Here is a 72089-nt window from a genome sequence, read left to right on the forward strand (position 1 = left end):
TTTCATTGGGAATCATGAAGGGACCGACTCGCATAAGCGATCACCTTCTCTCTTCCGTTGTGCATCTGTGACAACACAGCCCCAAGTCCATGCAAGCTCCCGTCAGTGTGAAGAATGAATGGTTGAGAAAAGTCTGCATAAGCCAATACAGGTGCTTCTGTCAATGCCTTCTTCAAGTCCTGAAAGGCCTTTTCCTGTTGTTGAATAGTCTGGTTCTTTGAGCCCGAGGGCACTCCCTTTAAAAGTTCCAGCAGTGGATTGACTATGTGGACAAAATTCTTCATGAAACGCCGGTAGTACCCGGTCAGTCCCAAGAATGCTTGAACGTCTTTCACCGTCCTCAGTGTGGGCCAATATTGTACCACAGCAACCTTCTCTCGGGATGGTCTTACTCCTTCAGCAGAGACGACATGACCCAAGTACTCAATTTGAGTGCGGAACAGATGACATTTCTGAGGTTTCACTTTTAGTCCGTGTCTTTGAAGGTGACTTAACACCTGCTCCAGTCTTTGTAGATAGTCCTCAAAGGAAGCGGCATACACTATAATGTCGTCTAAATAGATGAGCATGGCTTCAAAACTTAAATCACCTAAATACATCTCCATTAACCGTTGGAATGTTCCAGGAGCTAAACCGAACGGCATCTGTTTAAATTCGTACAGTCTCAAGGGAAGTATAAAGGCTGTCTTCGGCCAGTCCTGCTCCGACACGGGTACTTGCTGTCATGATCTGACAGTTTTAAATTGCACTGGGTGAACTTTTTTTTACTTTGGAAAGTTCCAAGGTGTCTTGACTGTCCCCGGTGGTGGTTTGCAGTATTGCACTTTAGGTTTTTGTGCACTTAATTAGGGATCAGGTGTGACACCCTATAAAGGTGTGCTAGGGGGTGCAATCACTGCCTGTGATATTGTGAGTTTGTGTTCACTCTGTTTTTGGAGAGCCTGGATGAAGGATGGAGCTGGTGAGGAGTCCTGCGCAGCTTAGCCAGGGGGGATGTGTTTCAGCTATGGTGTCTGGACGAAGGGCTGGCATGGCGTGGTGGAGTCGCAGTGATGGTGTCAGCGGGAAGTGTCTGCATGGGCTGGTGGAGTGGCGACTATGGAGAGTGGCACTCACCATGTGGGACTTGGCCGCTGAGCTGGACTCAAGCATGCTCGACTTCGTGTCAGCAGCTGAACTCATCCTTGGGACTCTGGTTCTAAGCAGCTGCAACTGGTGGTGGACTCTGCTCCAAGTCTGCACTAAGGTGAAGGATCCTGTTATGGTGATGGATCCAGGTGGAGGAGAAGATGCACGCAGGTGGTGGGCTCTGTTGCTAGAAGCGTACGCAACAGAGCAAAGCTAAGTGGTGTTTCCCCTGTATTGTCTCTTTCCCTCATGTGTGTTATTAGTGCAGTGGTGGGATTAGTTTCCGCACCGACCTATTCCCTAGTGAGGGTTTAGGTTCAGGGCGAGCTAGGGCGCTGAGGTACGCGTGCGGCGCCCGGTGCGAAACCGGCATAGGGAATGTTAGGAGTGCAGGGACACCTGCTCAGGGGAGCTTAGGAGGTCTCCACGTCCCCCATTCCCTATTGCAGGGCCCACCATTGTTGATGTTTCCCAGGTCCCCCTTATTATTTAAATTCGCCGTACTGGAGGCGGGGTTTCCAGATTTTATGTATAACGTGTAATTCCCAAATTCGCCAGGTGGAGGCGGCGTATCCACCTGCACATTTTATTATTTAAATGCGCCCCACTGGAGGCGGTGTTTCCAGGGTCACGTGTGTTATGGTTTCGCCTTGCGGAAACATCTGCGTCCAGACACACGTGACCATGACACTTGCCAGTAGCTGCTGGAGAGGTCCAATGATGAAAAGAATTTGGCTTTTCCCAATGCAGGAAAAGATTCTTTAATCCTGGGTAATGGATATGAGTCTCTCACAGTACAGGCATTGAGTTTACAATTGTCCACACAAAAATGCTGTGTGCCGTCCTTCTTCTGCACTAACACTATAGGGGCAGCCCACGGACTTTGGCTCTCCCTTTTGACATGTTTCTGCAGCATCTGACTTAGCATACTTTTCACCTCTTGGTATAGTTGTGGGGGAATTTGTCAATCTCGTTCTCTTATGGGTGTGGCATTTCCAGTTGGTATCTCGTGTGTGATTGCCATAGTGCAGCCAAAATTATCCTCATGACGTGCGAGTACGTTCTGATAACGCCCCAGTAGAGCTTCCACTTGCTGAATCTGTAGCGGAGTAATGTCTGTCAGCTCAGTTTGCATCTGTTCCAATATCTGTCGTCCTTCCTGGATATGCTGGGGCTCTGGCATCTGAGAAGTATCTATTGTCATGGTCCAAGGGTCTCCCTGCTTTACCATCAGCTGCACAGCCTGAGGGGGTATCACTTCTTCTGGCATGAACATAATCCGGGCTACTTCATTTCTAGGAGATATTGTGATGTCCTGTTCTCCCAAATTGACACAGTGTATGGGGACGTTCCATCACGAACAATGGCTGACATACGCACCACAAGGAGACCTGGGGTAGTTGTTCTGTAGTAGATGGCTCAATTTGGATCTACACTCCTTCTAGAGGTATACGTACAAGCCCGGATGGGCAAGGTAAGCATGGTCTGCCCTGGTGACAAATCGAGTTTAGCAGAGGCTGGACGATCACTTTTCCTAACGTTCCTCCGTCACTGGAGGACTCCTGAGCTTGAGCCACTCGGAACAACTGTTGGAAGACTCTTCTCTGGGGAATGTGTGGGTCCACTGTTTCAGAGCTACATCAGAGGGCTCATGAGGAGGCTCCCAAACTCATTTAGTACATTGATCTCCAGGGTGATGATATGTCCATTACTTACTTCTCCAATGGTCAGCACCACACACTTCCATCCCAGATCATTGCCACAGATATTTATCTGCATCCACACCACTCCTGCGACTGGAATTGGCAAATTATTCGATGCTGTCAACTTTATTACCAGGCCCCACTCATGCCACAGTGCCTCAGGAAAATGTCACCTGAAGTAGGTTTCAGGCATCGTAGTCACCTGTGACCCAGTATCCACCAGACAACGTACGGCTTGACCGTCCATTTTGGCCCAGACAAGAGGGCACATTGAGACTAGATTTTTGGGACTTCTACTACTCCTTCGTGACTGTTCAGGTTCCGGGTGGCATCCCCCAGGCTCTGAGCCCTCTATTTTAATGGCCGGTGTTGTTATGAGAACTACCACGTTATGAGAACTACCAATCAAATGTCCAATCTCTCCACAATTAAAGCAGTTGAGGGGTCTCTGTCGACGGAACATCCTTGATTTGCGACAGAGATCTGGGTCATCTCTGCCCCTGGCGGATTCGAGGTACCTTCTGACTTGTTCTTCACACCAGCCAACTCCCCTCTAATATCTTGGAGCTCCCTCAGCAATTCCTCCACCTATTGTGGTTCAGTGATCATGTTTACATATACCTCTCCACTCCGGACCTTCCCTACTGGAACTGTCACCCCCTGCTCTTGTTCACGTGTGTGTGCTTCGCTTTCTATCTCAGAAAAGGTTATGTGAGGGTTCACCCGCAAGCACTCCTGCAGAGCCTGTTTCATCAGTATGTCCCGCAAGCCTGTCACCAAGGTCCCGTAGTAGTAGGTCAGTAGGTCATACACCTATGCCTTCTTTCCTAATGATAGCAGTATGTAACGCCTGAAGGACATTCATGTACTGAGTCACAGTCTCCCCCTCCCTTTGCATTCGACTAAATAGACACATCATCAACTCCCCTACGTCCGTGAGGTCCCCATGGGTCTCCTTCAAAATTTGTAGCACCTTTTTAAAGGTGTCTCGCTCTCTGGGGGATCGTAACATAGCTGAATCTCAGGCATCTCCATCTAAAGCCATTGTGGCCACCTCAGCTTCCAATGTAGGGGTCATGGGGTGCATTCTCATCATCCCCCTAATGCGTTCAGTCCTGCTCTGTAACATGGTATAGTTCACTGTAAACTTAGGGAGATTGGTCAACATTGCCCCCCCAGAGAAATACTGGACCTAGGACTGACCCCAACTGCTTGATCTGCCACCTTCGTGTTGTTAGACTGCATCCTGCCAACTATGCCAAGTGTAAGATATAGCAGGAATGCGGGATGCAGTGATGAGCAGGAGGCAGAGCAAAAGTTAGCAGCTTTATTACAGGGGATACTCGACACAGGGAGAGTGTAAGAGGTATAGAGGGTAAAGCTCAGTATAGTAACAGAAAGAGAATAAATGTTCATATAACAGTTAAACTTATCAGACTGATGTTTCCAGATGGTGAAGGCTTGAAATCCCACGGTGGTGCCGCAAGTGAGGTGTGAAGTCTCTGGCCTGGTCCTGAAGGAAAGTTAGGCACTGTCTCTTGATGGCAGCGGCATATCCTGGCTCTCCTAGGAGCAGCCTCGCACACTCGGGACGAAGCACACGATGCCGAGTAATCTGTGGCGCCGCTGTAAAATGACTGAGTTCAGAGGCGGGGGCCGGGGCTATGCTACCTGGCTCTGCATGTTCCAGCCGGTCAGAACTAGGTCGTGCATTAGTAACAGTGAACGAGACAGCACGAGATGTATTCTCGGTATCAGAGGTGAGCGGGCCCACAGTCACACTTTGCTCACATTCAGTCTGAGTGTGGGCTGTTAATATGCAGCACAGGCCTGTCTCTGGCGTCGCTCTGCGGATAGTGAGTCAACCTTCTGCTGCGCACTCTATCCTCCCACCAAGTGTCCCGCATTGGTGCGCTCCATCCCTTTTAAGTCTGACCCACCCACAGTCAAGTGCAAAGGTCTGTCCTGGTCAGAAAGCTCTCTCCCCAGCAACAGTAGTGACATCCCCAAAAAGTTCTGACTCTTACACGAGAGAAGTACCACTGGCCCGGTCCATCTCCCTACATAGCTGTGAAGGATGAGAATGAGATGTGGGCTATTGTTGTGAGTTCATTTTTCCCTTCACCATTGAGGTCTGATGAACTCCCTCCTCTAGTGAAGGAAGGTAGTGAGACTGATTACCAAACACCTGGGCAGCTAGATGATGACTGGGTGGCTGGAATTGAGGACTGGATATAAGGCTGCCGACGCCCTTCTTCCTGGCTGGTGAATTTCCTGCTGGATTCTTGGAGACCAGTCTGATTCCTGCATCTCAAAGCTAAGTTTTTCTGCTCTGCTTTGTACTCTTCAGTTTTGTTTTTGTTTTGCCTTGTTTTTTTGGGAGTTCTGCCATCCCCGGCCGGGGGTGAGCAGAATTCCATTTTTGTCTCTGATCTGTTGATATTTTGCTCTGTCTTCAGAATATACCTGAGTGCTGATATAGTCTTTTGAAGCCTAGCGACTTCAGGGCCTGTTTTTCCAATCAGTTGGTTGGCTCATTTTGATAGGGTTTTTGCGGATGGCAGACAGCAGCTTTCCTATCCTGTCCTATGTAGTTAGCTTGGGCCCCATAATTTGCTCAACCTATCTTTCTATCTGTGTTAGTGTTTTCTTCTTGCTTCACCGTCATTATATGTTGGGGGCTGCCTATTGCTTTGGGGTCTGCTCTGGGGCAGTTTAGTTTTTCCCCTTTCTGTCTTTAGGCTATATAGTTCTCCGGCTGTGATCGAGGGGTCTAGGGCACCGTAGGAACCCCCCACGGCTACTGCTAGTTGTTGTGGATAGGTTCAGGGGTCTGCAATCCGATAGCTGCCAACCCCTCTGGTTTTTCTGGACTTAGCTGGTATTTTGTTTTTTCCTCCTTCGGTGACTCATCATAACAGAATCACCAGCCATACCGCAGATCCTAGGGTACTCAATAGCAGGAGAGAATTGTAAAAAAAAAAAAAAAAAAAGTGTCAGAATTTTTTTTTTTGTGTGCATATTTTTTCCTCTATATCTCTGAGGCCGTAGGGGGAATTTTTCTCTCAATGGAGATGAAGCAATTGTCTGATCGTGTGGAGCAGCTCGCTGCTGAAGTGTGGGGAATTTACACCTATCTTGCTCATTGACATGCTGCTGAACCAAAGATTCCTACTCCTGATGTATTTTTGGGGGATCGGTCTAAATTCTTGAATTTCAAGAATAATTGTAAATTATTTTTTGCCTTGAAGCCTAACTCGTCGGGGAACTCCACACAGCAGGTTAAAATTGGCATCTCTTTGCTGCGCAGCGATCCCCAGGATTGGGCGTTTTCTTTGAAACCTGATGATCCTATTCTGAATAATGTGAATGCATTTTTTCAAGCCTTGGGGTTGTTGTATGATGAACCTAGTGCTATTGATCAGGCTGAAAAGACCCTGTTGGCATTAAGCCAGAGTCAGGATTCGGCAGAGTTGTACTGTCAAAAATTCCGAAAGTAGGCGGTCTTTACTACCTGGAATGATGGTGCCTTGGCAGCCCTCTTTCGGAAGGGTTTGTCAGAAACTGTAAAAGATACTATGGTGGGATTTCCTGTTCCCTCTGGTCATGACGATTCTATGTCATTAGCCATTCAGGTGGATCGTCGTTTACGTGAACGCAAAACTACACGAGAGATGTTACCACCTGTTGAACAAATGTCTGAACCTATGCGATGTGATAGAGTTTTGTCTAGGGCGCAACGTCAGGAGTTCAGAAGTTGTAATAAGCTGTGTTTTTTTTGTGGAGATGCCTCGCATATTATTTCTGTCTGCCCTAAACGAGAGAAACGTTGTGCACACACGTTTTCTGTGGGTGGTGTTCAACCTAAGTTTCTTCTGGCAATTACTCTGATCTGCTCCCTGTCCACATTTTCCGCCAAGGCTTTTGTGGATTCAGGAGCAGCTCTGAACCTGATGGACTTGGATTTTGCTAAACGTTGTGGATTTCCTATGACACCTCTGCGGACGCCTATCCCTTTGAGGGGTATTGATGCTACTCCTTTGGCGAAGAATAAACCTCAGTTTTGGACCCAGGTGGTAATGCGGGTCGCCCCAGACCATCAAGAAAATTGCTGATTTTTGGTGTTGCATAATTTGCATGATACCATTGTTCTGGGGTTTCCCTGGTAGCAAATCCATAATCCAGTTCTGGATTGGAAATCTTTGTCTGTGGTGAGTTGGCGTTGTTGGTGTGCCCTTAGTGATGCTCCTCTTTTCTCCACCTCTCCCCAGTCACATGATGTTCCTGACTATTTGGCTGACTTTTATGATGTATTTAGTGAGAATGAGTCTGCGTCTTTGCCTCCTCATAGGAGTTATGACTGTGCTATTGAGCTGAACCCGGGGTGTAAATTCCCCAAGGGTCGGCTTTTCAATTTATCTGTACCCGAGCACGAGGCTATGCGATCCTATATTAAGGAGGCATTGGAGAAGGGTCATATTAGACCATCCTCTTCACCCTTAGGTGCTGGTTTTTTTTTTCGTGGCTAAAAAGGATGGTTCATTAAGGCCTTGTATTGACTATCGTGCCCTCAACAAAATTACTGTTAAATATCAGTATCCGTTACCCCTGATTTCTGATCTATTCTCCAGAGTTAAAAGTGCTTGCTGGTTTACCAAGCTTGACCTCAGGGGGGCGTATAATCTTATTTGCATTAAGCATGGGGATGAATGGAAGACGGCGTTTAATACTCCGGAGGGACATTTTGAGTACCTGGTGATGCCTTTTGGGCTCACTAATGCCCCTTCTGTCTTCCAGTGCTTCATGAATGATATATTCCGAGACTTTGTGGATAAATTTTTGATTATCTATCTGGATGATATTTTGATCTTCTCCAAGAATTGGGACTCTCGTGTGGAACATGTTCGGACTGTGTTCCGGATTTTGAGGGAGAATTCCCTGTATGTCAAGGGATCGAAATGCCTTTTTGGGGTACAGAGGATTTCATTTTTGGGATTTATTTTGTCTCCGTCAACTATTGAAATGGACCCGGCCAAGGTACAGGCCATTTATGATTGGGTTCAGCCCACTTCTTTGAAGGCCCTCCAGAAGTTTTTGGGTTTTGCTAATTTTTATCGGAAATTTATAGCTAATTTTTCTGGTGTTGCCAAGCCATTGACGGATTTGACTAGGAAGGGTGCTGATGTGCTGAATTGGTCTCCGGAGGCTGTTTCTTCCTTTCAGGGGCTGAAGCGAAGATTCACTTCTGCTCCGGTTTTGCGGCAACCTGATGTCTCACTCCTGTTTCAGGTGGAGGTGGACGCTTCTGAGATTGGTGCAGGAGCGGTGTTGTCCCAAAAAGATCCTGTGACATCTAAAATGAATCCTTGTGCTTTCTTTTCCCGAAAGTTCTCCCCATCCGAACGTAACTATGTGTTAGGGTCGGCGGAACGCACCAGATATAAATAATGGAAGGCGCGTTCGCCGCCCGGGGTCCACCGTGCGGTAGATGACAAGACCGCTGCTGGACAATGGCAGATACGCTAGAAGTGCGATACAGCGCTCGGGTTAACGTCACCCGAGAGCCTGAGGGCGGACTCTGTTTAGTCACAGAGACGCCAAAGTATGAACTAGACGTAAAGGCTGAACCTGTTAGCTGCACAGGTCAGCCGGCGTGTGGCGTCGCAGCCGCGAACACCAAAAGCTGCTACTACTGCAGTGCGGCCGTAACTGAAGCCGCTAAGCGACGATGCCGGAGGAGCCGGGCACCGACGGACGCTAGTGTAGGTGAGGAAGGCTCAGTGGCGTGTAGCCTGCCACAATCTGGAGCTGACTAACCCAACATACTGTCACCATTCGTAATATCCGAGGGAAGGGGTTTCATAATAAGTTAGACACCAGTCCATGCATCCATCACCATACACACACAGCATAATATGCTACACTAGTGCATGGCCGAGCCGCCATGCAGGGTTTTTATAGCCATGCGCTTCCGGGACCTTCCAGTACTATAGGAAGGACCAATCAGATCCGACATAGGACCTTCACATGTGACCCCTGCTCTCCACTGAGAGGACAAGTTGCGGGCATGCCCAGTCGCACGGCGCGAGGACTTAGCCTCTAGAGCAGTTCCCTGCAAAGCAGGTTGCGTAATCATTGCTGCACCAGAGGTGGCAGCAACATCCAGGCTCACAGAACGAGTCTGCGGGGAATGCCTGGTTCGCCGAGATTGCTGAGCAGGAGTCCGAGCGGTCGGAGGAGAATGGGAGACCGCAGGATGTCTGGCTCTGGATTCCCGCTGTGCAGTGCCAGGAATCCAACGCCTAACATTACCCCACCTCCCAGGGCCCCCCCCCTCTGAGCCTCACTGTGCTCAAAGGCCGCGATCAGGAGCGGTGCGTGAATATTTTCCACCGGCTCCCAGGTCCGAGCCTTGGGCCCATGACCCTTCCAGTCCACCAAATAAAATTTTTTGCCACGGACAAACCTGCGCCCCACGATGGCGTTAACCTCAAACTCATCAGACGATAAGTCTGATGACCCGGCAGATGACTCAGAAAACCGGACCATGTGAACAGGTTTGAGGAGGGACACATAGAACACGTCCGAAATGGCCAAATGTGGAGGTAGAGCCAGGCGGTAGACCACCGAGCTAAGTCGCTCGAGGACCTTGAATGGTCCAATGTATCGCGGTGCAAACTTGGGAGACTCAACCCGCAGTTTAATGTTTCGGGTGGAGAGCCATACCATGTCGCCAGGGGAGAAGCTTGGCGCGGGCCGCCGATGCATGTCGGCGGACGCCCTCATCCTTTCTTTAGATGCCCGGATAGCATCCTGAGTGCGATCCCAAATGTCCCGGGCCTCCACTGCCCAGTCTGCCACCCTGGAGTCAGTGGAGGACACTGGCATCGGGACAGGGACACGTGGATGTTGGCCATAGTTTAGGAGAAAGGGCGTCTGACCAGTGGAATCAGCCACCGCATTGTTTAGGGCAAATTCTGCCCAAGGTAGCAAGGATGCCCAGTCATCCTGCCTGGCAGAGACAAAATGTCGTAAATAGGTGACCAAGGTCTGATTGGCTCTCTCGACCAAGCCATTCGTCTCGGGATGGTAAGCGGAGGATAGATTTAGCTCGATGCTGAGTAAACTGCAGAGCTCCCTCCAAAACCGAGACGCAAACTGGGGACCACGGTCACTCACGATTTTGTCCGGCATGCCATGTAGACGGAATACGTGTTTAATGAACAAGGTGGCCAGACCTCGAGCGGAAGGCAGGCGTGCGAGTGGCACCAGATGCACCATTTTGGAAAAATGGTCGGTGACCACCCAGATGATCGTACTGCCACCAGACTTGGGCAGGCCAACTATGAAGTCCATGCCAACCATCTCCCATGGTCTATCCGCCACTGGCAGGGGAAACAACAGCCCCGCCGGCCTCTGTCTAGAGGGTCTGTTCCGAGCACACGAAACACATGCCTGCACGTACTCCTTGACATCTCGAGCCATATGTGGCCACCAATATGACCTTGCCAGGAGTTCGGCGGTCCGTTTTTTACCAAAATGGCCACCCACTCTGGAGGCATGTGCCCAGGCGAGGACCTCCGGCCGTAGCTGAGGAGGCACCAAGGTCTTGCCCGGTGGTACTGACTCGAGCGCAACTGGAGCCACGGTCATAAAACTCTCCGGCGGGAGAATTAACCGAGGCTCAGCTTCTCCTTCCTCCGCTGAGACCACTGAACGTGAGAGAGCATCCGCACGGACGTTCTTCTCTCCAGAGAGGTAGTGGAGGGTGAAGCGGAATCGTGAGAAGAAGAGCGACCACCTGGCCTGACGGGAATTCAGGCGTTGGGCCGTCTGTAGATAGACCAGGTTTTTATGGTCCGTATATACCAGAAAGGGAAACCGGGCTCCCTCCAGGAGATGTCTCCATTCAGAAAAAGCCAACTTCATGGCTAGCAGCTCCCTGTCGCCGATGGAGTAATTTTTCTCCGCCGGTGAGAAGTTCTTGGAATAGAAGAAGCAGGGGTGCTTCCGACCTTGAGCATCCATTTGATAAAGGACTGCTCCTGCACCGACGGAAGAAGCGTCTACCTCAAGGATAAACGGCTTATCCACATCGGGACGATGTAATATGGGAGCGCCAGCAAAATGTGATTTTATAGCCGAGAAGGCCTTGGAGACATGTTCTGACCAAGCATTGGGGTTAGCTCCTTTCTTGGTGAGAGCAACCAAAGGAGCCACCAGTGTGGAAAAGTGTGGTATGAACTGGCGGTAGTAATTCACGAACCCCAAAAAGCGCTGCACCGCTTTGAGGGAATGGGGTTCCTGCCAGTCCATTACCGCTTGTAGTTTGGCCGGATCCATGGCCAGCCCCTGGGCCGAGATGATATAGCCCAGGAACGGCAAGGACTCCTGCTCAAACTGGCACTTCTCCAGCTTGGCAAATAACGAGTTCGCCCGCAGACGGTCAAAGACCCTGCAGACGTCTCTCCGGTGGGTGGTCAAATCTGGCGAAAAGATGAGTATGTCATCCAGATAGACCACCACCGAGGTAGAGAGCATGTCGCGGAAGATGTCGTTGACAAAATCTTGGATGACAGCTGGGGCATTACAAAGGCCAAAGGGCATAACCAGGTATTCGTAATGGCCATCCCTGGTATTAAAAGCTGTCTTCCATTCGTCTCCTTCGCGAATGCGGATCAGGTTGTATGCACCCCGCAGATCTAGTTTAGTAAAGATCCGGGCCCCCCGCAACCTGTCAAATAACTCCGAGATCAACGGTAGGGGGTATTTGTTTTTAACCGTGATAGCATTGAGACCTCGGTAGTCGATGCAGGGGAGTAGCTCTCCGTTCTTCTTCTGTACGAAGAAGAACCCGGCACCAGCCGGTGACACCGATTTTCTGATGAAACCCCTAGCCAGGTTCTCCCGGATATACTGGGACATAGCCTCCGTCTCAGGGAGTGATAAAGGGTAAACACAGCCTCGGGGAGGCTCTGTGCCTGGCAGGAGATCAATCGGGCAATCATAGGAACGGTGCGGTGGGAGCGTCTCCGCAGACTTCTTAGAGAAGACGTCCGCGTAATGGTGGTAGGGTTTGGGGAGCGCGGAGAGATCCGCAGGCACTTCTGTGGAAGCCACCTGAACGCTGCCCCTCAGGCACCTTCCCTCACAGCCCTTGCCTCAGCCCAGTATCCTCCCTGAAGCCCAGTCAATATGCGGGGAGTGGCAACGAAGCCAGGGAACTCCGAGGAGCACCTGATCGATGCCATTGGGCATAATTAGCAGGGACAGAGTCTCCCGTGTGAGGGTGAAATAGAGAGTCCGAGTGGGGCTGTCTGATGGGTCACCTGAGACGGTAACGGTGCCCCATTTACCACCCTGATGGTCAGAGGTTGGGGGAGTATCACCAGAGGGATAGCGTGTCTCTGGGCAAAAGTCAAGGACATAAAGTTCCCCTCGGCCCCGGAATCCAGGGTGACCTCTGCCTCCCAGGAGGAGGACCCACTATCTAATGTACCCCGGAACACCGGTTTGGGTGAAAAGGGTCCCACCTTGGATTGACCACCACCTACGGCCACTGAACGTGGTCGTCTTTTCGGCCGCTGAGGGCATGTGCCAGCCGAGTGGCCCAACTGTCGGCACTGATAACAGCGCACAGAGGTTCGCATCGGACGCGACTTAGTGCCGGTGCGAGACACCTCCATAGGCTCAGAGGAGGGGTGCTCCTGTGCGGGAAATTTCAGCGGCTCAGTAAAGGTGGGAGCCAAATTAACCCTACGTTTGGATTGCGCTCGTTCCAACCCGCGCTCCGTGTAGCGGAGATCAATGCGGGTGGAAACGGCGATCAACTCCTCCAAACTGGTGGGAATCTCCCTAGTAGCTAGAGCATCTTTTACGTGCTCAGCCAGGCCTCTCCAAAACACCGGGACCAACACTTTGTCCGGCCACTCTAACTCGGAAGCCAGTGTCCGAAACTGGACAGCATGATGGCTAACCGAAAGTGACCCTTGTGTTAAAGATAACAGTTGGAGAGCCGTATCGTGGGTGACCCGTGGTCCCAAGAAGACTTGCTTCAGAGCCGCGAGGAACTGAGCAGCCCCCTGTACCACGGGATCATCACGTTCCCACAATGGCGTGGCCCACTGTAATGCCCGGCCGGACAACAGAGAGACAATAAATCCCACCTTAGCCCGCTCCGTAGGGAACCGTGCAGCCAGCAACTCCAGCTGGATGGAGCACTGGCTAACGAATCCCCTACAGGAGGCACTATCACCCGAAAACTTATCGGGGAGCGGGAGGCGAGACATTGTCGGCAGGGGCAAAAGTGTGGGCGCACGTGAGACAGCCTCAGCGACTGTCTGAGCAGCAGCTAGCGCAGCATTCGCAGCTGAGTTGGTGCTCTCAATAGCCGCCAACCTGCTCTCCAGCTGCCGAATGTAGCGCTGCAGCTGCTGCACGTCTGCCATTGCCAGCCAGACCCTGGCGCTAGTGTAATGTTAGGGTCGGCGGAACGCACCAGATATAAATAATGGAAGGTGCGTTCGCCGCCCAGGGTCCACCGTGCGGTAGATGACAAGACCGCTGCTGGACAATGGCAGATACGCTAGAAGTGCGATACAGCGCTCGGGTTAACGTCACCCGAGAGCCTGAGGGCGGACTCTGTTTAGTCACAGAGACGCCAAAGTATGAACTAGACGTAAAGGCTGAACCTGTTAGCTGCACAGGTCAGCCGGCGTGTGGCGTCGCAGCCGCGAACACCAAAAGCTGCTACTACTGCAGCGCGGCCGTAACTGAAGCCGCTAAGCGACGATGCCGGAGGAGCCGGGCACCGACGGACGCTAGTGTAGGTGAGGAAGGCTCAGTGGCGTGTAGCCTGCCACAATCTGGAGCTGACTAACCCAACATACTGTCACCATTCGTAATATCCGAGGGAAGGGGTTTCATAATAAGTCAGACACCAGTCCATGCATCCATCACCATACACACACAGCATAATATGCTACACTAGCGCATGGCCGAGCCGCCATGCAGGGTTTTTATAGCCATGCGCTTCCGGGACCTTCCAGTACTATAGGAAGGACCAATCAGATCCGACATAGGACCTTCACATGTGACCCCTGCTCTCCACTGAGAGGACAAGTTGCGGGCATGCCCAGTCGCACGGCGCGAGGACTTAGCCTCTAGAGCAGTTCCCTGCAAAGCAGGTTGCGTTATCATTGCTGCACCAGAGGTGGCAGCAACATCCATGCTCACAGAACGAGTCTGCGGGGAATGCCTGGTTCACTGAGATTGCGGAGCAGGAGTCTGAGCGGTCGGAGGAGAATGGGAGACCGCAGGATGTCTGGCTCTGGATTCCCACTGTGCAGTGCCAGGAATCCGACGCCTAACACTATGATGTGGGGAATTGGGAACTGTTGGCCATGAAATGGGCATTTGAGGAGTAGAGACATTGGTTGGAGGGAGCCAAACACCAAGTCGTGGTCCTTACTGACCACAAGAATTTGATTTACCTGGAGTCGGCCAAGCGCTTGAATCCTAGACAGGCTAGGTGGGCCTTGTTTTGATTTTGTGGTCTCTTTTCTTCCGGGCACTAAGAATGTCAAGGCAGACGCCCTCTCTAGGAGTTTCCTTGCTGATTCTCCTGTTGTGACTAAGCCTGCTGCCATCTTAGGCGAGGGGGTAGTTCTTTCTGCCATCTCGCCCGATTTGAGACGTGCTCTGGAAGAGTTTCAGGAGGACAAACCTGAGCATTGTCCCAGTGGAAAGTTGTATGTTCCTGACCAGTGGAGGAAGAGAGTGATGTCTGAAGTTCATTGCTCTGCATTGGCTGGTCATCCAGGTATTTTTGGTACTAGAGATCTGGTGAGTCGATCTTTTTGGTGGCCCGCCTTGTCTCGTGATGTCAGGAATTTTGTGCAGTCCTGTGGGACTTGCTCCCGGTCTAAACCTTGTTTTCGCTCTAGTGGCTTGTTGATGCCTTTGCCGGTGCCCAGGAGGCCATGGACCCATATTTCAATGGATTTTATCTCTGATATGCCTGTCTCTCAGAGAATGACTGTTATTTGGGTGATTTGTGATAGATTCTCTAAGATGGTCCATCTTGTACCACTCCCTAAGTTGCCATCTTCCTCTGAGTTGGTGCCCTTGTTTTTGCAACAGGTGGTTCGCTTGCACGGGATTCCTGAGAACATTGTATCTGACAGAGGAGTTCAGTTTGTGTCTAGATTTTGGAGGACTTTCTGTTCCAAGCTAGGAATTCAGTTGTCCTTCTCCTCTGTATTTCATCCTCAGACCAATGGGCAGACGGAGAGAACAAACCAGACTTTGGAGTCGTATTTGAGATGTTTTATTTCTGCCGATCAGGATGATTGGGTTTCATTTTTGCCCTTGGCCGAATTTGCTTTAAATAATAGAGCTAGTTCTGCCACTTTGATGTCACCTTTTTTTTGTAACTTTGGTTTTCACCCTCGATTTTCTTCAGGGCAGGTGGAGTCTTCTGCCTGCCCAGGTGTTGACACTGTGGTGGAGAGAATGCACCAGATCTGGGACCAAGTAGTGGATAAGTTGTCTCTCTCCCAGGAAAAGGCCCAGCGGTTTTCCAACCGGCGTAGGACCGTTGGTCCCCAGTTTAAGGTGGGTGATATGGTTTGGTTGTCATCAAAAAATATCGCTATGAAGGTGGCTTCTCCTAAGTTTAAGCCTAGATTTATTGGACCTTACAAGATTTTGGAGATTATTAATCCGGTCTCTTTTCGGTTGGCTCTTCCAGTCACATTTAAAATTCATAATGTGTTTCATAAGTCCTTGTTGAAGAGGTTTGTTGAACCAGTAGTTCCTGTGGTGGCACCTCCTGACCCTATATTGGTTGAAGGTAACATAGAATATGAGGTAGAGAAGATACTGGATTCCCGTCTGGCTAGACGGAGACTCCAGTATTTGGTTAAGTGGAAGGGTTATGGTCAGGAGTAGAGTTGAGCGAAACGGGTCGAAAAAATTCAAAAGTCGCCGACTTTTGGCAAAGTCGGGTTTCATGAAACGAAACCCAACCCTAGGATGAGGTCGGCCACGAGGTCGGCGACTTACGCGCCAAAGTCGCGTTTCAAAAGTTTGTTTTGCGCTCTTTTTCAGCCAATCAGGATCCACGGACACTGTGGGCAACGTGATGACATAGGCACGGGTCACCACCATCTTTCAGAAGGGCATGCAAGTGATTGGCTTGCTTTGGTGGGCGTCACAGGGGGTATAAAAGGGCGTGCACGCCGACCGCCATCTTACTTCTGCTGATCTTAGTATAGGGAGAGTTTGCTGCTGATTCTGTAGGGAGAGCGTTAGGCAGGGAAGAAGACAAAAAAACTGCTTCTGCTGCTAGCGATTTGGCCTGCACAACACACAAGTCACTGTGTGTGCAGTGCAAGGGGAGGCTATATTGTGGTGTATCAGTGGTGTTGGTTGTTGGGCTGCCTTCTAAGGCTTCCTGACACGCTGGCATTGCTGTTTACCCACTGCTCTGCAAACTGCTTTTTTAAAAGCAATCCAATCTCCATTATCCTCTCGTCACTTTGGTCACAGGCAGCTGTGCCATCGAGCGTGTCACATAGCGCTCAGATATCAGTGGGCCGCACACAATCCACAAGTGTCCAGTGTCCAAAAGTGTACGCAGAGATTCAAAATCTCCATTATCCTCTCGTCACTTTGGTCACAGGCAGCTGTGCCATCGAGCGTGTCACATAGCGCTCAGATATCAGTGGGCCGCACACAATCCACAAGTGTCCAGTGTCCAAAAGTGTACGCAGAGATTCAAAATCTCCATTATCCTCTCGTCACTTTGGTCACAGGCAGCTGTGCCATCGAGCGTGTCACATAGCGCTCAGATATCAGTGGGCCACACACAATCCACAAGTGTCCAGTGTCCAAAAGTGTACGCAGAGATTCAAAATCTCCATTATCCTCTCGTCACTTTGGTCACAGGCAGCTGTGCCATCGAGTGTGTCACATAGCGCTCAGATATCAGTGGGCCGCACACAATCCACAAGTGTCCAGTGTCCAAAAGTGTACGCAGAGATTCAAAATCTCCATTATCCTCTCACCACTTTGGTCACAGGCAGCTGTGCCATCGAGCGTGTCACATAGCGCTCAGATATCAGTGGGCCGCACACAATCCACAAGTGTCCAGTGTCCAAAAGTGTACGCAGAGATTCAAAATCTCCATTATCCTCTCGTCACTTTGGTCACAGGCAGCTGTGCCATCGAGCGTGTCACATAGCGCTCAGATATCAGTGGGCCGCACACAATCCACAAGTGTCCACTGTCCAATAGTGTACGCAGAGATTCAAAATCTCCATTATCCTCTCGTCACTTTGGTCACAGGCAGCTGTGCCATCGAGCGTGTCACATAGCGCTCAGATATCAGTGGGCCACACACAATCCACAAGTGTCCAGTGTCCAAAAGTGTACGCAGAGATTCAAAATCTCCATTATCCTCTCGTCACTTTGGTCACAGGCAGCTGTGCCATCAAGCGTGTCACATAGCGCTCAGATATCAGTGGGCCGCACACAATCCACAAGTGTCCACTGTCCAATAGTGTACGCAGAGATTCAAAATCTCCATTATCCTCTCGTCACTTTGGTCACAGGCAGCTGTGCCATCGAGCGTGTCACATAGCGCTCAGATATCAGTGGGCCGCACACAATCCACAAGTGTCCAGTGTCCAAAAGTGTACGCAGAGATTCAAAATCTCCATTATCCTCTCGTCACTTTGGTCACAGGCAGCTGTGCCATCGAGCGTGTCACATAGCGCTCAGATATCAGTGGGCCGCACACAATCCACAAGTGTCCACTGTCCAATAGTGTACGCAGAGATTCAAAATCTCCATTATCCTCTCGTCACTTTGGTCACAGGCAGCTGTGCCATCGAGCGTGTCACATAGCGCTCAGATATCAGTGGGCCGCACACAATCCACAAGTGTCCAGTGTCCAAAAGTGTACGCAGAGATTCAAAATCTCCATTATCCTCTCGTCACTTTGGTCACAGGCAGCTGTGCCATCGAGCGTGTCACATAGCGCTCAGATATCAGTGGGCCGCACACAATCCACAAGTGTCCACTGTCCAATAGTGTACGCAGAGATTCAAAATCTCCATTATCCTCTCGTCACTTTGGTCACAGGCAGCTGTGCCATCGAGCGTGTCACATAGCGCTCTGATATCAGTGGGCCGCACACAATCCACAAGTGTCCAGTGTCCAAAAGTGTATGCAGAGATTCAAAATCTCCATTATCCTCTCGTCACTTTGGTCACAGGCAGCTGTGCCATCGAGCGTGTCACATAGCGCTCAGATATCAGTGGGCCGCACACAATCCACAAGTGTCCACTGTCCACAAGTGTGTGCAGAAATTCTAAAACTCCCCTGTCCTATAGACACCTTGTACCTTGTTTTACATTACTACTATATAGTTTGTTGGATTTTGTCTACATTTCTACCAAAAATGAGGAAGGCTGGTGGAAGAGGCCGTGGAATTGGGCGGGGGTTGGCAGCTGGTAATGATGGTGTTGGTGGTGGATCTGATGGTAGTGGCAAGAGCAAAATAGGACCAAATGCAGGAGGTGCTGACCCTGCGTCATCGTCTGTCTACATAAGGCCTCGAACGCTTAGTTTTCTAGGAGTTGGCAAACCGCTTTTAAAGGCAGAGCATCAGGAAAAAGTTTTGTCTTACATTGCTGACTCAGCCTCCAGCTCTATCGCCTCCTCTTCTTCAGTTGTAAAAAGTAAAAGCACTGAGTCGTCATTGGAGGCTCATGTTCATGAACCACACCTTTCCTTGTGTCCTTCACCCCAACCAAGATTGAAGGATGACGCAGGCCATACTACTGATTACTCCATGGAGCTGTTTTCACATACCATGCCTGGATTATCAAGTCAAATGGTGAATTACCCAGGCCAAGATGAATCTGACATGGAGTGCACTGATGCACAGCCGCTGATGGATGATTCTGCTGGTACATTCACTCAGAGCACTACATTGTCCTCGCAGTGTACAGAGCCAGATTTTGACCCTGATGAGACTCAGGTGCCCCTTCCCGCACACTATACCACCATACACGGTGACACAGAGAAAGGTGCACATGACATAGAAGAGGAGGTGATGGATGACCCAGTTGTTGACCCAGATTGGCATCCATTGGGGGAAGAGGGTGCTGCTTCCAATAGCTCAGATGAGGAGCATCCACAGCAGACATCGACATCGCAACAGCTGTTATCTGGCAGGCCCGGAGCACTCCAAAGACAGGTTCCAAACATCAAAAGAGTTGCTGGACAGCTTGTCCAGAGGGTCAAAAGATCACAGCGTGCTAGGCCGCAAAATGTCTGCCAAAGTAGGAAGAGTGCAGTGTGGCAGTTTTTTTACCAAAATCCTCATGATCAGGCCAAGGTTATCTGTAAGAAGTGCACAAAGACCTTTAGCCGAGGGAAAAATCTGAAAAATTTGAATACCAGTTGCATGCTTAGACATTTAACCAGCATGCACTTGCAAGCGTGGACACAACACCAAACCTCAAGTGCCACATGTGCAACTGATCACAACGAAGGTAGTCAGCAACGCTACATTGTTTCCCCCACTGTAAGCCCACCGGTTAGCACAGCAGCAAATGTTGAGGTGTCGTTGCAAGGCCACAGCAGTCAGGGAATCCCACTGTTATATCAACGAAAGACTGATTCTAGGCCATCAGAAAGAACACCAACTCCATCACCATCATCAACCCTCTCTCAGTCCGCCCTGTCCACCGCTACTTCCACCATATGCAGCTCTCAAGTCCAGCTCACCCTCCCAGACACTATGAGTAGGTCAAGAAAGTACTCAGTCTCTCATCCGCGTACACTGGGTTTGAACGCCCACATTGCCAAACTAATCTCGTTTGAGATGATGCCCTTTCAGTTGGTGGAAAGCACAGCTTTCCGCGAACTCATGGCCTATGCAGTACCACGCTATGACCTACCCAGTCGCCACTTCTTCTCTCGCAAAGCCATCCCAGCCCTCCACCATCATGTGAAAGACCGCATTGTCCATGCACTCAAGCAGTCAGTGAGCGGAAAGGTGCACCTCACAACTGATGCATGGTCCAGTCGGCATGGCCAGGGCCGTTACGTGTCCATCACTGCGCACTGGGTTAATGTGGTGGATGCAGGGTCCACAGGGGACAGCGGTGGTGGGACAGTGCTGCCTAGCCCACGGTCTAGGAAACAGTTGGCTGTAGGCGTTCGACCCTCCTCCTCCTCCTCCAGAAGCGACAGCTCGTCCACAGAGCGCAGTCGTACGAGCACTCCATCTGCAGCTGCCACTGTTGCACACGATGTGTCCCCCTATCGAGCAGCTAGTGGAAAGCGTCAGCAGGCTGTGTTGCAGATGATGTGTTTGGGCGACAGACACACCGCCGAGGTGCTGGCCGAGTACTTGAAGCGACAAACTGAGTCATGGCTGGGCAGTGTACATCTTGAGGCAGGCAAGGTAGTTAGTGATAACGGCCGTAATTTTGTGGCAGCCATAGCCCTTTCAAAACTCAGCCACATACCTTGCTTGGCTCACACCTTGAACCTGGTGGTGCAGTGCTTCCTCAAAAATTATCCGGAGTTAACAGCCCTGCTCCAGAAGGTGCGAAGAATGTGCGCCCACATCCGCCGGTCGCCTGTACACTCCGTTCGTATGCAGAAGCTGCAGTGATTGCTCCACCTTCCCAACCACCGCCTCATTATCGACATTGCAACAAGGTGGAACTCCACCCTGCACATGGTGGAGCGGCTGTGCGAGCAGAGGCAGGCCATAATGCATTTGTGGGAGGATACACGGCCAGGCACTTGGAGAGCAGACATGGAGTTGACAGGCGTGCAGTGGTCGAAGCTGAAAGACCTTTGTAAAGTCCTTCACTGTTTTGAGGAATGCACACGGCTGGTAAGCGCAGACGACGCCATCCTAAGCATGAGCATCCCACTTATGCGTCTGCTCATGCAAACTTTGACGCACCTTAAGGAGCAGGCGTCTGCAGCCAATGTTGATGAGGAGGAAGAGGAGGAGGGAATCCTTGATGACATTCAGCCATTGTCTGCTCAGGGACCTCTCCTGGACGAGGTGGAGGAAGAAGAGGAGGAGGAGGATGATGGGGATGATTACTTAGGGGAGGAGGATGCATCTCGTGGGGCAAGTGAAAATGTTGGAGTGGCAAGGTCTGGTACAGGGTTTGTGCATGACTGGAGGGATGTGGATTTGCCAGAAAGTGCTCCTCCACCCAGCACTCGCAGTGCATCATTGACACCGGGAACATTGGCCCACATGTCAGATTATGCCTTGCGGATCCTAAAAAGGGACTCCCGCATTGCCAAAATGATGAACGATGACGACTACTGGTTGGCCAGCATCCTGGATCCACGCTATAAAGGCAAATTACAAAACATCATGCCACAGGAGAACCTTGACCTAATAATGGCTAATAAACAAGCAACTCTGGTAAATCGGTTGCTTGAGGCATTCCCAGCACACAGCAGCGGTGATGGTTCTCACACGAGCCGTACGGGCCGGGGGCAGCTTGGCAGAGGTGTTCGTGGTGCACACAGCAGAAGTGGCGTTGGAGACAGGGGTTTCATGACAATGTTGTGGACTGATTTTTCAAGTACCGCTCACACAACTGGTAATACTGCATCGATGGAAAGTGACAGGAGACAGCAGTTGTCAACTATGGTTACAAACTACTTTTCCTCCCATATCGATGTTCTCCCACACAGGTCATTCCCCTTTGACTATTGGGCCGCTAAACTGGACACCTGGCCTGAATTGGCCCAATATGCCTTACAGGAGCTCGCTTGCCCAGCTGCAAGTGTGCTATCGGAAATAGTCTTCAGTGCAGCTGGATCACTCCTGACAGAAAAAAGAACCCGTCTGTCAACCCAAAATGTGGATGATCTAACCTTCATTAAAATGAACCACGCATGGGTTTCCAAGGATTTTGTCCCACCTTCCCCTGATGACACATAGGGTGACAGAAAAATGGCTTGCTTTGGTCCACCTCTTCCTGGTACTTCACCTATTTCGTCTTTTGCATCAGTTGAATGTCCAACATCAACATATGCCACTTTATAAAACTCCCTAACTGTGCTGCCTCCCCCCCCATGGCCGGGGTCACCACTTAGCGCACGACACCGTGCGAGTGCCGTTGCCCTGGACAGGTGGGTAGGCCGACTCTTGGGCGCGGGCACTGGCACAGGGTCCCTCATAGTGCAATCAAGTGTCTATGACGGTGGTGGTGCACACCCGCCGTCAGACACACCGCTGTACTATGAGGGGCCCAGTGCCAGTACCGACACCCACGAGTGGGCCCCCCTTGCTTGGCCAGGGCCCCAGCATTTGCAATCTTTACCTCTCCCTGCTCCTCCGCTGTGTAATCTGGGCCGTCAAATCCATACTGTGCCTGACACCGTCTGAGCCTGCCTCCTGATGTATAGACATATATTTTGAATGTGTACGCTATCCATACATGTTATCCGTGGATATGGTACCCCTTCTAACCTTTGTGCAATGACGTGCAATCCATACTGGGCCTAACACCGTCTGAGCCTACCTCATGCTGTATAGACATATATTTTGAATGTGTACGCTATCCATACATGTTATCCGTGGATACGGTACCCCTTCTAACCTTTGTGCAATGACGTGCAATCCATACTGGGCCTAACACCGTCTGAGCCTGCCTCATGCTGTATAGACATATATTTTGAATGTGTACACTATCCATACATGTTATCCGGGGATACGGTACCCCTTCTAACCTTTGTGCAATGACGTGCAATCCATATTGGGCCTAACACCGTCTGAGCCTGCCTCATGCTGTATAGACATATATTTTGAATGTGTACGCTATCCATACATGTTATCCAGGGATACGGTACCCTTTCTAACCTTTGTGCAATGACGTGCAATCCATACTGGGCCTAACACCGTCTGAGCCTGCCTCATGCTGTATAGACATATATTTTGAATGTGTACGCTATCCATACATGTTATCCGGGGATACGGTACCCCTTCTAACCTTTGTGCAATGACGTGCAATCCATACTGGGCCTAACACCGTCTGAACCTGCCTCATGCTGTATAGACATATATTTTGAATGTGTACGCTATCCAAACATGTTATCCAGGGATACGGTACCCTTTCTAACCTTTGTGCAATGACGTGCAATCCATACTGGGCCTAACACCGTCTGAGCCTGCCTCATGCTGTATAGACATATATTTTGAATGTGTACGCTATCCATACATGTTATCCGGGGATACGGTACCCCTTCTAACCTTTGTGCAATGACGTGCAATCCATACTGGGCCTAACACCGTCTGAGCCTGCCTCATGCTGTATAGACATATATTTTGAATGTGTACGCTATCCATACATGTTATCCGTGGATACGGTACCCCTTCTAACCTTTGTGCAATGACGTGCAATCCATACTGGGCCTAACACCGTCTGAGCCTGCCTCATGCTGTATAGACATATATTTTGAATGTGTACGCTATCCATACATGTTATCTGGGGATACGGTACCCCTTCTAACCTGTGTGCAATGACGTGCAATCCATACTGGGCCCAACACCGTCTGAGCCTGCCTCATGCTGTATAGACATATATTTTGAATGTGTACGCTATCCATACATGTTATCCAGGGATACGGTACCCTTTCTAACCTTTGTGCAATGACGTGCAATCCATACTGGGCCTAACACCGTCTGAGCCTGCCTCATGCTGTATAGACATATATTTTGAATGTGTACGCTATCCATACATGTTATCCGGGGATACGGTACCCCTCCTAACCTTTGTGCAATGACGTGCAATCCATACTGGGCCTAACACCGTCTGAGCCTGCCTCATGCTGTATAGACATGTATTTTGAATGTGTACGCTATCCATACATGTTATCCGTGGATACGGTACCCCTTCTAACCTTTGTGCAATGACGTGCAATCCATTCTGGGCCTAACACCGTCTGAGCCTGCCTCATGCTGTATAGACATATATTTTGAATGTGTACGCTATCCATACATGTTATCCGTGGATACGGTACCCCTTCTAACCTTTGTGCAATGACGTGCAATCCATACTGGGCCTAACACCGTCTGAGCCTGCCTCATGCTGTATAGACATATATTTTGAATGTGTACGCTATCCATACATGTTATCTGGGGATACGGTACCCCTTCTAACCTTTGTGCAATGACGTGCAATCCATACTGGGCCTAACACCATCTGAGCCTGCCTCATGCTGTATAGACATATATTTTGAATGTGTACGCTATCCATACATGTTATCCAGGGATACGGTACCCTTTCTAACCTTTGTGCAATGACGTGCAATCCATACTGGGCCTAACACCGTCTGAGCCTGCCTCATGCTGTATAGACATATATTTTGAATGTGTACGCTATCCATACATGTTATCCAGGGATACGGTACCCTTTCTAACCTTTGTGCAATGACGTGCAATCCATACTGGGCCTAACACCGTCTGAGCCTGCCTCATGCTGTATAGACATATATTTTGAATGTGTACGCTATCCATACATGTTATCCGGGGATACGGTACCCCTTCTAACCTTTGTGCAATGACGTGCAATCCATACTGGGCCTAACACCGTCTGAGCCTGCCTCATGCTGTATAGACATATATTTTGAATGTGTACGCTATCCATACATGTTATCCGTGGATACGGTACCCCTTCTAACCTTTGTGCAATGACGTGCAATCCATACTGGGCCTAACATCGTCTGAGCCTGCCTCATGCTGTATAGACATATATTTTGAATGTGTACGCTATCCATACATGTTATCCGTGGATACGGTACCCCTTCTAACCTTTGTGCAATGACGTGCAATCCATACTGGGCCTAACACCGTCTGAGCCTGCCTCATGCTGTATAGACATATATTTTGAATGTGTACGCTATCCATACATGTTATCCAGGGATACGGTACCCTTTCTAACCTTTGTGCAATGACGTGCAATCCATACTGGGCCTAACACCGTCTGAGCCTGCCTCATGCTGTATAGACATATATTTTGAATGTGTACGCTATCCATACATGTTATCCGGGGATACGGTACCCCTTCTAACCTTTGTGCAATGACGTGCAATCCATACTGGGCCTAACACCGTCTGAGCCTGCCTCATGCTGTATAGACATATATTTTGAATGTGTACGCTATCCATACATGTTATCCAGGGATACGGTACCCTTTCTAACCTTTGTGCAATGACGTGCAATCCATACTGGGCCTAACACCGTCTGAGCCTGCCTCATGCTGTATAGACATATATTTTGAATGTGTACGCTATCCATACATGTTATCTGGGGATACGGTACCCCTTCTAACCTTTGTGCAATGACGTGCAATCCATACTGGGCCCAACACCGTCTGAGCCTGCCTCATGCTGTATAGACATATATTTTGAATGTGTACGCTATCCATACATGTTATCCAGGGATACGGTACCCTTTCTAACCTTTGTGCAATGACGTGCAATCCATACTGGGCCTAACACCGTCTGAGCCTGCCTCATGCTGTATAGACATATATTTTGAATGTGTACGCTATCCATACATGTTATCCGGGGATACGGTACCCCTCCTAACCTTTGTGCAATGACGTGCAATCCATACTGGGCCTAACACCGTCTGAGCCTGCCTCATGCTGTATAGACATGTATTTTGAATGTGTACGCTATCCATACATGTTATCCGTGGATACGGTACCCCTTCTAACCTTTGTGCAATGACGTGCAATCCATACTGGGCCTAACACCGTCTGAGCGTGCCTCATGCTGTATAGACATATATTTTGAATGTGTACGCTATCCATACATGTTATCCGGGGATACGGTACCCCTTCTAACCTTTGTGCAATGACGTGCAATCCATTCTGGGCCTAACACCGTCTGAGCCTGCCTCATGCTGTATAGACATATATTTTGAATGTGTACGCTATCCATACATGTTATCAGTGGATACGGTACCCCTTCTAACCTTTGTGCAATGACGTGCAATCCATACTGGGCCTAACACCGTCTGAGCCTGCCTCATGCTGTATAGACATATATTTTGAATGTGTACGCTATCCATACATGTTATCTGGGGATACGGTACCCCTTCTAACCTTTGTGCAATGACGTGCAATCCATACTGGGCCTAACACCATCTGAGCCTGCCTCATGCTGTATAGACATATATTTTGAATGTGTACGCTATCCATACATGTTATCCAGGGATACGGTACCCTTTCTAACCTTTGTGCAATGACGTGCAATCCATACTGGGCCTAACACCGTCTGAGCCTGCCTCATGCTGTATAGACATATATTTTGAATGTGTACGCTATCCATACATGTTATCCAGGGATACGGTACCCTTTCTAACCTTTGTGCAATGACGTGCAATCCATACTGGGCCTAACACCGTCTGAGCCTGCCTCATGCTGTATAGACATATATTTTGAATGTGTACGCTATCCATACATGTTATCCGGGGATACGGTACCCCTTCTAACCTTTGTGCAATGACGTGCAATCCATACTGGGCCTAACACCGTCTGAGCCTGCCTCATGCTGTATAGACATATATTTTGAATGTGTACGCTATCCATACATGTTATCCGTGGATACGGTACCCCTTCTAACCTTTGTGCAATGACGTGCAATCCATACTGGGCCTAACACCGTCTGAGCCTGCCTCATGCTGTATAGACATATATTTTGAATGTGTACGCTATCCATACATGTTATCCGTGGATACGGTACCCCTTCTAACCTTTGTGCAATGACGTGCAATCCATACTGGGCCTAACACCGTCTGAGCCTGCCTCATGCTGTATAGACATATATTTTGAATGTGTACGCTATCCATACATGTTATCCAGGGATACGGTACCCTTTCTAACCTTTGTGCAATGACGTGCAATCCATACTGGGCCTAACACCGTCTGAGCCTGCCTCATGCTGTATAGACATATATTTTGAATGTGTACGCTATCCATACATGTTATCCGGGGATACGGTACCCCTTCTAACCTTTGTGCAATGACGTGCAATCCATACTGGGCCTAACACCGTCTGAGCCTGCCTCATGCTGTATAGACATATATTTTGAATGTGTACGCTATCCATACATGTTATCCAGGGATACGGTACCCTTTCTAACCTTTGTGCAATGACGTGCAATCCATACTGGGCCTAACACCGTCTGAGCCTGCCTCATGCTGTATAGACATATATTTTGAATGTGTACGCTATCCATACATGTTATCCGTGGATACGGTACCCCTTCTAACCTTTGTGCAATGACGTGCAATCCATACTGGGCCTAACACCGTCTGAGCCTGCCTCATGCTGTATAGACATATATTTTGAATGTGTACGCTATCCATACATGTTATCCGTGGATACGGTACCCCTTCTAACCTTTGTGCAATGACGTGCAATCCATACTGGGCCTAACACCGTCTGAGCCTGCCTCATGCTGTATAGACATATATTTTGAATGTGTACGCTATCCATACATGTTATCCAGGGATACGGTACCCTTTCTAACCTTTGTGCAATGACGTGCAATCCATACTGGGCCTAACACCGTCTGAGCCTGCCTCATGCTGTATAGACATATATTTTGAATGTGTACGCTATCCATACATGTTATCCAGGGATACGGTACCCTTTCTAACCTTTGTGCAATGACGTGCAATCCATACTGGGCCTAACACCGTCTGAGCCTGCCTCATGCTGTATAGACATATATTTTGAATGTGTACGCTATCCATACATGTTATCCGTGGATACGGTACCCCTTCTAACCTTTGTGCAATGACGTGCAATCCATACTGGGCCTAACACCGTCTGAACCTGCCTCATGCTGTATAGACATATATTTTGAATGTGTACGCTATCCAAACATGTTATCCAGGGATACGGTACCCTTTCTAACGTTTGTGCAATGACGTGCAATCCATACTGGGCCTAACACCGTCTGAGCCTGCCTCATGCTGTATAGACATATATTTTGAATGTGTACGCTATCCATACATGTTATCTGGGGATACGGTACCCCTTCTAACCTTTGTGCAATGACGTGCAATCCATACTGGGCCCAACACCGTCTGAGCCTGCCTCATGCTGTATAGACATATATTTTGAATGTGTACGCTATCCATACATGTTATCCGGGGATACGGTACCCCTTCTAACCTTTGTGCAATGACGTGCAATCCATACAGGGCCTAACACCGTCTGAGCCTGCCTCATGCTGTATAGACATATATTTTGAATGTGCACGCTATCCATACATGTTATCCAGGGATACGGTACCCTTTCTAACCTTTGTGCAATGACGTGCAATCCATACTGGGCCTAACACCGTCTGAGCCTGCCTCATGCTGTATAGACATATATTTTGAATGTGTACGCTATCCATACATGTTATCTGGGGATACGGTACCCCTTCTAACCTTTGTGCAATGACGTGCAATCCATACTGGGCCCAACACCGTCTGAGCCTGCCTCATGCTGTATAGACATATATTTTGAATGTGTACGCTATCCATACATGTTATCCAGGGATACGGTACCCTTTCTAACCTTTGTGCAATGACGTGCAATGCATACTGGGCCTAACACCGTGTTAGCCTGCCTCATGCTGTATAGACATATATTTTGAATGTGTACGCTATCCATACATGTTATCCGGGGATACGGTACCCCTCCTAACCTTTGTGCAATGACGTGCAATCCATACTGGGCCTAACACCGTCTGAGCCTGCCTCATGCTGTATAGACATGTATTTTGAATGTATACGCTATCCATACATGTTATCCGTGGATACGGTACCCCTTCTAACCTTTGTGCAATGACGTGCAATCCATACTGGGCCTAACACCGTCTGAGCGTGCCTCATGCTGTATAGACATATATTTTGAATGTGTACGCTATCCATACATGTTATCCGGGGATACGGTACCCCTTCTAACCTTTGTGCAATGACGTGCAATCCATTCTGGGCCTAACACCGTCTGAGCCTGCCTCATGCTGTATAGACATATATTTTGAATGTATACGCTATCCATACATGTTATCCGTGGATACGGTACCCCTTCTAACCTTTGTGCAATGACGTGCAATCCATACTGGGCCTAACACCGTCTGAGCCTGCCTCATGCTGTATAGACATATATTTTGAATGTGTACGCTATCCATACATGTTATCTGGGGATACGGTACCCCTTCTAACCTTTGTGCAATGACGTGCAATCCATACTGGGCCTAACACCATCTGAGCCTGCCTCATGCTGTATAGACATATATTTTGAATGTGTACGCTATCCATACATGTTATCCAGGGATACGGTACCCTTTCTAACCTTTGTGCAATGACGTGCAATCCATACTGGGCCTAACACCGTCTGAGCCTGCCTCATGCTGTATAGACATATATTTTGAATGTGTACGCTATCCATACATGTTATCCAGGCATACGGTACCCTTTCTAACCTTTGTGCAATGACGTGCAATCCATACTGGGCCTAACACCGTCTGAGCCTGCCTCATGCTGTATAGACATATATTTTGAATGTGTACGCTATCCATACATGTTATCCGGGGATACGGTACCCCTTCTAACCTTTGTGCAATGACGTGCAATCCATACTGGGCTTAACACCGTCTGAGCCTGCCTCATGCTGTATAGACATATATTTTGAATGTGTACGCTATCCATACATGTTATCCGTGGATACGGTACCCCTTCTAACCTTTGTGCAATGACGTGCAATCCATACTGGGCCTAACACCGTCTGAGCCTGCCTCATGCTGTATAGACATATATTTTGAATGTGTACGCTATCCATACATGTTATCCGTGGATACGGTACCCCTTCTAACCTTTGTGCAATGACGTGCAATCCATACTGGGCCTAACACCGTCTGAGCCTGCCTCATGCTGTATAGATATATATTTTGAATGTGTACGCTATCCATACATGTTATCCAGGGATACGGTACCCTTTCTAACCTTTGTGCAATGACGTGCAATCCATACTGGGCCTAACACCGTCTGAGCCTGCCTCATGCTGTATAGACATATATTTTGAATGTGTACGCTATCCATACATGTTATCCGGGGATACGGTACCCCTTCTAACCTTTGTGCAATGACGTGCAATCCATACTGGGCCTAACACCGTCTGAGCCTGCCTCATGCTGTATAGACATATATTTTGAATGTGTACGCTATCCATACATGTTATCCGTGGATACGGTACCCCTTCTAACCTTTGTGCAATGACGTGCAATCCATACTGGGCCTAACACCGTCTGAGCCTGCCTCATGCTGTATAGACATATATTTTGAATGTGTACGCTATCCATACATGTTATCCAGGGATACGGTACCCTTTCTAACCTTTGTGCAATGACGTGCAATCCATACTGGGCCTAACACCGTCTGAGCCTGCCTCATGCTGTATAGACATATATTTTGAATGTGTACGCTATCCATACATGTTATCCAGGGATACGGTACCCTTTCTAACCTTTGTGCAATGACGTGCAATCCATACTGGGCCTAACACCGTCTGAGCCTGCCTCATGCTGTATAGACATATATTTTGAATGTGTACGCTATCCATACATGTTATCCGTGGATACGGTACCCCTTCTAACCTTTGTGCAATGACGTGCAATCCATACTGGGCCTAACACCGTCTGAACCTGCCTCATGCTGTATAGACATATATTTTGAATGTGTACGCTATCCAAACATGTTATCCAGGGATACGGTACCCTTTCTAACGTTTGTGCAATGACGTGCAATCCATACTGGGCCTAACACCGTCTGAGCCTGCCTCATGCTGTATAGACATATATTTTGAATGTGTACGCTATCCATACATGTTATCTGGGGATACGGTACCCCTTCTAACCTTTGTGCAATGACGTGCAATCCATACTGGGCCCAACACCGTCTGAGCCTGCCTCATGCTGTATAGACATATATTTTGAATGTGTACGCTATCCATACATGTTATCCGGGGATACGGTACCCCTTCTAACCTTTGTGCAATGACGTGCAATCCATACTGGGCCTAACACCGTCTGAGCCTGCCTCATGCTGTATAGACATATATTTTGAATGTGCACGCTATCCATACATGTTATCCAGGGATACGGTACCCTTTCTAACCTTTGTGCAATGACGTGCAATCCATACTGGGCCTAACACCGTCTGAGCCTGCCTCATGCTGTATAGACATATATTTTGAATGTGTACGCTATCCATACATGTTATCTGGGGATACGGTACCCCTTCTAACCTTTGTGCAATGACGTGCAATCCATACTGGGCCCAACACCGTCTGAGCCTGCCTCATGCTGTATAGACATATATTTTGAATGTGTACGCTATCCATACATGTTATCCAGGGATACGGTACCCTTTCTAACCTTTGTGCAATGACGTGCAATGCATACTGGGCCTAACACCGTGTTAGCCTGCCTCATGCTGTATAGACATATATTTTGAATGTGTACGCTATCCATACATGTTATCCGGGGATACGGTACCCCTCCTAACCTTTGTGCAATGACGTGCAATCCATACTGGGCCTAACACCGTCTGAGCCTGCCTCATGCTGTATAGACATGTATTTTGAATGTGTACGCTATCCATACATGTTATCCGTGGATACGGTACCCCTTCTAACCTTTGTGCAATGACGTGCAATCCATACTGGGCCTAACACCGTCTGAGCGTGCCTCATGCTGTATAGACATATATTTTGAATGTGTACGCTATCCATACATGTTATCCGGGGATACGGTACCCCTTCTAACCTTTGTGCAATGACGTGCAATCCATTCTGGGCCTAACACCGTCTGAGCCTGCCTCATGCTGTATAGACATATATTTTGAATGTATACGCTATCCATACATGTTATCCGTGGATACGGTACCCCTTCTAACCTTTGTGCAATGACGTGCAATCCATACTGGGCCTAACACCGTCTGAGCCTGCCTCATGCTGTATAGACATATATTTTGAATGTGTACGCTATCCATACATGTTATCTGGGGATACGGTACCCCTTCTAACCTTTGTGCAATGACGTGCAATCCATACTGGGCCTAACACCATCTGAGCCTGCCTCATGCTGTATAGACATATATTTTGAATGTGTACGCTATCCATACATGTTATCCAGGGATACGGTACCCTTTCTAACCTTTGTGCAATGACGTGCAATCCATACTGGGCCTAACACCGTCTGAGCCTGCCTCATGCTGTATAGACATATATTTTGAATGTGTACGCTATCCATACATGTTATCCAGGCATACGGTACCCTTTCTAACCTTTGTGCAATGACGTGCAATCCATACTGGGCCTAACACCGTCTGAGCCTGCCTCATGCTGTATAGACATATATTTTGAATGTGTACGCTATCCATACATGTTATCCGGGGGTACGGTACCCCTTCTAACCTTTGTGCAATGACGTGCAATCCATACTGGGCCTAACACCGTCTGAGCCTGCCTCATGCTGTATAGACATATATTTTGAATGTGTACGCTATCCATACATGTTATCCGTGGATACGGTACCCCTTCTAACCTTTGTGCAATGACGTGCAATCCATACTGGGCCTAACACCGTCTGAGCCTGCCTCATGCTGTATAGACATATATTTTGAATGTGTACGCTATCCATACATGTTATCCGTGGATACGGTACCCCTTCTAACCTTTGTGCAATGACGTGCAATCCATACTGGGCCTAACACCGTCTGAGCCTGCCTCATGCTGTATAGATATATATTTTGAATGTGTACGCTATCCATACATGTTATCCAGGGATACGGTACCCTTTCTAACCTTTGTGCAATGACGTGCAATCCATACTGGGCCTAACACCGTCTGAGCCTGCCTCATGCTGTATAGACATATATTTTGAATGTGTACGCTATCCATACATGTTATCCGGGGATACGGTACCCCTTCTAACCTTTGTGCAATGACGTGCAATCCATACTGGGCCTAACACCGTCTGAGCCTGCCTCATGCTGTATAGATATATATTTTGAATGTGTACGCTATCCATACATGTTATCCAGGGATACGGTACCCTTTCTAACCTTTGTGCAATGACGTGCAATCCATACTGGGCCTAACACCGTCTGAGCCTGCCTCATGCTGTATAGACATATATTTTGAATGTGTACGCTATCCATACATGTTATCCGGGGATACGGTACCCCTTCTAACCTTTGTGCAATGACGTGCAATCCATACTGGGCCTAACACCGTCTGAGCCTGCCTCATGCTGTATAGACATATATTTTGAATGTGTACGCTATCCATACATGTTATCCGTGGATACGGTACCCCTTCTAACCTTTGTGCAATGACGTGCAATCCATACTGGGCCTAACACCGTCTGAGCCTGCCTCATGCTGTATAGACATATATTTTGAATGTGTACGCTATCCATACATGTTATCCGTGGATACGGTACCCCTTCTAACCTTTGTGCAATGACGTGCAATCCATACTGGGCCTAACACCGTCTGAGCCTGCCTCATGCTGTATAGACATATATTTTGAATGTGTACGCTATCCATACATGTTATCCAGGGATACGGTACCCTTTCTAACCTTTGTGCAATGACGTGCAATCCATACTGGGCCTAACACCGTCTGAGCCTGCCTCATGCTGTATAGACATATATTTTGAATGTGTACGCTATCCATACATGTTATCCAGGGATACGGTACCCTTTCTAACCTTTGTGCAATGACGTGCAATCCATACTGGGCCTAACACCGTCTGAGCCTGCCTCATGCTGTATAGACATATATTTTGAATGTGTACGCTATCCATACATGTTATCCGGGGATACGGTACCCCTTCTAACCTTTGTGCAATGACGTGCAATCCATACTGGGCCTAACACCGTCTGAACCTGCCTCATGCTGTATAGACATATATTTTGAATGTGTACGCTATCCAAACATGTTATCCAGGGATACGGTACCCTTTCTAACGTTTGTGCAATGACGTGCAATCCATACTGGGCCTAACACCGTCTGAGCCTGCCTCATGCTGTATAGACATATATTTTGAATGTGTACGCTATCCATACATGTTATCCGGGGATACGGTACCCCTTCTAACCTTTGTGCAATGACGTGCAATCCATACTGGGCCTAACACCGTCTGAGCCTGCCTCATGCTGTATAGACATATATTTTGAATGTGTACGCTATCCATACATGTTATCCGTGGATACGGTACCCCTTCTAACCTTTGTGCAATGACGTGCAATCCATACTGGGCCTAACACCGACTGAGCCTGCCTCATGCTGTATAGACATATATTTTGAATGTGTACGCTATCCATACATGTTATCCGGGGATACGGTACCCCTTCTAAACTTTGTGCAATGACGTGCAATCCATACTGGGCCCAACACCGTCTGAGCCTGCTTCATGCTGTATAGACATATATTTTGAATGTGTACGCTATCCATACATGTTATCCAGGGATACGGTACCCTTTCTAACCTTTGTGCAATGACGTGCAATCCATACTGGGCCTAACACCGTCTGAGCCTGCCTCATGCTGTATAGACATATATTTTGAATGTGTACGCTATCCATACATGTTATCCGGGGATACGGTACCCCTTCTAACCTTTGTGCAATGACGTGCAATCCATACTGGGCCTAACACCGTCTGAGCCTGCCTCATGCTGTATAGACATGTATTTTGAATGTGTACGCTATCCATACATGTTATCCGTGGATACGGTACCCCTTCTAACCTTTGTGCAATGACGTGCAATCCATACTGGGCCTAACACCGTCTGAGCCTGCCTCATGCTGTATAGACATATATTTTGAATGTGTACGCTATCCATACATGTTATCCGGGGATACGGTACCCCTTCTAACCTTTGTGCAATGACGTGCAATCCATTCTGGGCCTAACACCGTCTGAGCCTGCCTCATGCTGTATAGACATATATTTTGAATGTGTACGCTATCCATACATGTTATCCGTGGATACGGTACCCCTTCTAACCTTTGTGCAATGACGTGCAATCCATACTGGGCCTAACACCGTCTGAGCCTGCCTCATGCTGTATAGACATATATTTTGAATGTGTACGCTATCCATACATGTTATCCGGGGATACGGTACCCCTTCTAACCTTTGTGCAATGACGTGCAATCCATACTGGGCCTAACACCATCTGAGCCTGCCTCATGCTGTATAGACATATATTTTGAATGTGTACTCTATCCATACATGTTATCCAGGGATACGGTACCCTTTCTAACCTTTGTGCAATGACGTGCAATCCATACTGGGCCTAACACCGTCTGAGCCTGCCTCATGCTGTATAGACATATATTTTGAATGTGTACGCTATCCATACATGTTATCCAGGGATATGGTACCCTTTCTAACCTTTGTGCAATGACGTGCAATCCATACTGGGCCTAACACCGTCTGAGCCTGCCTCATGCTGTATAGACATATATTTTGAATGTGTACGCTATCCATACATGTTATCTGGGGATACGGTACCCCTTCTAACCTTTGTGCAATGACGTGCAATCCATACTGGGCCCAACACCGTCTGAGCCTGCCTCATGCTGTATAGACATATATTTTGAATGTGTACGCTATCCATACATGTTATCCAGGGATACGGTACCCTTTCTAACCTTTGTGCAATGACGTGCAATCCATACTGGGCCTAACACCGTCTGAGCCTGCCTCATGCTGTATAGATATATATTTTGAATGTGTACGCTATCCATACATGTTATCCAGGGATACGGTACCCTTTCTAACCTTTGTGCAATGACGTGCAATCCATACTGGGCCTAACACCGTCTGAGCCTGCCTCATGCTGTATAGACATATATTTTGAATGTGTACGCTATCCATACATGTTATCCGTGGATACGGTACCCCTTCTAACCTTTGTGCAATGACGTGCAATCCATACTGGGCCTAACACCGTCTGAGCCTGCCTCATGCTGTATAGATATATATTTTGAATGTGTACGCTATCCATACATGTTATCCAGGGATACGGTACCCTTTCTAACCTTTGTGCAATGACGTGCAATCCATACTGGGCCTAACACCGTCTGAGCCTGCCTCATGCTGTATAGACATATATTTTGAATGTGTACGCTATCCATACATGTTATCCGGGGATACGGTACCCCTTCTAACCTTTGTGCAATGACGTGCAATCCATACTGGGCCTAACACCGTCTGAGCCTGCCTCATGCTGTATAGACATATATTTTGAATGTGTACGCTATCCATACATGTTATCCAGGGATACGGTACCCTTTCTAACCTTTGTGCAATGACGTGCAATCCATACTGGGCCTAACACCGTCTGAGCCTGCCTCATGCTGTATAGACATATATTTTGAATGTGTACGCTATCCATACATGTTATCCGTGGATACGGTACCCCTTCTAACCTTTGTGCAATGACGTGCAATCCATACTGGGCCTAACACCGTCTGAGCCTGCCTCATGCTGTATAGACATATATTTTGAATGTGTACGCTATCCATACATGTTATCCGTGGATACGGTACCCCTTCTAACCTTTGTGCAATGACGTGCAATCCATACTGGGCCTAACACCGTCTGAGCCTGCCTCATGCTGTATAGACATATATTTTGAATGTGTACGCTATCCATACATGTTATCCAGGGATACGGTACCCTTTCTAACCTTTGTGCAATGACGTGCAATCCATACTGGGCCTAACACCGTCTGAGCCTGCCTCATGCTGTATAGACATATATTTTGAATGTGTACGCTATCCATACATGTTATCCAGGGATACGGTACCCTTTCTAACCTTTGTGCAATGACGTGCAATCCATACTGGGCCTAACACCGTCTGAGCCTGCCTCATGCTGTATAGACATATATTTTGAATGTGTACGCTATCCATACATGTTATCCGGGGATACGGTACCCCTTCTAACCTTTGTGCAATGACGTGCAATCCATACTGGGCCTAACACCGTCTGAACCTGCCTCATGCTGTATAGACATATATTTTGAATGTGTACGCTATCCAAACATGTTATCCAGGGATACGGTACCCTTTCTAACGTTTGTGCAATGACGTGCAATCCATACTGGGCCTAACACCGTCTGAGCCTGCCTCATGCTGTATAGACATATATTTTGAATGTGTACGCTATCCATACATGTTATCCGGGGATACGGTACCCCTTCTAACCTTTGTGCAATGACGTGCAATCCATACTGGGCCTAACACCGTCTGAGCCTGCCTCATGCTGTATAGACATATATTTTGAATGTGTACGCTATCCATACATGTTATCCGTGGATACGGTACCCCTTCTAACCTTTGTGCAATGACGTGCAATCCATACTGGGCCTAACACCGACTGAGCCTGCCTCATGCTGTATAGACATATATTTTGAATGTGTACGCTATCCATACATGTTATCCGGGGATACGGTACCCCTTCTAACCTTTGTGCAATGACGTGCAATCCATACTGGGCCCAACACCGTCTGAGCCTGCTTCATGCTGTATAGACATATATTTTGAATGTGTACGCTATCCATACATGTTATCCAGGGATACGGTACCCTTTCTAACCTTTGTGCAATGACGTGCAATCCATACTGGGCCTAACACCGTCTGAGCCTGCCTCATGCTGTATAGACATATATTTTGAATGTGTACGCTATCCATACATGTTATCCGGGGATACGGTACCCCTTCTAACCTTTGTGCAATGACGTGCAATCCATACTGGGCCTAACACCGTCTGAGCCTGCCTCATGCTGTATAGACATGTATTTTGAATGTGTACGCTATCCATACATGTTATCCGTGGATACGGTACCCCTTCTAACCTTTGTGCAATGACGTGCAATCCATACTGGGCCTAACACCGTCTGAGCCTGCCTCATGCTGTATAGACATATATTTTGAATGTGTACGCTATCCATACATGTTATCCGGGGATACGGTACCCCTTCTAACCTTTGTGCAATGACGTGCAATCCATTCTGGGCCTAACACCGTCTGAGCCTGCCTCATGCTGTATAGACATATATTTTGAATGTGTACGCTATCCATACATGTTATCCGTGGATACGGTACCCCTTCTAACCTTTGTGCAATGACGTGCAATCCATACTGGGCCTAACACCGTCTGAGCCTGCCTCATGCTGTATAGACATATATTTTGAATGTGTACGCTATCCATACATGTTATCCGGGGATACGGTACCCCTTCTAACCTTTGTGCAATGACGTGCAATCCATACTGGGCCTAACACCATCTGAGCCTGCCTCATGCTGTATAGACATATATTTTGAATGTGTACTCTATCCATACATGTTATCCAGGGATACGGTACCCTTTCTAACCTTTGTGCAATGACGTGCAATCCATACTGGGCCTAACACCGTCTGAGCCTGCCTCATGCTGTATAGACATATATTTTGAATGTGTACGCTATCCATACATGTTATCCAGGGATATGGTACCCTTTCTAACCTTTGTGCAATGACGTGCAATCCATACTGGGCCTAACACCGTCTGAGCCTGCCTCATGCTGTATAGACATATATTTTGAATGTGTACGCTATCCATACATGTTATCCGGGGATACGGTACCCCTTCTAACCTTTGTGCAATGACGTGCAATCCATACTGGGCCTAACACCGTCTGAGCCTGCCTCATGCTGTATAGACATATATTTTGAATGTGTACGCTATCCATACATGTTATCCGTGGATACGGTACCCCTTCTAACCTTTGTGCAATGACGTGCAATCCATACTGGGCCTAACACCGTCTGAGCCTGCCTCATGCTGTATAGACATATATTTTGAATGTGTACGCTATCCATACATGTTATCCGTGGATACGGTACCCCTTCTAACCTTTGTGCAATGACGTGCAATCCATACTGGGCCTAACACCGTCTGAGCCTGCCTCATGCTGTATAGACATATATTTTGAATGTGTACGCTATCCATACATGTTATCCAGGGATACGGTACCCTTTCTAACCTTTGTGCAATGACGTGCAATCCATACTGGGCCTAACACCGTCTGAGCCTGCCTCATGCTGTATAGACATATATTTTGAATGTGTACGCTATCCATACATGTTATCCGGGGATACGGTACCCCTTCTAACCTTTGTGCAATGACGTGCAATCCATACTGGGCCTAACACCGTCTGAGCCTGCCTCATGCTGTATAGACATATATTTTTAATGTGTACGCTATCCATACATGTTATCCAGGGATACGGTACCCTTTCTAACGTTTGTGCAATGACGTGCAATCCATACTGGGCCTAACACCGTCTGAGCCTGCCTCATGCTGTATAGACATATATTTTGAATGTGTACGCTATCCATACATGTTATCCGGGGATACGGTACCCCTTCTAACCTTTGTGCAATGACGTGCAATCCATACTGGGCCTAACACCGTCTGAGCCTGCCTCATGCTGTATAGACATATATTTTGAATGTGTACGCTATCCATACATGTTATCCGTGGATACGGTACCCCTTCTAACCTTTGTGCAATGACGTGCAATCCATACTGGGCCTAACACCGACTGAGCCTGCCTCATGCTGTATAGACATATATTTTGAATGTGTACGCTATCCATACATGTTATCCGGGGATACGGTACCCCTTCTAACCTTTGTGCAATGACGTGCAATCCATACTGGGCCCAACACCGTCTGAGCCTGCTTCATGCTGTATAGACATATATTTTGAATGTGTACGCTATCCATACATGTTATCCAGGGATACGGTACCCTTTCTAACCTTTGTGCAATGACGTGCAATCCATACTGGGCCTAACACCGTCTGAGCCTGCCTCATGCTGTATAGACATATATTTTGAATGTGTACGCTATCCATACATGTTATCCGGGGATACGGTACCCCTTCTAACCTTTGTGCAATGACGTGCAATCCATACTGGGCCTAACACCGTCTGAGCCTGCCTCATGCTGTATAGACATGTATTTTGAATGTGTACGCTATCCATACATGTTATCCGTGGATACGGTACCCCTTCTAACCTTTGTGCAATGACGTGCAATCCATACTGGGCCTAACACCGTCTGAGCCTGCCTCATGCTGTATAGACATATATTTTGAATGTGTACGCTATCCATACATGTTATCCGGGGATACGGTACCCCTTCTAACCTTTGTGCAATGACGTGCAATCCATTCTGGGCCTAACACCGTCTGAGCCTGCCTCATGCTGTATAGACATATATTTTGAATGTGTACGCTATCCATACATGTTATCCGTGGATACGGTACCCCTTCTAACCTTTGTGCAATGACGTGCAATCCATACTGGGCCTAACACCGTCTGAGCCTGCCTCATGCTGTATAGACATATATTTTGAATGTGTACGCTATCCATACATGTTATCCGGGGATACGGTACCCCTTCTAACCTTTGTGCAATGACGTGCAATCCATACTGGGCCTAACACCATCTGAGCCTGCCTCATGCTGTATAGACATATATTTTGAATGTGTACTCTATCCATACATGTTATCCAGGGATACGGTACCCTTTCTAACCTTTGTGCAATGACGTGCAATCCATACTGGGCCTAACACCGTCTGAGCCTGCCTCATGCTGTATAGACATATATTTTGAATGTGTACGCTATCCATACATGTTATCCAGGGATATGGTACCCTTTCTAACCTTTGTGCAATGACGTGCAATCCATACTGGGCCTAACACCGTCTGAGCCTGCCTCATGCTGTATAGACATATATTTTGAATGTGTACGCTATCCATACATGTTATCCGGGGATACGGTACCCCTTCTAACCTTTGTGCAATGACGTGCAATCCATACTGGGCCTAACACCGTCTGAGCCTGCCTCATGCTGTATAGACATATATTTTGAATGTGTACGCTATCCATACATGTTATCCGTGGATACGGTACCCCTTCTAACCTTTGTGCAATGACGTGCAATCCATACTGGGCCTAACACCGTCTGAGCCTGCCTCATGCTGTATAGACATATATTTTGAATGTGTACGCTATCCATACATGTTATCCGTGGATACGGTACCCCTTCTAACCTTTGTGCAATGACGTGCAATCCATACTGGGCCTAACACCGTCTGAGCCTGCCTCATGCTGTATAGACATATATTTTGAATGTGTACGCTATCCATACATGTTATCCAGGGATACGGTACCCTTTCTAACCTTTGTGCAATGACGTGCAATCCATACTGGGCCTAACACCGTCTGAGCCTGCCTCATGCTGTATAGACATATATTTTGAATGTGTACGCTATCCATACATGTTATCCGGGGATACGGTACCCCTTCTAACCTTTGTGCAATGACGTGCAATCCATACTGGGCCTAACACCGTCTGAGCCTGCCTCATGCTGTATAGACATATATTTTTAATGTGTACGCTATCCATACATGTTATCCAGGGATACGGTACCCTTTCTAACCTTTGTGCAATGACGTGCAATCCATACTGGGCCTAACACCGTCTGAGCCTGCCTCATGCTGTATAGACATATATTTTGAATGTGTACGCTATCCATACATGTTATCCAGGGATACGGTACCCTTTCTAACCTTTGTGCAATGACGTGCAATCCATACTGGGCCTAACACCGTCTGAGCCTGCCTCATGCTGTATAGACATATATTTTGAATGTGTACGCTATCCATACATGTTATCCGTGGATACGGTACCCCTTCTAACCTTTGTGCAATGACGTGCAATCCATACTGGGCCTAACACCGTCTGAGCCTGCCTCATGCTGTATAGACATATATTTTGAATGTGTACGCTATCCATACATGTTATCCGTGGATACGGTACCCCTTCTAACCTTTGTGCAATGACGTGCAATCCATACTGGGCCTAACACCGTCTGAGTCTGCCTCATGCTGTATAGACATATATTTTGAATGTGTACGCTATCCATACATGTTATCCAGGGATACGGTACCCTTTCTAACCTTTGTGCAATCACGTGCAATCCATACTGGGCGTGAGAACGGCTGGCGAGCTGTTAAGCAAGCTACAGCACCTGTCCAGACAAGTACAGGGATTCCCTAGCGAGGAGACTTATTTGATTGTTTTCTATGTTGGGACAGCAATTTTTGGGGAGCACTATACTCTGGAGAATGATAGATGGGGCCCACCATACACTGGAACATTCCAAAGGTGGACATCAGACACTGGAGCAGCATTTACAGGGCCCATTATACACTAGAGCATTAGAAATGGGGCCCATTATGTTTGGAGCATTATTTGGGCCCATAAGACAGTGGAGCTTCATCCATGGGGACCAACATATACTGTAGCATTATGTGGAGCTCATCATATACTGTTTCAAACATTATATGGGACCAATGATTTTGTATGGAGAAATAGATGGGCCTCGTCATGAGATGTAAAAAGTGAGGTATTTTTCATTGTACTATACCGCTATTTCTCTGCCGTATCGGAGCATGATGAGTTGTGGTATGTGTTAAAGGGGCGCTCTTTCGCCCAGGGCACATGAAAACCTGGAGCCAGCCCTCCCCCCCCACAACTTTAGCCAAATAACCCCCATTTTTCAGTGCGTAACTTGTATTATGAAGTTAATTAAGGTTGACAAGCTTAAGTAAGAAGAATTGATGCTTTTGGCATTCAAATGGGCACTGTAGGTGTGTTTCCTGTCCTCCTCTCACTGCCGACTTTTATTCCCCATTGACTTACATTGGGTTTCGTGTTTCGGGACGACCCCGACTTTTCCCTATAAGCGGACGATCTTGCTCGACCCGACTTTTGGAAAAGTCGGGTTTCACGAAACGAAACGCGACCCTAAAAAAGCAAAAGTCGCTCAACTCTAGTCAGGAGGATAATTCCTGGGTCTCTGCCTCTGATATTCATGCCGAAAGATTGGTGCGTGCCTTTCATCGGGCTCACCCGGATCACCCGGGTGGCATGGATGAGGGTTCGGTGACCCCTCCTCAAGGGGGAGGTACTGTTGTGAGTTCATTTTCCCTTCACCATTGAGGTCTGATGAACTCCCTCCTCTAGTGAAGGAAGGTAGTGAGACTGATTACCAAACACCTGGGCAGCTAGATGATGACTGGGTGGCTGGAATTGAGGACTGGATATAAGGCTGCTGACACCCTTCTTCCTGGCTGGTGAATTTCCTGCTGGATTCTTGGAGACCAGTCTGATTCCTGCATCTCAAAGCTAAGTTTTTCTGCTCTGCTTTGTACTCTTCAGTTTTGTTTTTGTTTTGCCTTGTTTTTTGGGAGTTCTGCCAGCCCCGGCCGGGGGTGAGCAGAATTCCATTTTTGTCTCTGATCTGTTGATATTTTGCTCTGTCTTCAGAATATACCTGAGTGCTGATATAGTCTTTTGAAGCCTAGCGACTTCAGGGCCTGTTTTTCCTATCAGTCGGTTGGCTCATTTTGATAGGGTTTTTGCGGATGGCAGACAGCAGCTTTCCTATCCTGTCCTATGTAGTTAGCTTGGGCCCCATCATTTGCTCAACCTATCTTTCTATCTGTGTTAGTGTTTTCTTCTTGCTTCACCGTCATTATATGTTGGGGGCTGCCTATTGCTTTGGGGTCTGCTCTGGGGCAGTTTAGTTTTTCCCCTTTCTGTCTTTAGGCTATATAGTTCTCCGGCTGTGATCGAGGGGTCTAGGGCACCGTAGGAACCCCCCACGGCTACTGCTAGTTGTTGTGGATAGGTTCAGGGGTCTGCAATCCGATAGCTGCCAACCTCTCTGGTTTTTCTGGACTTAGCTGGTATTTTGTTTTTTCCTCCTTCGGTGACTCATCATAACAGGCTATATTGTGTGACACACAGCACCACATGTAAGGAATGAAGAGGAAGCTAAATGTGTGATCTGTATCCCTTTATTATTTCAGAATACTTTTGTGAATCAGTGACATGTAAAGTAAATGGACTGTGTGTACCTACTCGATCCCTCAAACTAGGGGCGAACTTGCTTATCCCTGTCCCCTAGACTGAAGTTAAAGGAACACACTAACCAGACAGACAGGGTTAACAGAGAGGGATAAAAAATTACAGTAATACAAATACACTCACAAAAGTGAGATACAGAGGAAGTATAGGAAGGGGAAACAAAATGTGTTAGGCTTCAGGTTTCTGCGTCTGCTCTGCAGGAATCCAGAGCCTCACATTCTGCGGTCTCCTGCTGTCTTTCTACTGCAGAGGAGATTACTTTGCAGGAGACCGCTCCAGAGTCTAAGTCCCTCTGTGCTCCTACTGGGCATGCTCACGAGACGATCTCCCATTGGAGATTGGGAGTCATGTGCCCAGGTCCTGTTCCAGATCTCAATGGTCCATCTCGGAGATCTGGAAGGTCCCGCACGCTTATAAAAAGTGCGCTTGGCTGTTCTGCCATGCGCTAGTATAGATTATACTTGCTATGTGTGAATGGTGACGGATGCATGATTCTGGTGACTGACTCATTTGAAACCCCTTCCCTCTGATAATACGCATGTGGATAGGGAATTAGTTTATCAGTCAGCGCCAGTCAGTGGCAAGCCTTAAGCCACTGTGCTCACCGCACCGCTACGCTAGCATCCGACATCGCGCTTGCTTTCAGGCTTTGTCATTGAGCGGCAGTGTCCTACGTCGCGCTGCAGTTGCAGCCCTCCTTGGCGTCCGCAGAAGCGACACCGCACACACGGTAGTTCTAGAGGGACGCAGCTCCTCTGTCTTGGTCCTGCTCCTGTGACCAGATACCGTGGGTGCATCTACCTGAAGCCTGTGTCACTAACAGGTTCAGCGTTTTATATGTTTTTTGTTGCGGCACCTCTGTGTGTGAACAGAGGCCGCTCTGCGCACTCCGGGTGAAGTTTAACCTGTGTGCATCATACCGTCATATTGCTTGTCTGCCACCACTTAGCAGCAGTTATACCACCTACTGCACGGTGAACCCCGAGCGGCGAGCGCACTTTATTATTATTTTATTTAGTACGTTCCGCCCATCCTAACATTATGCTAGTGCCAGGGTCTGGCTAGTAATGGCAGATCAGCAGCAACTCCTACAGTGCATTCGCCAGCTAGAGGGCCAGTTGGCTACTCTTGAGAGTATTATCTCAGCGGCAAAGTCTTCGGAGGCTGATGTTCAGGCGATCGCAGAGGCAGTTTCACGTATGTCCTCGTCCTCCCATGCGCCGACAGTTACCCGCCTCCCATTGCCCGATAAATTTTCTGGTGATAGCGCCTCCTGTAGGGGTTTCGTCAGCCAGTGCTCTATCCAGCTGGAGTTACTGGCTGCGCGATTCCCTATGGAACAGGCCAAGGTGGGGTTTATTGTTTCCGTTCTGTCGGGCAAGGCGTTGGAGTGGGCTATGCCACTATGGGAGTGTGGTGACCCAGAGGTTCGGACTGCTGCTCAGTTTTTAGCAGCTAAGCAGGTCTTCCTGGGACCACGGGTCACGCACGACACCTCTCTACAGCTACTTGCTTTGACTCCGGGATCCCTCTCGGTTAGTCAGTATGCCGTTTGTTTTCGGACACTGGCTTCCGAGCTGGAGTGGTCTGACAAAGCCCTCATCCCTGTGTTTTGGAGAGGTTTAGCTGAGCATGTTAAGGATGCTCTTTCTACCAGAGAGGTTCCTGCAAGTCTGGAGGAGCTGATTGCCATTGCCACCCGTATTGATCTCCGTTTTTCGGAGCGCGGGCTGGAACATGCTCAATCCAGACAGAAGGTTTCTCCGGCTCCCAACCTCTTTGAACCTCTGGAATCACCCGAGCCAGAGTGTTCACTCCCAGAGCCCATGTAGGTGTCTTGCGCCAGTCTCAAGGCGCGTCTGGCACTAAGCTCCACTTGCGGCTGCCACTGTCAGCACTCTATTTACCAGGATAGCGGGGCCCCATAATAGCCAAAACTCTGTGCCGCCGGGCAAGACCTTTGTCCCCCCTCGCCTTCGGCCGAAGGTTCTCGCGTGGGCACACGCGTCCAGGGCGTGTGGTCACTGTGGCTACATGCAGACCACAAAACTCCTGGCAGGGTCGTATTGGTGGCCGCACAGGGCTCGGGACATTAAAAAATATATTCAGGCATGCGGCTCGTGTGCTCGGGTAAGCTTCCTTAAACAGAGAGTGGAGACATCAGCCGACACACCGCGGCGTCTCACTTCAACTTATGCTCCTGGCTGTTTTTCCGCTCCTGTGGACTTCCACGTGTCACTTCTTAAACCTGGCGATCTTGCCGCCTCTGATACCTTCCACGGGTCCCGGTTTTCCGTGTCACCTACCGGGACACCAGGCTTGCCTTTGGAGGAGTCTGAGGCCTATGCCTCTGATGGGCACTGGGTGGTGGATTGGAAGGCTCAGAGACAAGGGGGCCCTAGGAGGGGGGGTTGTTATGAATGGGAAACCGAGGAGGAAAAAAAAGACAACAAGCTAAGTCTCAGAAAACCAGAGAAGTTGGTAACTATGCAGATTGCAGATCCCTGGTCTTAACCGCACAACTTGCAGCAGTTGTGGAGCGTTCCTACGTTGGTCCTAGACGCCTCGTCACAACCGGAGAACTACATAAGCCTAAAGCAGAAAAAGAGGAAAACTAACTGCCCCAGAGCAGACCCCAAAGGAAAGATAGCCCCCCACATGTCTTGATGGTGAAGCAAGATGAAAATGCAAACAAAGGCAGGAAAATAGGCTGAGCAAACGATGGGGCCTGGCTAACTAAAAAGGACAGAAAAGGAAAGACACTGTCTGCAATCTGCCAAAAAAAAACCTACAAAAATATTGTCCAACACTTCTGATAGCAAAATTAACCCTGAAGTCACTAGACTTCTAAACCTATATCAGCACTCTGAAATATTCTGAGACAGAGCAAAAAAGAGGCCAATCTAATAAGGGACAAAAAGCAGATTGGCAAATACTGATTAATAGGAGTGGAATTTCAGCATAGCCCCAGCAGGGGCAGGCTGATTACACAAAAAACTGAATTTACCAACTAGCGCAAGTGTGAACAATAGCAAAAAACAAACTTAACTTGAGAAGACTGGAAGAGAGCTGAAGTCCAGGACCTGAGAAGCAGACTGAATCACCAGCACCCGGATAGGGTGTCGGCTGTCTCATATCCAGTCTGATACTCCAGAGATCCAATCGTTATCTTCCTCATCAGGTGGCAGATCACTACCACTTAAACCAACCGCACTACTTCTTGTCACCACCAGAGGGAGAACGGAAGGGGAACTCTCAACTGGTGGAGCAGAAAATTAGTTCATGACAGTACCCCCCCCTTGAGGAGGGGTCACCGAACCCTCATCCATGCCACCAGGCCAATCAGAATGGGCCCGGTGAAAAGCACGAACCAATTTATTGGCATGAATATCAGAGGCAGAGACCCAAGAATTATCCTCCTGGCTATAACACTTCCATTTGACCAAATACTGGAGTCTCCGTCTAACCAAACGAGAATCCAATATTTTCTCTACCCCATATTCCACATTGCCTTTAACCAATACAGGATCAGGAGGTGCCGCCACAGGAACTACTGGCTCAACAAACCTCTTCAACAGTGACTTGTGAAATACGTTATGGATTTTGAACGTAACTGGAAGAGCCAATCGAAAAGAAACAGGATTAAGAATCTCCAAAATCTTATAAGGTCCAATAAATCTTGGCTTAAATATTGGAGATGCAACCTTCATAGGAATATTCTTAGATGACAGCCAAACCATATCACCCACTTTAAACCGGGGACCAATGGTCCTACGCTGGTTGGAAAAACGCTGGGCCTTTTCCTGAGAGTGACAACTTATCCACCACTTGGTCCCATATCTGCTGCATTCTCACAACCACAGTGTCCACACCTGGGCAGGACGAAGATTCCACTTGCCCTGAAGAGAATCGAGGATGAAACCCAAAATTACAGAAAAAGGGTGACATCAGAGTGGCAGAACTAGCTCTACTGTTCAGCGCAAATTCGGCCAAGGGCAAAAATGAGACCCAATCATCTTGATCAGCAGATATAAAACATCTTAAATAAGACTTCAGGGTCTGGTTTGTTCTCTCAGTTTGCCCATTGGTCTGGGGATGAAACGTGGAGGAGAAGGATAACTGAATTCCCAAAAGGCTTTCCAGAATCTGGAAACAAACTGGACCCTTCTATCGGACACAATGTTCTCAGGAATCCCGTGTAACCGAACCACCTGTTGTAAAAACAAGGGCACCAACTCAGTGGAAGATGGCAACTTTGGGAGTGGTACAAGATGGACCATCTTCGAAAATCTATCACAAATCACCCAGATAACAGTCATTCTCTGAGAGACAGGAAGATCAGAAATAAAATCCATTGAGATATGGGTCCACGGCCTCTTGGGCACCGGCAGGGGCATCAGCAACCCACTAGAACAGGGGTGGGGAACCTCAGGCCCCAGGGCCATTTACGGCCCTCGATGACCTTTTATCAGGCCCCCGAGCAGATTTTCAGGGACCGCATTCTTGGGCAGGGAGCTGTATTTTGATTGCCGCAATCTCATTAATTTCTTCTTGCTCTGTTCGCACACACACGCAGTGTTCACTACTGAACATTGAAGAGCATGCAATTAAAGATTAAGTCATGAAACCAGTGCCAGAGTCAGGATGTACTTTGTGGGCAGAGTTTGTACTGCCCCCGAAGGATGGTATAAATATCAAAATGGCCCTTGGCAGAAAAAAAAGATTCCCCACACCTGCACTAGAACGAGAACAGGGTTTAGACTGAGAACAAGTCCCACAGGACTGTACAAAATTCCTGACATCACGAGATAAGGCAGGCCACCAAAACGACCGACTCACCAAATCTCTGGTACAAAAAATACCCGGATGACCAGCCAATGCGGAGCAATGGACTTCAGACATCACTCTCTTTCTCCACTGGTCAGGAACATACAATCTTCCCATAAGGCAACGCTCAGGTTTATCCTCCTGAAATTCCTCCAAGGCGCGTCTCAAATTGGGCGAAATGGCAGAAAGAACTACCCCCTCACCTAGGATAGTAGTAGGCTCAGTCACATTAAGAGAATCAGCAAAGAAACTCCTAGAAAGGGTGTCTGCCTTAACATTCTTAGTGCCCGGAAGAAAAGAGACCACAAAATTAAAATGCGTGAAAAACAAGGCGCATCTAGCCTGTCTAGGATTCAAGCGTTTGGCCGACTCCAGATAAATCAGATTCTTGTGATCGGTGAGGACCACAAATTGATGTCTAGCTCCCTCCAACCAATGTCTCCACTCCTCAAATGCCCATTTCATGGCCAACAATTCCCGATTCCCCACGTCATAGTTGCGCTCAGATGAGGAAAACTTTCGAGAAAAGAAGGCACAGGGATTCATCTTAGAAGTCACAGGGTCCTTTTGGGACAACACAGCTCCTGCACCAATCTCAGAAGCGTCCACCTCCACTTGAAATGGAAGTGAGACATCAGGTTGCTGTAAAACTAGAGCTGAAGTAAATCTCCGCTTAAGCTCCTGAAATGCTGAGACAGCCTCAGGAGACCAATTCAGCACATCAACTCCCTTCTTGGTCAGATCAGTCAGTGGTTTGACAATACTAGAAAAATTACCTATAAATTTACGATAGGAATTAGAAAAACCCAAAAACTTCTGGAGAGCCTTCAAAGAAGTAGGCTGAACCAAATCATAAATGGCCTGTACCTTGGCCAGGTCCATTACAATAGTCGATGGAGACAAGATAAATCCCAAAAATGAAATCCTCTGTACACCAAAGAGGCACTTCGATCCCTTAACAAACAGGGAATTCTCCCTCAAAATCCAGAACACAGTCCGGACATGTTCCACATGGGAATCCCAATCACTAGAAAAGATCAAAATATCATCCAGATAGATGATCAAAAACTTATCCACAAAGTCTCGGTAAATATCATTCATAAAAGATTGGAAGACAGAAGGGGCATTAGAGAGCCCAAAAGGCATCACCAGGTACTCAAAATGTCCCTCTGGAGTATTAAACGCCGTCTTCCATTCATCCCCGTGCTTTATGCGAATAAGATTATATGCCCCCCTGAGGTCAAGCTTAGTAAACCTGCAGGCATTCTTAACTCTGGAGAATAAATCAGACATCAGAGGTAACGGGTACTGATATTTAACCGTCATCTTGTTAAGGGAACGATAATCAATACACGGTCTTAATGAACCATCTTTCTTGGCCACAAAAAAAACAGCGCCTAACGGTGACGAGGATGGTCTAATATGACCCTTCTCCAACGACTCTTTAATATAGGATCGCATAGCATCATGTTCGGGTACAGATAAGTTGAAAAGCCGACCCTTGGGAAATTTACACCGAGGCATCAACTAAATTGCACAGTCATAACTCCTATGAGAAGGCAAAGATGCAGACTTACTCTCACTAAAAACATCAGAGAAATCAGCCAGATAATCAGGAATATCATGAGACAGAGGAGAGGTGGAGAAAACAGGAGCGTCCCTAAGAACACACTGACAACCCCAACTCACCACAGACACAGATGTCCAATCCAAAACTGGGTTATGAGTTTGCAACCAGGGGAACCCCAGGACAATAGTATCATGCAAATTATGCTGCACCAAAAATTTACAATTTTCTTGGTGGTCTGTGGCAACTCGCATTATCACCTGGGTCCAAAACAGGTTTATTCTCCGCCAAAGGAGTGGCATCAATACCCCTCAAAGGAATGGGCGTCTGCAGAGGTGTCATGGACAAACCACCACGTTTAGCAAAGTCCAAATCCATCAGATTCAGAGCTGCTCCTGAATCCACAAAAGCCTTAGTGGAAAATGTGGACAAGGAGCAGATCAGAGTAATTGCCAAAAGGAACTTAGGTTGTATACTGCCCACAGCAAATGTGTGTGCAAAACGTTTCTCTCGTTTAGGGCAGACAGAAATAGTATGAGAGGCGTCTCCACAGAAAAAAACACAGCTTATTACGCCTTCTAAACTCCTGATGTTGCGCCCTAGACAAAACCCCATCACATTGCATAGGTTCAGACATTTGTTCAAAAGGTGTCAGCGCCTCCCGTGTAGTTTTACGTTCACGTAAACGCCGATCAACTTGAATGGCTAATGACATAGAGCCATCCAGACCAGAGGGAGCAGGAAATCCCACCATAACATCTTTTACGGTCTCTGACAAACCTTTCCGAAAGAGAACTGCCAATGCACTATCGTTCCATGTAGTAAGGACCGCCCACTTTCGGAATTTTTGACAGTACAACTCTGCAGGATCCTGACCCTGGTTTAATGCCAACAGGGTTCTCTCAGCTTCATCAACGGCATTAGATTCATCATACAACAACCCCAAGGCCAGAAAAAATGCATCCACATTAGCCAGAATAGGATTTTCAGGTGTCAAAGAAAAAGCCCAATCTTGGGGATCGGTGCGCAGCAAGGAGATGACAATTTTAACCTGCTGCACAGAGCTCCCCGATGAGTTAGGCTTCAAAGCAAGAAATAATTAACAATTATTCTTAAAATTCAGAAATTTAGACCGATCCCCAGAAAACACATCAGGAGTAGGAATCTTGGGTTCAGCATCATGTGACTGAATAAGGTAGGTGGAAATTTCCTGTACTTCAGCAGCAAGCTTCTCCACAAGATCAGACAGTTGCTTTTTCTCCATTAGGAAAAAAATCCTCCTACGGCCCCAGAGAAAAAGAGGAAAAAATACATAATTTAATTAAAAAAAATTCTGACACTTTTTCTTTCTCTAACAATTCTTTCCTGCTTTTGAGCACCCTAGAATCTGCGGTATGGCTGGTGATTCTGTTATGAATGGGAAACCGAGGAGGAAAAAAAAGACAACAAGCTAAGTCTCAGAAAACCAGAGAAGTTGGTAACTATGCAGATTGCAGATCCCTGATCTTAACCGCACAACGAGCAGCAGTCGTGGAGCGTTCCAACGTTGGTCCTAAACGCCTCGTCACAACCGGAGAACTACATAAGCCTAATGCAGGAAAAGAGGAAAACTAACTGCCCCAGAGCAGACCCCAAAGGAAAGACAGCCCCCCCATGTATTGACGGTGAAACAAGATGAAAATACAAACAAAGGCAGGAAAATAGGCTGAGCAAATGATGGGGCCCGGCTAACTAAAAAGGACAGAAAAGGAAAGACACTGTCTGCAATCTGCCAAAAAAAAAACCTACAAAAATATTGTCCAACACTTCTGATAGCAAAATTAACCCTGAAGTCACTAGACTTCTAAACCTATATCAGCACTCTGAAATATTCTGAGACAGAGCAAAAAAGAGGCCGATCTAATAAACAACAAAAAGCAGATTGGCAAATACTGATTAATAGGAGTGGAATTTCAGCATAGCCCCAGCAGGGGCAGGCTGATTACACAAAAAACTGAATTGACCAACAAGCACAAGTGTGAACAATAGCAAAAAACAAACTTAACTTGAGAAGACTGGAAGAGAGCTGAAGTCAAGGACCTGAGAAGCAGACTGAATCACCAGCAACCGGATAGGGAGTCGGCTGTCTTACATCCAGTCTGATACTCCAGAGATCCAATCGTTATCTTCCTCATCAGGTGGCAGATCACTACCATTTAAACCAACCGCACTACCTCCTGTCACAACCAGAGGAAGAACAGAAGGGGAACTCTCAACTGGTGGAGCAGAAAATGAGTTCATGACAGGCGTCAGGTTTCTGCGTCTGCTCTGCAGGAATCCAGAGCCTCACATTCTGCGCTCTCCTGCTGTCTTTCTACTGCAGAGGAGATTACTTTGCAGCAGACCACTCCAGAGACTAAGTCCCTCTGTGCTCCTACTGGGCATGTTCACTAGACGATCTCCCATTGGAGATTGGATCTCGTTGGTCCATCTCAGAGATCTGGAAGGTCCCGCACGGCTATAAAAAGTGCGCATGGCTTTTCCGCCATGCGCTAGTATAGACTATACTTGCTATGTGTGAATTTTGATGGATGCATGTTTCTGGTGACTGATTCATTTGAAACCCCTTCCCTCTGATAATGTGCATGTGGATAGGGAATTAGTTTATCAGTCAGCGCCAGTGAGTGGCAAGCCTTAAGCCACTGTGCTCACCGCACCGCTACGGTAGCGTCCGACATCGTGCTTGCTTTCAGGCTTTGTCGTTGAGCGGCAGTGTCCTACATCGCGCTGCAGTTGCAGCCCTCCTTGGCGTCCATAGAAGCCACACCGCACACACGGTAGTTCTAGAGGGACGCAGCTCCTCTGTCTTAGTCCTGCTCCTGTGACCAGATACCGTGTGTGCATCTACCTGAAGCCTATGTCAATAACAGGTTCAGCGTTTTGTATGTTTTTTGTTGCGGCACCTCTGTGTGTGAACAGAGGCCACTCTGCGCACTCTGGGTGAAGTTTAACCCGTGTGCATCATACCGCCATATTGCTTGTCTGCCACCACTTAGCAGCAGTTATACCGGCTATTGCACAGTGGACCCCGAGTGGCGAACGCACTTTATTATTATTTTATTTAGTGCGTTCCGCCGTTCCTAACAAAATGCTACAGGGTGAGGAAAAACACGCAAACCAATTCCATGCAGCTATCTCCTGAAAAACTTCCCAATCACCAACTCCAAACACTAAACTTTCTTCTTCACCACTAAACCAGGAAGTAGAACTCTCACTGACAACTCTCAAGTGCCAGTGGTGAGTATATATACCAGAGGAGAATGGCCAACACTGAACAACTGAGACAATTCATGATGCAGATATTCAGGAGATCAACTGAACCGATTAACCCTTGCCATGACAGAGCAAGGAAACATGCGCTGTTTATTAGGATCGTGAAGCAGATCTCATAAGGGCAGGAGTTCATGTAACCAGATGGCGCAAACTTCTAGCCTCTATCTGTCACGGTATTCCTGTGACAGTACCCCCGATCCTAAGAGGGACCTCCGGAACTTCAGATCCAGGTTTATCTGGTGTTGAATCGTGAAAAGACCAGACCAACCTGATCAAATGAAAGAAGGACGCTGATTCCCACATTTTCTCCTCAGGACCAAAACACTTCCAATGAACCCAATATTGAAGAAACCGATATATCAAGCGAGAATCGATAATCTTCACTCTCTGGAATTCTAGATTCCCATCAACAACGACTGGGGAAGGTGGTGATGGAGATGGTTCAGAGGAAGGAATATATTTTTTGAGAAATGATTGATAAAACACATTATGAATCTTAAAAGTAGGTGGCAGAGCACTACAGGATTAACAATGGCAACTATTTTATGGGGCAGATGAATCTGGGTCGAGGTTTCCAAGAAGGAACCTTCAACTTAATGTTCTTTGCAAATAAACTGTAGGAACAGAAAGCGCAATAGGGTCTTACCCGAGTTATTGCTAAATGAATAAACAAAAATTCACTCACCCTTTCCAGGAGAGGTTCAGGCATATAAGATCCGTAGTCAGCTTGCTGCACGTCCAAAGGTCAACTCCGTGACCGCCAGAACTTCAGATTTTTATGGAATAGATTCATGGACTTCAGTGCACAAATGTTCTTTCCTCCAACATTGTTTGAATTTTCATTTGTGCCACCCACAAATTTAGGCTTTTAATGCTGCCCAGATCTTGGAACAAATGCACTAGAGGGTGCAGCCAGGCCATAAAACTTTTAAACCTTAAAAAGTCCATGAATCTATTCCATAAAAATCTGAACTTAATGTTCTTGGAAGACAACCACACCAAATCACCAACACACACGTACGGATCCACCAAAATTCTCCAATCAGCCATACTCTTATATTTGAACACTATCTTTCTCAAATTATTAGGAACCCCTAGCTGTTCCTCCTCACTTACTTCTGAAGAATAGAGATGAGCAACTTTGCCTTTTTTCGGGTCTAGTCGGGTTTCATGAAACCCAACTTTCTCAAAAGTCGGGTCGAACGAAATCGGCCGATTATCATGAAAAGTCGAAGGCCGACTGAAACACGAAACCCAATGCAAGTCAATGGGGAAGCAAAGTCGGCAGGGAGTGGAGGACAGTAAACACACCTACAGTGCCCTTTCAATGCCAAAAACATCAATTCTTATTACTGAAGCTTGTCAACCTTAATTTACTTTATAATAATAGTTATGCACTGAAAACTGGGGGTTATTTGGATAAAGTTGTGGGGGGTAGGGCTGGCTCCAGGTTTTCATGTGCCCTGGGCCAAAGAGCGCCCCTTTAACACATACCACAACTCATGATGCTCCGATACGGCAGAGCAATAGCGGTATAGTACAATGAAAAATACTTCACTTTTTACATCTCATGACTGATATCGATTTTAAATTCTCCAATAGCTCCAAAAACGGACAGTATATTACTCCATGCAGTATTATGGGCACCGCATAGTGCGCTATACACAATAATGAGGCCCATATATTTCTCCATACAGAATCATTGGTCCCATATAATGTTTGAAACACTATGTGATGAGCTCCACATTATGCTACAGTATATGTTGGTCCCCATGGATGAAGCTCCACTGTCTTATGGGCCCAAATAAAGCTCCAGATATAATGGGCCGCATTTCTAATGCTCTAGTGTATAATGGGCCCTGTAAATGCTGCTCCAGTGTCTGATGTCCACCTTTGGAATGCTCCAGCGTATGGTGGGCCCCATATATCATTCTCCAGAGTATAGTGCTCCCCAAAAACTGGTGTCCCAACATTGAAAACAATTAAATAAGTCTTCTCGCTAGGGAATCCCTGTACTAGTCTGGACTCCTCATCGTCCCCATCTTCCATCTCACTGCACTTGGCTGTTTAGGCAGAGGGCGTACAGACATGATGTCATTGCGCTCTCTGATCAGAATATCACTGTCAGGACATGCGGAAGACGTCATGGCGGTGGAGCAGGGAGAGGTAAGCATTTCAACTTTGCAAGTGCTGTGATCATGAGCAAGCAGGGGGGCCCACTTGTTGGCCACGGCACTGGCACAGAGCCCCTCATAGTATGGCGGTGTGTCTGACGGTGGGAGGGCCCTCCCCCTCCCTTGGGCCCTCCCCATCCCACCGGCAGAGACATTTTTGCATACTATGAGGGGCCCTATGCCAGTGCCGTCGCCCATGAGTATGCCCCCCCACCTGCTCAAGGAACCTGCACTTTCATCTGCACCTTCCTCTTTGTCACCGTGTAAGGTGGTATAGTATGTGGGAAGGGGAACCTGAGTTTCCTCTGGGTCAGATTCTGGCTGTGTAGAGTGTGAGGGGAATGTAGTGGTCTGGGTCAATGTACCAGCAGAATCATCTAGCAGTGGCTGGGCATCAGTGCACTTGTGGCGTCCCCAGGAGTACGGTCGCCACAGTGGCATTACCTTCCTCCTAGGGAGTGTGATGTCATGCTTGGGAGCAACGAAGGATCTTTCTATCAGGTAAACCAACACACAACACTTTTCCCACTCCAGGCCAGCAGGGAGACCTCTGAACCTGACTGCTGAGGAGCTGCTCTCTGTGGTCGGGAGGAGGTAAGTTAGAGCACTCTGTGCAGGGAAGGGGAAGTGTGTGGACATGAGAAGGGGAGCTGGAGGATGAGCAGAGTTAAGGCTCACTCCTAGCTGGAGCGCATGGTCCGGATTCCAGTCTCTGAGTTTGTAGGGACACTGACGTTCCTGCAGCAGAAACCGGAGGAAGTAGCAGCTGTAAATGCTCTGTACCCAACTAAGGCTCGGAGGCCCCAGCATCGACATGTGGGAGCCAGAAGGAAAAGCCTACGGCTGCCTGCCATACGAGAAAGTTCCAAAAGAGAGTCAACAGGGGGAACTTCATTAAACTCAGCACTGCGAGTACCTAAGATAAGCGCTAGAACGGAGGCCACACATCTGCAGAGAGAGAATTCGAAATTGGCTTCCAGGCTGACCAACTCCTTCTCCATCTGTACTCTGGGTCCTGGACGGCACTTGCCAAGTACAGGTAAAGGAACTGCACGACTGTGTCTGTCATCTTTCTCCTGCGCCTGGCGCACGGCTCTGCTACATCCTGCACTGCACACCATCTACCAACTCTTTCATCTGCCCTGCGACTACAGTCCTACCTGTGCAGGGCTTCTACATCTTAGGTGCACCACAACATCTGTCCCAGAGAAGCGACACTGCAGTGATGGTCAATCTAATCAGAAACCACAGGTGGCGTCACGCATCATTCACCTATAAACGTAATTCACCCCTTTGCATGGACGCCCAGGGCCACGGAACGGGTCACCACCACCATGACACATCCCTCTGAGACACCGGCCCGGTACCGATTAACCCCACTGCCCTGGCTGGCCACCCACACTCCATGTCAGATTCATCTTGGACTTGGGAATTCACGATTTGACTTGATAACCCAGGCATGGTATGTGAAAACAACTCCATGGAGTAATCTGTACTGTGGCCTGCCGCATCCTTCAATTTTGGTGGGGGTGAAGAACACAAGGAAAGGGGTTCTTCCTGACCAGGAGCCAGCACTTGATGACTCAGTGCTTGCATTTTTTGAAACTTCAGAAGAGGAGGGCATATTTGCTGGAGTCTGTTTCGGCAATGTAAGCCAAAACCAGTTCCTCATGCTCCGCCTTTAAAAGCGGTTAACCTACTCCCAGAAAAGGTAGCCTTCCAGGCGTTCCAGAGCCAGACTATGACGCAGGCTCAACATCTCCTGCCTTAGCTGCTATTGTGCTTTTGCCACTACCAGCAGATGCACCACCACCATCAGCACCAGCTGGCCCCCGCACGCCCACGTCCGCAGCCTCTTCCACCAAACTTCAAAATTTTGCAGAAAATAGACCCAAAATCAGATATATGGCACTGTATCAGAAGCGTAAAGCTCTATTCAGTCAAATGATAATTGTCAATCTCCCTATATATTCCATCAGTCACACAGAGACGCTCACAGGCTCAGTATAGATTAGACAAGAATATAAAAATTAGACAAAGTGTACAGTATCATCAGATAGCAGGTATATATAGTATAGTTTAAACATTCAAAATCTCCATAGATATTTGAGGAGGCACACACAGACACTCTCAGGCTCAGTATTGGATTACAACACAATCTAAAAAGCCGTAAAACGGTAATGTATCTCAAGAGTACAGCTGTACACAGTGTAGGTGTCATTGTTGTCAATCTCAGTATTTATTTCCACAGTCAGAAAATAACTCTCACTTGGTCAGTTTGGATTAGACCAGAATATAGCAAGCAGTTAATGGGTAATGTTTCATAAGCATAGACCTGTATACATTGTTGTGGTAATTTTTAAATGTACATCTAAATTGCAGGAGTAACCCATAGACACTCACACGCTCAGGATGGATCACACCACAATATAACAAGAAGATCCGCAAGAAATAATCACACATGTGGGACAATGTTACAGGTGTCAATGATACACTTAGAGTGTTGGTTGGAGGAGGACTTCCTGGCAGAAAGGGTACAGTATCACCAGATACCAGGTATATATAGCATAGTTTAAACATTAACAATGTACGTCTATATATCAGGAGTAGTGTTGAGCCACCTTGCTAGTGTTTTGGTTCGTCGCACAGGAGGCAAGTTCATCGAATGTTCGTCGAACAAGGTTCTCCTGTGGCATTATGTTTTGGAATTTGCCTTTATAGCATGGATCCAGGATGCTGGCCAACCAGTAGTCGTCATAGTTCATAATTTTGGCAATGCGGGGGTCCCTTTTTAGGATCTGCAAGGCATAATCTGACATGTGGGCCAATGTTCCAGGTGTCAATGATGCACTGCGAGTGCTGGGTGGAGGAGCACTTTCTGGCAAATCCACACCCCTCCAGTCACGCACAAACCCTGTACCAGACCTTGCCACGCCAACATTTTCTCTTGCCTCACGAGAAGCATCCTCCTCCCCTAAATAATCATCCCCATCATCATCCTCCTCCTCTTCCTCTTCTTCCTCCACCTCATCCAGTAGAGGTCCCGGATCAGACAATGGCTGACTGTCATCAAGGCTTCCCTCCTCCTCTTCCTCCTCATCAACCTCGGCTGCAGACGCCTGCTCCTTAATGTGCGTCAAAGTTTGCATGAGCAGACGCATAAGTAGGATGCTCATGCTTATGATGGCATCGTCTGCGCTTACCAGCCGTGTGCATTCCTCAAAACACTGAAGGACTTTACAGAGGTCTTTCAGCTTCGACCACTGCACACCTGTCAACTCCATGTCTGCCCTCAAAGTGCCTGCCCGTGTATCCTCCCACAAATGCATTACGGCCTGCCTGTGTTCACACAGCCGCTCAACCATGTGCAGGGGGGAGTTCCACCTTGTTGCAACGTCGATAATTATGCGGTGCTTGGGAAGGTGGAGCAATCGCTGCAGCTTCTGCATACGACTGGAGTGTACCGGCGACCGGCGGATGTGCAAGCACAGTCTTCGAACCTTATGGAGCAGGCCTTTTAACTCTGGATAATTATTGAGGAATCACTGCACCATCAGGTTCAAGGTGTGAGCCAAGCAAGGTATGTGTCTGAGTTTTGAAAGGGCTATGGCTGCCACAAAATTCCGGCCGTTATCACTAACTACCTTGCCTGCCTCAAGATGTAGACTGCCCAGCCATGACTCAGTTTGTCGCTGAAAGTAGTCGGCCAGTACCTCTGCGGTGTGTCTGTCGCCCAAGCACATCATCTTCAACACAGCCTGCTGACGCTTTCCACTAGCTGCTCAATAGGGGGACACCTCGTGTGCAACACTGGCAGCTGCGGATGGAGTGCTCGTGTGACTGTGCTCTGTGGACAAGCTTTCGCTTCTGGAGGAGGAGGAGGAGGGTCGAACGCCTACAGCCAACTGTTTCCTATACCGTGGGCTAGGCAGCACTGTCCCACCACCGCTGTCCCCTGTGGACCCTGCATCCACCACATTAACCCAGTGCACTGTGATGGACACGTATCGGCCCTGGCCATGCCTACTGGACCATGCATCAGCTGTGAGGTGCACCTTTCCACTCACTGACTGCTTGAGTGCATGGACAATGTGGTCTTTCACATGAAGGTGGAGGGCTGGGATGGCTTTGCGAGAAAAGAAGTGGCGACTGGGTAGGTCATAGCGTGGTACTGCGTAGGCCATGAGTTTGTGGAAAGCTGCGCTTTCAACCAAGCGATAGGGCATCATCTCTAACGAGATTAGTTTGGCAATGTGGGCGTTCAAACCCAGTGTACGCGGATGAGAGGATGAGTACTTTCTTGTCCTACTCATAGTCTCTGGTAGGGTGAGCTGGACTTGAGAGCTGCATATGGTGGAACTAGCGGTGGACATTGCGGACTGAGAGAGGGTTGATGATGGTGATGGAGTTGGTGTTCTTTCTGATGGCCTAGATTCAGTCTTTCGTTGATATAACATTGTGATTCCCTGACTGCTTTGGCCTTGCGACGACACCTCAACATTTGCTGCTGGTGGTGTGCTAACCGGTGGGCTTACAGTGGGGGAAACAATGTAGCGTTGCTGACTACCTTCTTTGGGTGCAGTTGCACATGTGGTATGTGAGGTTTGGTAGTCCGTCCACGCTTGCAAGTGCAAGGTGGCTAAATGTCTAAGCATGCAACTGGTATTCAAATTTATCAGATTTTTCCCTCGGCTAAAGGCCTTTACACACTTCTTACAGATAACCTTTGCCTGATCATTAGGATTTTGTTCAAAAAAGTGCCACACTGCACTCTTCCTACTATGGAAGACATTTTGAGGCCTTGCACGCTGTGCTATTTTGACCGTCTGGCCAAGCTGTCCTGCAACTCTTTTTGTTTTTGTAACGTGTTTTTGGACTGCTTCGGGCCTGCCAGATAACATCTGTTGCGATGTCAATGCCCGCTGCGGATGCTCCTCCTCCTCTTCTGAGCTATTGGCAGCGGCACCCTCTTCCCCCAATGGATGCCAATCTGGGTTAACAAACTGGGTCATCCATCACCTCCTCTTCAATGTCATGTGCACCTTCCTCTGTGTCACCGTGTCTGGTGGTATAGTATGCGGGAAGGGGCACCTGAGTTTCATCAGGGTCAGATTCTGGCTCAGTACACTGTGAGGACAATGTAGTGCTATGAGTGAATGTACCAGCAGATAAATCTAGCAGTGGCTGTGCATCAGTGCACTCCATGTCAGATTCATCTTGGCCTGGGTAATTCACGATTTGACTAGATAACCCAGGCATGGTATGTGAAAACAGCTCCATGTAGTAATCTGTAGTGTGGCCTGCCGCATCCTTCAATTTTGGTTGGAGTGAAGGACACAAGGAAAGGTGTGGTTCATGACCATGAGCCTCCAATGACGACTCAGTGCTTTTATTTTTTAAAATTTCAGAAGAGGAGGCAATAGAGCTGGAGGCTGAGTCAGCAATGTAAGCCAAAACTTGTTCCTGAAGCTCCGGCTTTAAAAGCGGTTTACCTACTCCCAGAAAAGGGAGCCTTCAAGGCCTTGTGGAGCCAGACGATGGCGCAGGCTCAACACCTCCTGCATTTGGTGCTATTTTGCTTTTGCCACTACCAGCAGATCCACCACCAACACCAACACCATCATTGCCAGCTGGCAAGCCCCGCCCACTTCCACGGACTCTTCCACCACACTTCCTCATTTTTGAGGAAAATGTACCCAAAATACCACCAACTATATGGTACTGTAAAACAAGGTACAAGGTGTATATAGTAGTTGGGAGTATTTGAATCTCTCTACAGACTTCAGGACACAGTTGTCAGGCCCTGTGTGTTTTACACCTCAAAGTATCAGGCTGATTCTGGATGGTGTAAAAGAGGTGTATAGAGTACCGGGGAAAAATGGAATCTCTCTACAGACTTCAGGACACAGTTGGATTCTGTCAGGCCCTGGGTGTATTACACCTCAAAGTAACAGGCTGATTCTGGATGGTGTAAAAGAGGTGTATAGAGGACTGGGGAGAAATGGAATCTCTCTACAGACTTCAGGACACAGTTGGATTCTGTCAGGCCCTGGGTATATTACACCTCAAATTAACAGGCTGATTCTGGATGGTGTAAAAAAGGTGTATAGAGGACTGGGGAGAAATGGAATCTCTCTACAGACTTCAGGACACAGTTGGATTCTGACAGGCCCTGGGTATATTGCGCCTCAAATTAACAGGCTGATTCTGGATGGTGTAAAAAAGGTGTATAGAGGACAGGGGAGAAATGGAATCTCTCTACAGACTTCAGGACACAGTTGGATTCTGTCAGGCCCTGGGTATATTACACCTCAAAGTAACAGGCTGATTCTGGATGGTGTAAAAGAGGTGTATAGAGGACTGGGGAGAAATGGAATCTCTCTACAGACTTCAGGACACAGTTGGATTCTGTCAGGCCCTGGGTATATTACACCTCAAAGTAACAGGCTGATTCTGGATGATGTAAAAGAGGTGTATAGAGGACTGGGAAGAAATGGAATCTCTCTACAGACTTCAGGACACAGTTGGATTCTGACAGGCCCTGGGTATATTACACCTCAAATTAACAGGCAGGCCCTGTGTATATTACAATGTAACAGGCAGAAATTGCCTAGTGTATGACAAACTACAAGGTGTATATAGAATTGGGCAGAATTGGAATCTCCCTAGAGTGTAGGTCTGTAAGAACGGACAAACTCCTCGGCTTTTTCTTAGAGTCACACCCAGATAGCTTCAATTTGGCCGTGATACCAGCCGGTACACGGTACTGTGTGAGGAGCGTACACGTACACCGCTGTACGGTGTGTGTATGTAAAATTGTCAAGCCCCGTGTTTTTGTATACGGACTGACACATGCTGTCTCTCTCTAGTTTTGAATGTAATCAAACAGCAGATATACGAAACTGTTTGAAAAACGGACAAAACTCTAAGGTGTAGGTCTGTAAGAGCAGACAAACTCCTCGGCTTTTCCTTACAGAGTCACACACAGATTGTCAAGCTCTGTGTTTTTGTATATGGACTGACACACGCTGTCTCTCTCTAGTTTTGAATGTAATCAAACAGCATATAAAAATAATAATAAACGGGGTGCTCACTGTTTTATATTTGGTGCTCAGAGGTAAAATTCAATACTAAATATAATGCAAAAACCTTGGCACACAATCAAATGAAACTCAGATGAATATGAATATAGACCAAAGTTTATTGATTCCAAAATATCATAAAGACCAATATTCCACAGGAAAAAATTCCACAGAAAAAAATTCAACGTTTCGGCTATAGCGCCTTTTTCAAGAACTTATCTGTGGAAATAATAATCCATGGACATCAGAGTCAAATTCATCATATATGTCACTTAGGTGTGGAATGCCTATTTCAAAGTCCGTAGATTGCATGCACGTGCTCCATGGTGATCCGTGCGGTATGGCCATACCGCACGGATCACCATGGAGCACGTGCATGCAATCTACGGACTTTGAAATAGGCATTCCACACCTAAGTGACATATATGATGAATTTGACTCTGATGTCCATGGATTATTATTTCCACAGATAAGTTCTTGAAAAAGGCGCTATAGCCGAAACGTTGAATTTTTTTCTGTGGAATTTTTTCCTGTGGAATATTGGTCTTTATGATATTTTGGAATCAATAAACTTTGGTCTATATTCATATTCATCTGAGTTTCATTTGATTGTGTGCCGAGGTTTTTGCATTATATGTAATCAAACAGCAGATATACAAAACTGTTTGAAAAACGGACAAAACTCTAAGGTCTAGGTCTGTAAGAACGGACAAACTCCTCGGCTTTTCCTTACAGAGTCACACACAGCTTCAATTTAGCCGTGATAACAGCCGGTACACAGTACTGTGTGAGGAGCGTACACCGCTGTACGGTGTGTGAAAAAATGAACGCTCAGTACCTCACCAGGATATAACAATAAAATTTGGATTGCTTTTAAAAAAGCAGTTTGAACACCATTGTGCGCACAGCAGTGCAGGTAGCCTTAAAAAGCAGCCTAATCATCACCAGCGCTGCTGCACAAAAGCAAAAATCTTCACCTTTCACTGCACACTAACTACAGTGAAAAGCGCTATCAGCAGAAGCAGTTTTTTTTTTCTTTTTGCCTTCCTAACGCTCTCCCTACAGAATCAGCAGCAGCAGCAGCTCTCCCTATTGTAAGATCAGCATAAGTAACATGGCAGTCGGCGTGCACGTCCTTTTATACCCCCTTTGACGCCACACAAAGCAAGCCAATCACTTGCATGCCCTTCTCAAAGATGGTGGTGACCGCTGCCTATGTCATCACACTGCCCACAGTGTCCGTTCTTCCTGCTTGGCTGAAAAAGGGCGCTAAAGCATCTTTTGAAACGCGACTTTGGCGCGATGGTCGCCGACCTCATGGCCGACCTCACGCTAAGGTCGGGTTTCGTTTCATGAAACCCGACTTTGGCGAAAGACGGCGACTTTTGAATTTTTTCGACCCGTTTCGCTCAACTCTACTGAAGAATGATCCCTATTGAAGGAGCAGACTAGAGGATGAAAACCATAGCCCTGAAGAAGGGGGACTTACCAGTAGATTCATGACAATGGTCATTCACAGCGAACTTAGCTAGAAGTAAATAAGAAATCCAATCCTCGTGATTCTCGGACAAAAGGCACCTAAGATATGTTTCAATGTTCTGATTCACTCTTTCAGTTTTCCCATTAGACTGTGGATAAAAGGCTGATGAAAGTGAAAGATGAAATCCTAATCGAGCACAAAAAGCTTTCCAAAATATGGAAATAACTTGAAAACTTGAACCCCCCCAGTCTGAAACAGTATTATATGGAAACCCAGGTAATTTCACGTTTTCTTTAAGAAAATTTTTTGCCAAAGTCTTGGCATTTGGTAAAGCAGGTAGCACAATGAAATGAACCATCTTATTGAATATATCCACCACCTCCAATATAGCAATATCCCCTCTTGATACAGGTAGATCAGTGATGAAATCTACAGACAAATGAGTCCATGGTCTACAGGGAATTGCCAAAGGTTGAAGAGCTCTGGACAAAAAAGTATGTGGAGGTCTTAGAACACACACAAGTAATGCACACAGGAACACATTTCTGAACATCCTGGTGCACCCTTTACCACTAAAAATGATAAGTAAGAATAACAGTGGTGGCTTTACTACCAAGATGTCCAGCCAGGACAGAATCATGATGTTCACTCACAATTTAAGACTGAGGTTCACAGGGACGAATAGTTTACCAGATTGACACTTGGCAGGGGCATCTCCCTGAGCATCTATGACCTCCTTTTCCATATCAGAACATATAGTAGCAATAACTGTACCCTTCTGAAATATGGGAACCAGCTCGCAGCAACAGCAACAAATACCACAACACACAGTAAAGTGACAAAAAATGAAATAATGAATAGGGGTCATTGAGTTTCAATTATTTTGACTACTTTCTTTATCTAAATAATGATTCAAAATATCTCTTTGATTGTTGACCTTTCCATGTTAATAAAATAACCTCATTACAAATGTTATTACTGAGGTTAATTGTGAATGATAAAACATAATGCTGTCAAAAATATCAGATTTTATGTTTTATTTAATGTGATTTATCTGCAAAAGCATAAAATCAGTCTAATTATATCATAGTATGAGATCACTTTTTACTGCAAATTCATGTCTGTTACTCTGTTACTTGGACTGTAATTTAAGAGCCGAAAAAGTATGCATTTTGTGTAATTACATTTTTCATTTTGAGCTTTTACTTACAATTATTTATGAGTACATTTTGGTAGGAATATTTTATAAACAAATCTCAGAAAATTTTTTTAATTAAGGCTGTGTCAGAGGTGAAGTAAATGTTTTGTCATGTAATATTCTTGATAGGTTCTGTGAATTGATGTGCTCTGTTAAATTACCAATAGTTTTAAACAGCATATTCTCAAGAAAAAGTAAATATATATATATATGTGGCTCAGTGGTTAGCGCTGCAGCCTTGCAGCCCTGGGGTCCTGGGTTCGAATCCCACCAAGTACAACATCTGCAAGGAGTTTGTATGTTCTCCCCGTGTTTGCGTGGGTTTCCTCCGGGCACTCCGGTTTCCGCCCACATTCTAAAGACATACTAGTAGGGAATTTAGATTGTGAGCCCCATCGGGGACAGTGGTGATGATGCGTGCAAAATGTAAAGCTCTGCGGAATATGTTAGCGCTATATAAAGATTATTATTATATATATTTATTTAGACACATATTTCTCCATATCTGAAATGAAATCAGAATAAACCTTTCCCGATTTAAGCGCTTCAAGCAGAGTCCCTGTTTTGCACATTGCTCTCCTAGTTATTGACAGGCCGAGATCTCATTCTTTGCATGTGCCACCTCCAGCAGCCATTTCACTGAAGCTCACCGCTAGTAGTTCAATGTGCATAGCAGTGACTTCGCTCCTACCTGCACCACTGACATTTTCTTAGAACTCACTGATGGGACACCCTGTTCTCCCGGCCCAGGGCCGTAGCATCACTCCACTCCTGCCACCGCTGGCTTCCTGCAGCAGCAACCCTGCATCCTGTGACCCACTCCACCGCCGTCGCCCTCGTGTGAGCTAAATTCAGACTATTGGACAGACCCCCATTTGACACAGTAAAACTATTTTTTTCCTATTTTGCTCCTCAAAATTTGAGGTCGTTTAATGGTGCAGTGCGTCTTAAAGTCTTCAAAATATGATAACGTGCAGCATTGTTACCATGAAAGGAGACGAGCCCCAAAACCTTTTTTTTTGCACAATGGGCCCCAAACTATCAGTGTCTGCCCCTGAATTAGTTTGTCTGTTACATACAACAAAATTAAGTTAATTTGGACATTTTTTCAGAAAATTCACACATTTTGTGTACTTTACAATAAATCTCTGTAGTTTAGTAACAAAAAACAATGTGGAAGTATTTTTCTCCTATGTTAAATATGCAGCAGCATACCTCAAGCCATGCTTTTTGTTTAGATTTATGAGCAGAAATAATTTTAAATAAATGAAGACATATTAACATTAAATTTGAATAAAGAAACAGCACTCACCATTGCTTCTTAAAAAAGGTTAATGTCCTTTATTCCATGTGGCGGGACAATCCTTTGATATACAGGGGGAGCGGGGAAGTGAAGGAGGACAACAGCCATTTTGTGCCTATCTCTGAGCTTCTGTGGGTCCAAGGCTGGGTTGGCGTGAAACGGCTCTTTTTCTCCTTCACTTCCACACTCCCCCTGCATGTTAAAGGATTGTCCCGCCACATGGAATAAAGGACATTAATCTTTTTTAAGAAGCAATTGTGAGTGCTGTTTCTTTTTTCAATATTGAATGCACTTGGTCTTCAACACATTTTTCATGCACCATCTAGCTCATTGTCAGGTGGTATGCTTTGTACTAAGGATTGATTCAGACTGCAGTCAACAGTTTGCTGCCGTTTTTCTACTTTTTCACTTTTTGCCATATAAACATTAAACTTTGTGCACAATTATTAGGCAATTTGTATTTTTGAGGATTCATTTTATTGTTGAATAACTACCGTACATTGCTTGTCAGGAGATATGACATAATTCTTATTGTTCTAGTTACACATACCAAGCTATCGGCTGCAGCTCCTTGGTGTGTGATTCACATGCTCAAAGACATTCCCCTCTCTTAGCTGCAGCATTTTCCCCCTCCCTCTTTATTCCTGTTGGCATTACACATGACTGCAGTCTCTCTGCCTGTAGGTAATTCAATCCCACTCTTTCCCCCCTCCCTCGGGAATGTGGAGTGATCAGAAATCAGCCATTGCCTAAAAGTACATGGTACCTTTGTGTATCTCAGATCAAATATAATGGTGCAGAATATTCATAGAAGCAGGAAGCTTATATTTCTGGAAACTGCAGAGTTAAAGCTATCCACCCGTGGGTTTTGAAGCTTTGGCGTCTATCTGGAATTGAGAAAAGGGTTCCTGCCATTCACTAGCCTGCAGGTATTTCATGTTTGGTATCAATAGAAAGCTCATTTCATAAAAAGAAAAATGATAGTTCTGCCATCACCCTACGAGCCTTGCAGCCATAGTTATGGTACTTATGAGTTTTTAGTAACTTTTCAAAAGGGGAGTACATTCCATAGCTCAACCCACCCTGTGAGGTCTTCCAAGGGGGAGGACCCTTAGTTCTGGGCAATAGGTGTAAAGCTTGGAGGCCCAGACAAAGGGGGGTCTTTTGCCCAGGAAACCAGCTATGGAAAGATGTGCATTTTGACCTGTCGCTCTGGGAAAGTTCCCCTCCCCCTCTCCCACATGGCATGCCAGTGACTTAGTGCTGTAAGTTCATCTTTTAATCCCCCTTTATTTTGCAATTGCCTGTATATATTGTAATTGTCTCATTTGTAACATCTTTTTATATTTTTGTAAACACTGCCTATCTTTTCTGGAGTAAAAGTATAAAAACTTAGTAGCTTCATTTTCCTTGCTCTAAATGTATTGCCAGGTCCTCTGTGCTAAAACTACGCTACTGTTGGGTTCGCTCCTGACCTGATATTGATTTTAATATCAGAACTAGGAGCTAGTGGCAGCAAAGTGTGTCCTGGGGTACTTGGGGACTCTGGCAGTGATGGACAGAGGTTATTATGTGTATTATCTGCCTAAGCCAGGGGATATGCACACCGCCCTCCCTGCAGAAAGTCCAATAGCCAGAAAACAACCACGCAACCTTTCTGGCGACTACTTATCCTAGGTGTAGTTCCCTGACTTGACCTGAGGGTAAGGGTGTGCCAGAGCTCTGCAAGTTCCAAAACAGGAACGGAAGGTGGGATCGTGAAATAGGATCCCTGACATTGCTCAATCCATAAGGTTAATGATCCTGAAACCTGAATAGTTAAGACAGTAAAAGTGAGTTTTTTTCTTTCTTAGGAGAATATCTATGTAAGCAGAATTATTGGGGAAATAGTATTGTGCAGAATTACTATGCAACTAAATGTAAAAAAAAATCAAATTTTTCAATCTCAAATGTTTATTTTCATTTGTTAAAATGAGAACAATTACCAAATAACACAAAATATACAATACATATATATACAGTCATGGCGAAAAGTGTTGGAACCCTTGAAATTATTCCAAAAAATAAAGTATTTATTAATGAAAATTATTTTAATTACACACGATTTGTTATACACATGTTTATTTCACAGCACAAAAAAACAGAAAAAAGATAAATTGGACATAATTTCAAGCAAAACCCCCAAATTAGGCTAGACAAATTTGTTGATGCCTTTACAAAATAGAGGGCAAACTACTTTGTTTCAAGCATGCGCTGCCCGTTCAAACTCACCTGTGGCAAATATCAGACTATGAGACTCACCCCTGTTTTCCTCCCAGATTCGGGGGGAAAAAGTGCATCTTATAGTTTACAAAATACGGTATATACTGTACACTGTGTGTTGGTGAATATATTTATTACATGGCTTCCTCTCTTATTATGTATAGCACCATCACCTATTACATAGCATCCTCACTTGTTATGTACATCACAATCCATTATTATGTAGCATCCTCGCTAAAATGATGTCATCGCTTATTACATAGTATCCTCTCTTGCTACGTATAGTGCTGACACATTATTACATGCTATTATTCATTGTTATGTGAAACACAGAAAAAACACAGTATAATAAACGTGTAAAAATGCTCTGTTGTAAAAAAATATATATAACAGTAAACTGCAAGTGCTAGTAAAAAGATAGCAGAACAGGGTATTTGGTTGATACGTTTTTTGCAAAAAATATACACTAAGCCGCTCTACCAAATGTCAAGGTATGCCCATCTCAGAGCTGTCCTAACCAATGTATTTAAAACCTGACCATGTGAATAGTACCTACAGTATATGAGCAGGATTCAGAAAGGTAATGTCTGATGTGGACATGCTGTGCAAGACGACTTTTTATGTGCATGGCTCATAAGAGAGGGGTGGGGACCTCCCAGAACTTGCAAAAGCAAGAAATCAATAGAATACAAACGCATGAGCCATGCACAAAGTGAACAAGTCGGTAGGACAGTGTTCACACCACCCAAAGACTGAAACACAGAAAAAACACAGCATAACAAACGTAAAAATACTCTGTTGTAAAATATATATATATATATATATATATATATATATATAACAGTAAACAGCAAGTCGGTAGGGTGGTGTCAACACTGTCCTACCGACTTGTCCACTTTGTGCATGGCTCATGCGTTTGTATTCCTTGTTATGTATAGCACTCTCCCTTACATAGCATATTTCCTTGTTATTTTTGTTATTCATAGCACCCTCTTTTTTATTTCATAGTGTCCTCTCTTGTTAGATATAAAATAAAATGACTGCTAAAGGAATATGGGAATGCTTCTTTTGTAATGGAGGAGGCTGATTGACTGGTCTGCTGGTCAGATGCTGCTCCATCAGCACTCATTTTACATTATATTTAACAACAGAGGACTTCATGTAAAGAAGAGAGAGCACTGTCAATAAAAAGATAAAAAATATTTTATTCTAAGGGACAGTGCTAAACGTAACAAGTGGTAATACCATGTAATAACGGGATAGCACTATACAGAACTAGAGAGGATGCTTTGTTTTAAGAGATTCATCTGTACATAAAAAGAAACTATGCTATGTAACAAGGAACAATGCTTTAGATAATAAATGAGTGCATTATATACTAAGGGATAATACTTTTCATAAAAAGGCAACATTCACACATCCGTGTGAAGTGTCTGTGAGCTGCCTGATATTCTTTCTCGAACAGCACACAAATTCATTGAATATGTCTTATTCTAATCCCCAAAATCGGAGCAGAATAGGACATGTTCTGAGTCTCAAGGGTTTCATTCTCGGATGTGTAATTTTCATGTATTTGTGAATGGATCTATAACACTTTACATGTTATGAATGTGTGAATGTAGCCTAAGGGAGGTTATTTTACAAGCAACAGTAGTAGTCCCATTATCCTTCTGCAAGTCATACAGTGTAGATACAGAATAAATATTTAGAATTAGTGACTCACTGGAGACATCTCATCTGACAGTCATTCACTATTGCGAGTCTATTTCTGTTGTTGATTCTTAATCTGAAAAGAGATGAGCGAACAAATTCTGAAAATATTCGCTAATCTCAAATTCGGCACTAATGTTGCACATTCGGATTCGTGTTCAGATTCACAATCTTTTTCCTAAAAATAGTCAAAAGTTCGGTAAATGACTGAAGGCCCTTTAACATTTAGCGATGCACCAGCGATCCCGACCACGATATGACGCGGTCAGGATCGCCGGTGCATCTCTAAATGGTCACTAGTGAGCTGCCACACAGGCAGATCTCACAGTGATGCAGCAGCGATACAGCGGACGATACTTACCTTTCAGACGCGGCAATCCTGACGTCCTCCCGCCCGCCTCCACATGTCACTCGTCGGCTCCACAGGAAGCCCAGCAGGAAGCGCCCGACGAGAAAAGGAGCTGCGCGATCTCGCACGATCAACGACAGACAGAGGGGGAGCCGGTCGGAGATAAGTATCACTCATAGCGATATCGCTAGCAATATCTCTGCTACGTCACCAAATCGGTGATGCTTTAGCGATATTGCTAGCGATATCACTATGTGTAAAACCCCCTTGACTTCACTAAGGGCTGCTCGCTAAGGGCTCTTTCAGACGTTAGTGTTTCCGGTAACAGCACGGGATGCAAAACGTCCCCACATGTGCACACTGATGACACACACATGGCATCTATGTGTAATCAGTGTGACATGTACTGATGTCTGGGAATCAGCTGTACTGTTCATATTTCCCAGCACCGGGTGCTGATGTGAAGATAGCTCACATCACTGTCCTCTACTCGCGGTGCGATCAGCATTAGCAAGGGACAATGTTGAAAATTGTATTCAACTGTTAACAGTGAGAGCAGGCGGCGGCTGATGGGAGTATTCATCAACCACCACGTGAGCTCTAAATAAATAAATTAAAAAAAAAATGACTTGGGTTTCCCCTGTATCTTTGATAAACAGCCAGGCAAAACTGACAGCCACAGGCTGCAACCCTCAGCTGTCAGCTTCAGTAGAGCTGGTTATCAAGAATAGAGGGGTCTTCATGCCGTGTTTTTTAATTATTTTAAATAAATAATAAAAAAAAACATTGTGGGTTCCCACCCATTTTTGACAACTAGTCAAACTAAAGCAGAGAGCTGGGGGCTGGTACTCTCAGGCT

This window comes from Dendrobates tinctorius, unplaced genomic scaffold (genome assembly GCF_039654945.1).
Source record: "Dendrobates tinctorius isolate UK_male_01 unplaced genomic scaffold, ASM3965494v1 ptg000046l, whole genome shotgun sequence".
Lineage (NCBI taxonomy): Eukaryota > Metazoa > Chordata > Amphibia > Anura > Dendrobatidae > Dendrobates > Dendrobates tinctorius.